Source organism: Artibeus jamaicensis, unplaced genomic scaffold (assembly GCF_021234435.1).
Source record: "Artibeus jamaicensis isolate MK-2021 breed Jamaican fruit bat unplaced genomic scaffold, CSHL_Jam_final contig_786, whole genome shotgun sequence".
Taxonomy (NCBI): Eukaryota; Metazoa; Chordata; class Mammalia; order Chiroptera; family Phyllostomidae; genus Artibeus; species Artibeus jamaicensis.
In genome coordinates this window covers 1,705,328-1,769,252 of record NW_026521971.1, presented here as the reverse complement: position 1 = coordinate 1,769,252, position 63,925 = coordinate 1,705,328, and the positions used below count along the sequence as shown (strand labels likewise).

Here is a 63,925-nt window from a genome sequence, read left to right as displayed (position 1 = left end):
AGCCCGGCCCTGCATGCTTTTCTCACCCGTGTGGAATAGGCCTCTGGCCCCGGCTCCTGAGGGGTCCAGGGACTGCAGTGAGACGGGTGGGGGTGCCTCAGGAGTTCTGCTGGCACTGGCCTCTCTCCAGCCTGTCCTGCCTGCCCCCTGCTTCCTATCTCTTCGGCCACCCTCACCCCTGCAACACTGACCACTGTGTCACTGATGCGTCTTGGCAAAGCATCCTGTCCAATGGTGCCCAGCACTGCCCAGTGGGGCCTCTCATGGCTGAGTCACAGGTTGGCAGGGACTGTTAGGCTGACCTCACCTCTGGGCCTGGCTGTGGGACAGCCAGCTGTTGCCACCGGGTGTGGCTGGGAGAGGGGGGTAGAGCTCTGGAGGGTAGCAGCGGCCAGCTGGCCCTGGGTCTGGGAACCCAGGTGCAGGGGCCACAGGCATTAGAGCAGAAAGAGCCAGAGGCAGGCCTGTGGCAAGAATGGGCTGGAGCAGGGCCCACGAGTCAGCCTCATGCCTTGGGTGGCTCTTCTCTTGGCTCCCACGGATCTCCAAAATTCCTTCCCACGTACACTCCCTCCCAGGGCCAGGGCCACGACCGTGCAGACCCACTGGTGGGGCTGAACTTCTCGCACCCACCCACAATGGGGAGCACAGGCGTGACTGGACGTCCCCCCCAGACAGGATGCCTGATCAGATCATTCGCACCTGTGACGTGGCCCTGCTGGCGACAAGGTAGACCTGCCTGAGGAGCAGGAGGGGGCACTCCTCTCCCACAGGGGGAGCCGGGATTGCTCCAGGGGGATATGCGGTGAGACCTTCTGTGAGCTCAGGGCAGAGGACTGGCAAATGGCGGGTCTGGGAAGCGCGGGAAGGCGCCTTGCCCAGGCCGCTGCGACCGCCCTGCGGAGGCGCTGGGTCTAAGACCGAGAGGAGCCGGTCACAGAGCGCTGGGGTGCGGCGTTCAGACAGCGAGCACCGCGGGCTGCGAGGCGGAGTGTAGCCTTCTCCCTGCAGAGCCCCGGAGGCCAGGGCCAGCCCCGCGGGCCGCACAGACGCGGGCTGGGGCTGGGGCTGGGGGCGGCTGACTCGGGAACAAAACCGGCCCGGAGCAGGTCGAAATAGTTACTGACTTGGGTCTCTGTAAGATTACAAGCTAGATTGACCATTGTAAAGTCCATTGGTTCAGAGAGTAAAAGGAAGACTCGAGCCCGTGATCACCGCGAGGCATCTGATAAAAACTCGCCTGCATTCAGGGAGCCAGGCTGGAAAAGTGTGAAGAGAAGAAAACGCCCTTAACAGTTCAGAAGTCACCGGTCAACCGAAGGCCGCTGTTGGGCTCGCCGCGCTCCGGCTCCCGCTCGCGTCGGGGCCCAAACGCCCGGTCCCACGGCTGGGCTCGCGCGCGCGTGGGGCTGCTCGCGGTTCTGACGGGCCCGAGAAGGTGAAACAGAATGGATAGATAGACGAGATAAGTGTAAGTGGTAGAAAGAGTCAAAATGATCGTTACTGGCAGATAACGATGGTAGATGGTATTGTCATCGTGCCTCCGTAAAATCAGGAGAATCCACCGAAAGTCTGTTATAACCACACATGGATTCAGTCCGATGGAGCAGAACATGGTAAATTCATAGATAGAGAAAGGTTTTAATAGCCTTTAAAAGCACAAGTCACAGCTAACTAGAAAACGTGATGAAGACAATGTGCCATTCCCAATAATACTGGTGCATGAGAAATATCTAGAAACTCGGGGGGCGGGGAAGGCGTGTAAACTTTGCTCTAGGACAGATGTGAAGGAAGACACAGTAAATAGAAGCATATGATAGCACGTTGCTAGAAAACTCCATGTTTCAAATGTGTTAATTGATACATTCAATAAAATTCCAACCCAAACTCATTTGGGTGTAAGTGTGGGATTGGCAAGAGATTCTAAGTGTTTAATGAAAGTAAATATGGATGAAAAAAATTGGATCGAAAGAATAATAAAGTGAGATTTACCCTCCAGGCATCAAGGTAACAATGCTAGAGTAGTTAGGAGTGTGTTGGGAGCTCCAAAGAGGCAGCTGTGTCAGTCGAACAGGAGAGAGTTTGTAGTCTGTGATGAAGGAAACGCCTTAATTCAGAGGATAGAGAGCGGTCTATTCGATGAGTCACGTTGGAGCCAGTTGTCATCTGTACAAAACAGGGCTGTCACCCTACATGCTACGTACATCTCCAGATTACATAAGGAGTTTCAAGTCGACTCAAGATCTGTGTTTCAGTTTTAGCAGTGTGTTTTCATAAAGTATTCATGTACATAGCTCAAAAAAGGGCTGGGAGACCATATAGGTACAGAATTCTACAGTAAGTATCTTTTTATCATGATCAGTACTTCAAATATATTCTCTCACCACAAATAGATTTTAAAGATCTCAGAGAAATGTACTGAAAACTGTTGATAGCTGTTTTTGCTGGGGATAATAAATGTATTGAAACATTTACCTTTGCTAGGTTATGTGTTTCTACATTGTTTTAATGTTATGTAAATAAATTTGTGTTGTATTTGAAACTGGAAAAGTGAAGATAAGAAAAGAAAAGGGAAAACAAAGACGAGAGGAAAAGGATAGACGCCGCGTCTCACGGAATGTCAGTGCCTTACGGTGACATCTTCCACTTGCTCCCTGTGTAGTCACATGCTTCCTCCTCCATAGCACAGGGACTGCATAATGTGTCGTTCTTAGTTTTGCTGTTAAACAGTCAGTGGTCTTGTAAATGATTTAGGACACAAGAATACATATTTTAAATTTACTTATTATATTGACCGCTACTGCTTGTTTAGAGCTAACTTTCCATTACATACCACTTCCCTTTGGCCTTAAGAACTGCCTCTAACATTCCCAGTAGTGTAGGTCCACCGGCAATGAACTCTCTCAGCTTTTAAAGTATTAATCTGAAAATATCTTTATTTCTCATCATCTTTTGAAAGATCATTTCTCTGGATAGAGACTACTACTAGGTTGATTTTTTCTTCAAAGTACATTCAATATATCATTCCGTGTTTCCACGTTTTCTGGCTTGCGTTACTTTTTTTTTTTTTTTTAATCCTCACCTGAGGACAGGTTTATTGATTTTGGACAGAAAAGTCGAGAAAGAATCATTGCTTGGTTGCACCCGACCAGGGATGGAACCCACAACTTAGGTATGTGCCCTGACTGGGATTGGATCTGCCACCTTTTGCTATATGGACAACGCTCCGACCGACTGAGCCACCCGGCCAGGATGGCTTATGTTACTTCTGATGAGAGGTAAATGGTGCTTCTTATGGTTGCTCCTCTTAATGTAATGTGTGTGTGTGCGTGTGTGTGTTCTTTCATTGTTTTTAACATGTTCTCTTTGGTTTTAAGATATTTGACGATGCTATGTCTGTATGTGGTTCCCTTTGTATTTATTCTATTTGGAATACATATTATAACCCTAAGTTTTGGGGGGAGATGAGTTAATTTTTAAAATGAAATTTAGAATATCAGTCTTTTTAAAAATTTACCTTGACTTCTTTCTCCTATATCTTTCTGGGACTCAAATTTTATGTATATTAAATTGCTTGATATTGTTTCAAGATCATTTCACTGAGGCTTCATTTTTCCAGGTATTTTTCTTTTTATGTGTTCATTTAGACAGTTTTACTATTGCCTTCACTTCAAGCTCACTGAGCTTTTCTTCTGCAGTGTCCAGCCTGCTGTTAAGCCCACATAGTAAAATTTTTGTTTTGTATATATGTTTTCCAGTTCTATAATTTCCACTTATTCCTTTTTTATAGTTTCCATTTCCTGCCACAATGGCTTATTTATTATATACATGGTACTGTTTAAAATTCTTGCATGTATCTATAATAGCTGTTTTAAAGTCCTCATCTGCTAATTCCAATACCTGCGTTATCTCTGGATCTGTTTCTATTTATTATTTTTGCTTCCGACTATGGGTCATACTTTCCTGCTTCTTAATACGTCTGGGGATACTTTATTGCATGCTGGGAAATGTACATCGTTGAGAGCCTGGGCTGTGCCGTCTTGTTTACAGAGCGCTCTTGCTCAGTGTTTAATTTGGTTCTGCTGAGGCTGAGTGTAGGCTTTACTAGGGCAGGTGGAAAGCATCACACGCTGTAGGGCTGGAGTCGCTCTGTTCCTAAGCTCTCTAAGATTTCAGCGAGATGCTCTGGGCTTTCAGCAGCAAGGTCTTTCCATGCTGGCCAGCCAGATGGGCTCTCTGCACTGTGAGCCCTGTGAAGTCCCATCAACTCACAGACCCAGGGTTTGTAATCCCTGAGGCCCTGTGTTTTCTTGCCCTGCAAGAGGGCAACTTACACAAAGCCTCAGGGGGACCTCTAGGCAGAGTCCTGGAGCTCCGTCTCCATGCAGCCCCCTCGTCGGTGATACCCTGACCCGAAAGCTCAGCCTTCTCACAGCCTCTGTCCCTGGTCTTGGTTTCCTCCACCCAGTGCGACCAGCGCTCACTGTGGGTCCTCTCCCCTCGGCCACAATTTGGCAAGTGCGCCAGGTAAAGAGCATTCCCGAACGTGGAATTCACCTCGTGTGTTTCCTTTCTGTCAAGGAGCAAGGCTATTTCATGTCCGGTGCCTGTAATCAGGCGGTATACATCTTTTATCTAGTTTTACAGTTGTTTACGGTGGGGAAGTAAGTTTATGACCAATTACTCAGTCATAAGTGGAACACAATAAAAGTTCCAAAGGAAAAAGGACAGGAAAGGAAAACAGGGAGCCCTGACTCAGGCCGCGGACCTGGCGTGATGCGCTTCTGTGGAGCTGGGCTTCAGCCCCTGCTGGGCCCGCGGGGCCACCTCTGCCGTTCTCTCTAACCTGCCGTTAGGATGGGACTGAAAACACCTTCCAGTTCTGCTTATGATGTTAGGTCACGTCAGACTAATCCCCTTGCTGAGAAAAACTATAAAGATTGGACAAAATGGAAAACAACGCCTTGGGGGCATTGGAGAACATCTGCCAGAGCTAAGAATTGAAGGACTGTGGTCCTTGCGGAAGGGAATAACCTGCAGTGAGCTCCACGTCTCCCCTGACTTTCTCCCTGGGGTCCTCTCAGGGGAGTGGGGTCCACACTGTTGTTGGGGGCGGGGGTGGGGAACACGGACCAGCAAGAAAGCAGGCATCTTACCAGACTGAGCTGCAGGGGTCGGAGTTCAGGGACGCGGAAGAGGCTGGAACTTTGGGGGAGGGCGAACTTTGGGAGAAGAAAACCACAGAGAAGGAGCCCAGTGACTGCATACACATTCCTTTGGACTTATCGGCCTAATTATAAACAGCAGCTTGGAGACTAGAGATCTGAGTAGAGATGTGAGCGGTGACTAAGCGCATGGGCGACAAATTGTATGGAAGGCCTGCCCAGGTGGAGAGGCTTGGTAACACCCAGGCTTTCAGCCGAGTCCCGGAAGAGTGGCGCCCTAGGAGAGAGGGCCACGTCTTGGAAAGCAGTTATACACAAGGACAAAAGGAGTGACTGCACCAGCTAAAACACGGCATGAAACCGACCCTTGGTAGGAATAAGGTCTGTCAGTCCGTGTCCCGCCTGCCGGAAGACAATTCAATCCACTTTCACTGGACGAAGGTAACATCACCCAGAGTCTTTCTAACTTCCAGCAAAATATGCTTCCTTCAATCTAAAATTATGAGACAGGCTAAAATGTAGGACTAAATGATTGACAATCAAGAAAAAAGGTAAATAATGAAAATATACCCACAGGGGTTTCGGAAATGAGGAACTTCAAATGATCATAAGTAAAACACTTAAGAAATTAGAAGGAAAGGACTAAATAGGTGAAAAGCTGGAGAACTTAAAAACAACATTGCAATATATAAAAGAGAATGGAATTGATATATACAACTGAAACCAAATATAGTGTCAGAAATGAAGGACACATAATATAGGTTTATAGCAGAAGGGGCATAGCAGAAATAGGACAGTTAACTATAAACTATCCCAACTACAACACGCAGGTGAAATGAAAAGAGCAAAAACAGGAGAGAATAAGAGGCATGTGAGGCATTGTCAGACATACTAATGTATGTGTAATTGGTATCCCAGAAAGAGATGATTAAAAAAACAGCAGTATTAGAAGAGGCTATAAGAAAGAACTTTCCAAAATCAATAAAAGATATCAACCTACAGTTTCAAAGAGCTAAAAAGCCAAAACAAAACAAACCCCTAAGTAAGATAAATACAGAGAGAACTACACATCGATGCATCATGGTCAAACTTCTGAAAAACAAAGAAAAAATCTTAAGAGCAGTCAGAGGGTTAGATGAACAGGCATACTACTTTTAATGGAGCCATTATAAGACTCTCAACTCTCTCTTCAAAAGAAACGATGGGATTTGTGGACAATGGAATGACATCTTTAAATTACAGAAAGAAGAAACCTAACGACATAGAATGCCTTACTCAGTAAAAATATCCTTCAAAAGCGAAGGCAAAATAAAGATGTTTTTGACAAATCAAGGCTGAATTTGTTACCAGTAGAACTTCATTACAAAAAATACTAAAGGAAAATAATCCCACATAAAAACATGGAATTACAAGAATTGAGTAACATCGGAAAGGTTTAATATGAGGGTAGAATAAATAAATATGGACAGTATAAAATGACAGTATATCATTTCACAACACTGCATGGCAGAGTTTATAACACATGTGGAATTTAACATATACAATGGCAACAGCACAAAGAATGGGAAGGATTAAACGGAGTTCACCTGTTGGAAGTGTCTTGCATCGTCCTGGCAATGATGAATGTTCTAATTTAATCCATAGACCCTAGTAAGTTGGGTTTACATATAGGACCCCTAGGGAAACTTCTAGACAAAGAAAAAGCAGTGCCTACAGAAAAGCTGATGGAGGAGAAAAATGCAGAACAAATGCACATCCATCCAGTCACTGACTTAAAGCAAAGGTGCCACCGCATTTCAGTGGCACGAGGACGGTCCTTTCCATAAATGGTTCTGGGTCAGGGGGACATCCATTTGAACCTTGACCGCCCATTACATTGGCAACAAAATTCCTGTGACATGGACGATAGGCCCAAGTATACAAGCAAAAACAATGAAACTGGTAGAGAAACCATGGGAGAATATTTCATGACCTTCAGAGACGCAAAGCTTTCTTAAATGGGCCATAGAAGTCACTAACCAAAAAAAACCACATATGGGTGTATTGGACTGATAAAAATTCAGAGCCTTTGTTCATTGAAAGACATTACTGAGGAAATGAAAAGTCCAGTCACAGACTGAGAGGGAATTTTATCCAACAAAAAATTTATATCCAGAATCTACATAGACTACAAATCAGTAAGACAAATGCAGAAAACCCTATAGAAAAGTGGACAAACATGGGGACAGACATGCCATAAGAAATAGCCAACAAACACATGAAAGAGGCTCAAAATAACTAGTCACCAGGGAATATTATTTACAGCACAATGGGCGACCACTCCACTGCCACCGAATGAGAGAAGCTGAAAAGGGTAACGATACCAAACACTGGCAGAGATATGGAGCAGCTGGGGCTCTCACGGGGCTGCTGGGCGTGTAGTGCGGGGCGGCCATCTAGAACAGTGGTGGGAAGTAACTGCTCCGGCTAAATGCATACGAATCCCATGACCCGGGCTTCTACGCTACATAAATGAGTGCTTGTTTCCACTGAAAGATGTGTACAAACACACGCAAAACAGTTTAATTCAAAATAACCAGGAACTGGAGACAATTCAAATGCCCACCAGCAACGGAATGGCTGAGTTGTGGTGTATTAAAAGTATGGAATTCTAACAGCGAGGAACTGGAAGGATGTACCATCAGCAACGGTTTTACAACCATAATGTTGAGTATTAGAAGCAGACACAAAAGCATATATTGTATAATTTCCCTCCTATGCAGTCCACAAGCTGACAAAAGTAACCAAAGGTGAAAGAAGAAAGAAGAGTGGTCCCTCGGGAGGGTGGGTGCACCATGATGGGGTACAAGGGAGCCTTCTGGTCCTGTGGGTTAGCCTGTACCTTGATAGGGGTGGTTATGGAATTTGCAAGTGTGCTAAACGCATTGAGCTGTGTATCAAGACATGTGGAGTTTACTGTATGCTAATTAACTTTTCATAAGGAAATGTTGAAACCAAAGTTCACAGTGGCTCTGGCCGCTCCTGCCACCGGACTCCTGCTGGGGCTTCTGTGAAGTGCAAGCAGGAGGTGCTGGCTCTCGGGGCGGGGTGGGGGGGGGAGGGGTGGTGGTGGTGGTGGTGGTGGTGGTGGTGGTTGTGGTGCAGTGAGGCTACCCCAGGCCTCCCTTGAGTTAGCCATTCCCTCACCCAGGGCTAGGTCACACCTGGACAGGGAGAGGGCTCCTCGCTTAGCTGCCAGTCACAGGAGAAACGTAGGCGAGGGCTGCTCTTTCCATCTTGGCAGCCTCCACCTAAAGGGTCGCATCTCAGCAGGAGCCAGGAGAGCCAGGCGCACCGAACCAGCCGGTGCCTCTGCCATCCCCTGGCCTGTGGGTGGTCGTTCTCCCCCAAGGCTGCAGGACAACCGGCTGCGGCGAAGGCCCCGTAGTCACCCGCGAGTCTCCCAGCATCCTCCCTGCCTTCCCCACCACTTCCCTGCAGCCAGGTAAACACTTCCATCAGCCTCAGCGCTCACGCTTAAGAACTGCAGGCAAAGGTCTCAGCTACACCTTGGCGGGTAGGAGGGGCCGGGCCCAGGGCCCGGGCTCTTCCCACAAGCTGGGGACGCTCCTCCTACGAGCGGCAGGCTCCGTGCACCCTCTGCTGGCCGTGCTCGCCTTTGCAGGTGCAGCCTGGCAGGACCAGGACCGCAGCAGAATTGCCCCCAAACGTCCGCAGTCTTTCCCTGGGACACACATATCTCAGGGTGCCCCGGGATGGAGTGCAGAAAAACACCCCAAGTCTTGATGAGGGCAGGGGTGAGGCTGCATGGAGCTGTTGGGTGACCGTTGGGGTCAGAGGGCACTGCTTGCCCCCAAGGTGACTGACGCTCAGGACAGTCTGAGGGCCCAGCCATGGAGGGAAAGTAAAGATGTCTACCCTTAACTATGCAGGTCACTCATGCTTCAGCCAGAAAGATGCCCTGTCCCAGCCACCCCTGCTTCCCTCGGGGCTCTGACTCCTGCAGACGGTGGAGGTGGACACTTTCCTGATCGCAAACCTCAGCCGACTGGTGCAGGGTCAGGGACAAGGTCAGGTTCTGATTCTGGGTCATGGTGAAGGGCAGAGCCAGAGTAGAGAGCACAGAACTTCCTCCTCCTCATGTGAGGAGTGAAGTCCTGTCAGCTCTCCACGCACCCCCACCTGTGTGCCTGTGTGTGCCCCTGTGTGTCCAGTGGGTCAGGACCCCGAGGATGATGGTGGGCCCCGTCGTTCTGTCCGTTAGGTGCTAGAGGCACACTGACCGTTAAGCTTCTCGCAGGTTCCTGCAACTGCTGCAGACAGGAAAACACAGAGAAAGCTACACAAGAGAAAAGTATCGACACTAACTGCCAGTAGATGTAGTAACCTTGTGTCATGGAAACTAGTCAACTGTGGCTCAGCCACGTTCTTCCCGGGCGAATATAAAATGGACTTCAGTGGGGTGCAGCGTGTTGGACACCCCCCGGAGGCAGGAGCACCCTGGCCTCCCTGGGTGGGTCAGAGTCCTGGGCAGGGCCCCACAGGCGAGGAGACAGGGATCCCCAGGAAGTTCAATGGCGGTGTCTACTCAAGGGATGGTGGAGTCAGAGCCACAGCCAGAGCTGGTACAGGCAGGAGAGAGCCCACAGCGGGGGCTGCGGTCCCTGTGGTCCCCCAAAAGACAAGCTCCTGTGATTGTGTGGAGGGAGTGGTTTTGTACAAGTGAGCAAGGACATCCCTTGTCCAAGGTACTTTATGTTCACCGACTGGCAAGTTGTGATGGGCATGGAATTCTGCACTGTCTGTGATGGGCGAGGAGTCCCAGGCTTGTGCAGGGCAGACTTTGCACAACTTGACTGGGTGGGGGGTCACTCACAGATGGATTGACTTACCGCCTCACTCCAAAGAGGATACGGGGGACTTGCAAACACACATCACTGAAGCCAGAGGAAGTGGGAAAGGGGGCCTGGGGGGCCTGGTGGTGTTAGTGAGCCAGTGCCCAGCCCGTCACTACATGGGCAGGCTCCTTGTAACGGTAGGAGACGACCCAGGAAACCAGATGCCCTGACAGGGATTCCAAATCTGTCTAGATCCCCGCAGCGTGTGGGTGCATTCTCTGGGGGAGCAGCTTGCACTGTGGGGGCTGCACTGACTGCCTTCCACGGGCCCGCTCCGGGCGACAGTGCAGAGGGAGCCAAAGGGGAGGGGAGGGCCTCATCTCCAAGAGGGAGTTCAGGATGGGGTGGGGGGGGCGGAGAATTCAGTGTTTGTGGGATGAATGGGTGAGTGAGTGAGTGGACGGGTAGCGCTTCCTGGTTACTGACTTCTCCCCAAACGCACCGTCACTCCCCAGGCCGGGCCCCACCAGCTCTCATCTCCACTGGGCAGCAGCCCCTCCCATTCAACTCCAGGCTCCTCTCCTCCTTCTCTGCCCCCGCCCCCCACAGTAGGCAGGCAGGGGCTCTTCCTAAACCCCCATCAGTCGGATCCTGCTCCTCCCTGGCCCAACGCCAGTGTGCCGCTCGCCACGCTCAGCCTCCTGTCTAAGCCCTTTTATGTGTAGCCCAGGAGAAATCCGAGACTTGCCCCTGGGACCTTGGCAGCCTCACCCCCATTTCTCCCCTGTCCTCGCTTCTCCTGGCTTCCTGACATTTTGGCAGACTCCCCAAAATAGTGAAACCACTGAACTTGCAGCCTTTGAAACAGTAGCTTAGTCAGATGTCCAGTAGCTATCCCCCACCCTCACCTGGTCCTCACCCATTTCTCATGCCCCCCCGGCCACATTTGGGCCAGGAGAGAAGGAGGCTTCTGTATTGTCGTGGTAATAATTTTTTAAAGGATGCTATACACTCCATGCATCAAAATGCCAGGACCTGTAAGCACCGTACCTACCTAACTTCCCCGGCCCTCCAGGCATTTGCACTGGCCCAGAAACTTCTTGTCCGGGAGGAAGGCAGGAGGGCATGGTTAGGAGGGGAGGCGAGGTCTCTGCCCTGAGGGCCTGCCTGGCCCTGCTGGGTAATTATAGGTCCTGAGGGCAGGGATCAGCCCTCTCCGCCCCATAATGACAGTCCAGCGTGGGCTGGCTCTGCTGTCTGGGCTGTAGGGCCCCTGGTGGAGGACACTGGGAGGGCACCTGTGGCCATCCTGTGGGGCCAGGCTTATGTTCTGCATTCACCAAATGGGCTCAAGCATTTCGGGGGTGCAGTCTCTGGGGACACACTTGGCCCTGTTCAGGGCTGACCCCACAGGCTCCTGGGGACGCTGCCAGACTCTCTTCCTTCCCAGGGTCCTGCACCAGGCTCTGACACCAGACTTGCTGGGAGGCCCTCATTCTGAAGCAGCAGGGCCACCACTAGGTGGCTCCACTCGAGCTGCCCCTCCTGTTCTCTGTCTTTGTCCTTGAGTCACAGCGCAGGGTCAGTTGCCACACGCCTAGCTTTTCTTGAGTCCCTAATGGGAGGGGCCTGGAGGGGAGGGTTGGTCCTGTAGTCCAGCAAACAGCCCTGTGCTGAGTGAGCTGCTGGTGGGTGTGTAGGGTCCACAAACACAGCTCCCTCTGGGCGGCATTGGTTAATCCTGGGACTCGGCCCTGGGGAGCTCCATGGAGGGACCCAGTGGTCACAAAGCCTGGCCAGGCCTCCCGCTGCTGTGGTGGCAAGAGGGCCCACAAGAGGTACCCCCCTGCCCCCATCAGGCCGGCCTCAGTGCAGAGCAGTGGAGCCTTCCCGCCCATCCCTCCGTTCCAGGGAGGGGTCCCAGGTGAGTGAGGCAGGGGTGGGGCAGGGCAGGTGAGGACCCTCTGTGCCCAGGGAAGGCCTGCAGCCCACCCGCCCTCACATTCACTCAGCGACCTGTCCACCCAGCACAGGTATTTGCTTGCCATCCCTTCTGAAGAGACCCCTGGCCCTTCCCTCAGGATGGCGGTGGCAGGGAGACAAGTCTAGCCTTCCTTGAGAGTCCATGAGCCAGTGTTGTTGCTTAGGGACAGCATGGAGGCAGGGCCTCAATTGGCAAGTCTCTTGGCCACACTAGGAAAAGGGTGGCAGCCGGTCCCTGAGCCTGAGTCTGGGCCTGAGTCTCTGGGACTGGGACTCGGCAGGCAGCGGCTCCAGGAGCAGCCTTCCCCGGCTGGAAAGGCCTGGGCCTTCCCTCCCTGGACGAGGGTGCTGCGGGGCCTCTGTTCTCCTTCTATGTCCCCACTGCATGGAGCTTCTGTGGCATTCCTGGTCCCTGAATCCCCACCGGGGTCTCAACTGCCCCCAGCAAATGCTTGTGGAGCTAATGCAGAAGGGACGCAGTGGGGTCGTGACCAGAACGGAGGTGTGGCTTTGCTTTCACCGTGGATTTGGGGAAAGGACTGTGCCCTGGCTGTTCAAGGTGACAGTTTGTTCTGAAGTGACACACAGAGGTTTGCTTAGCGAGGTCTGCTGGAGGCCGCAGTGGTGCGGGGTGTTCATCCCTCCTCCCTCCTCCCTCCCTCCCTGCACTTTGGTTGCCCACGCCCTGTCCGGGTGCCAGGCCCTGTGCTAGAGCTGGAGACGCAGGGAGGCCAGGACTGAGGCAGCTCCCCTCCAAGGGCCGGCAGCGTGGGGAAGGGAGCAGACATGGACGAGGTCAGGCTGCAACGCCGGAAGTTCACCCACGAGGAGCGGTGGGGTCTGTGTGGGAACTTGGCTCAGACTGGGCCCAAGCTTCCAAAGGAGCCCCTTTGGGGAGAGGAGAGTTGACAGCAGGAAGAACGACACCGTCAAGGCCAGGGAACTGCAAGATGCCCAGGCTGCTGGAGGCCAGAGTGTGAGGTTGCGCATGGTGAACGTGGCCATTGGGGCTGCATGAGGGGACTGGGAGCCTCCATGAGACCTGCGTCTATCCTGGGGGCAGGGACACCTTTGAGGGTTCCCTATATGGGAACGGCAGGGACAGGATCACATCGTTAAAATGCCATGGTGCCTGTGGCGTGCAGGACGGGCAGAGGGAGCTGAGCAGGAGCTGGGAGGCCAGGATGGGTGGTCTAGGTGAGTCGTGCTGGTGCCCTGGATTGAGACCCTCCAGATGAGGCCTTCAGTGGGGGTATGTTGGGGGGGACATGGGCGTGCCTGGGAGGGGCTGGATTCACTTCCTGAGGGGACGGACATGCTGGAGCAGAAGCATCATGGGGGGTGCAGGGTAGGGTGTGGGGAGCCAATGAGCTCACCTGTCGAGTGGTTGCAAAGAAGAGGCTATGCATGTCTGCAGTGGGCCAGGCGTTCGGAACCGAGAGTCACAGATGCACAGGGACCCCGTAGCCCGTGCAGGGCAGGAAGGAATGTTGGGTGTAGTGTGTGAATGATGCCCCCTGGGAAGCTCTGTTCATGTCCTGATACCTGAGCCCTGGGAACCTGACCATATTTGAAAAAAACGGACTTTGCCAGACAACAATGTTAAGGACATCATGAAATGACATCATTCTCATCACCCCCGTGGGCCCTATATCCGATGAAAAGTATCTTTATAGGTGAGGAGAAGGTGCAAACACAGGAGTGAGCGGGGTCCCAGACTCTGAGGCTCTGTGGGGGCTGTCGTCAGGCCATTGGCCACCGCTGTGTGGAACGAGGCGTGAGGGTGACCACCGTCCCTTCATGGGGGCAGCAAGCGCCTGTTTGTGGGGTGAGGGGGTGATGGTGGACAAAACCGCACAGAACTGACATGCTCCTCAACTCCCAGGCCAGTGGGGGGGGGCAGGCGGTAGCTATCAATCAAACAGTCATTCAACTAAATCAACTGTGGCAAATCTTACAAAGCACACAGGCCTAAGAGATTGTTCTACAAGGTTCTGACCCGCTTGGGGAGGTGAAGAAAATCCCTCTGAGGAGGTCAGAAGGGTTCAACTGGGGAGGAAGGAAATTTTTCTAGACAGGAGAACAGTGTGGTCAAGGCCTGGGAGTGGAAGGAGAATAGCCGGTGGGAGTCACCGGAGGAAGGTCCGCATAGCTAGAGAGCTGAGTATGGGCCAGGCCACAGGGGCCCTCACAGACCACTGTTAGGGGCTCCAAAGGCCAGCACAGTTCACTGAGCTGAGAGTGATGGGTTTGCGTCTGCATTTTGAGGCTGTCAGTGTTGCTGCAGTGTGGAGGGGAGGTGGGAGGAAGCGAGGGTGGAGGGAGCAGCCAGCTAGGAAACCATTGCAATCATTCAGGTGCAAGAGGAGGGGTTGGAATGGACGGATTTGAGAGAGGTTTAGGTGGTAGGTAGGGTTCACTGGCTGTGGGATGTGGAAGGACAGGGTCTGGGGGTGAGGCAGGAGGCATGACTCCCAGACTTCTGGTCAGGGAACCCATGGGTGGGGTGCGGCTCCTTCAGTGCAGCGGGGAAAATGAGAGGCGTGGAGGGGAAAGGGGAGAGAGCATGGACTCAGGGCCTGCAGACACTCAGGTGGAGGCGTAGACTGCGCGGTCTGTCCTAGGAGTCTGCAGCCCAGGAGTCAGGGCGAGTGCAGAGAGAAACGTGTGAGTCATCTGAGCAGAGGAAGCAATTAAAGAGAAGAGGAAAAGAGAGCCCCTGGGCCTGAGCTGTGAGGAACCCCCACCTTCACTGACTAATGGGGAGAAGGGGAGAGGAGAATGTGCGTGGGGGGTGGGGTGGGGAGAAGCCTGGGCAGAGGTGGCGTGAAGGAATGGTGGAAACTCAGGGACGTGAGTGTTCTGGGGAGGCAGTGGTCCGGTGCTGCTGGCCTGTGGACACCAGTGGTGGCTTCGGCAGATGAGGACGGAAGAGTGACTTGAATTGAGGAACCTGGAGGTTACAGAGAGCTTATTGAGACCTGGTTTGCCGTAGAGAGGGGCCAGAGGAATGGGAGGGAGGTGAGGAGGAGACACAGGGCTCTTTCAGGGGAACTTGCTGTGATGGGGAAGAAGAGCAACATTGCAGTAGCTGGTGGGGCTGAATGAGGGTTTTCTTCTATAGCTACAGGCTCAGGCATGTTTGCAGGTCAAGGGAAGGATCCGTTTGGGAGGTGGAGGTTGACCGTTCAGGAGACCATAAGGCAAGCTCCGAGAAGGAGGAGAGGACCAGAGGATTTGGAGGGACCAAGGCTGGCACACCAGGATGTCACGGATGCAACAAGGTTTTTGTTTGGGTTTAGTTGAGCTCTGACCAGTGGCTGACGCAGGCCGAGCTGCGGCTCCTTGGGTGTTTTCCGTGTTGTGTGTATTTCTGTGTGCGTGCTCCTGCCTTCCCGGCTCTGGGCTGCCGGCTTGGAAGGCGTGTCCTGGGGAACAGCCCCGCAGTGCCTGGGCAGCGGCTGGGAACCTCCCACTCCGGGCACACTCCCTGATGAGATTCTCAGATGAACTTCCCCTCATTCATGTCCAGGAAGGTTCACAGAGCAGGCGTGGGAACCTGCCTGGCCACCAGGGCCTGGTCCAGCTCCGGCTGAGGTTTGCTGCATCCCTGCCTCATTCCCTCCCAGACCTGAGCAACTGAACGAGCCGCTGTTTTTGGCCCCCGTAGTACGGCAGGGTCTGGGCAAACCAAGAGGTGGTCCTACTGTGCCAACACCCCCTCCCCTCCCCCACCAGCCTCTCACCTACACTTCAATGAGGAGCAGTGCGGGGGCCCAGGGGCTGCGGACAGTCTGAATCCCTTTGGGAGCTTGGCCCTGGGGGTGGCCACCGGGTCTCTAGTCCTCCTCAGGGCCTTCCCCACTGCTCTGTACTCTCCTCTGATAGCCGGGCTCCTGCCCCGGTGACGTTCCGGCCCCACCTCACCCCCCACTCACACCCAACCCGCCCGTGGAGATGATGGGGAGGGGGCGGTAGTTGAGCTTGTGCCCAGCGGGACCGCCGCGGAAACCAACGGGCACGAGCTGAAGCCAGGAGAGTCAGGCAGCATCCAGGGTCGCTCCCCGCACAGCACGAGGGCCGGGGTCAGGGCCAGGGCCCTGCGGTAGCGGCCCGGGCGCGGGGACCGCGGGCCGCCCGAATCCCACAGGTGGGAGCCGGGCGAAGGTGGCGGGCGCGGCGTACGTGCGGCCCGCGGCGGGCGGCATGAAGGGCGCGCGGCGGGCTCCCGCCCCGCCCGGGGCTCCCGCCTGGCTCGGGGCCCGCGCCCCGCTCCGTGCGTCCCGGCGGCCCGAGCCCGCTCCCGGGGTCGCAGGCGCCTGCGACCCTTGGCCGAGGCGCTCCGGGCGCGGAGCCAGGAGCCCGGCCGCTCGGGGGCGGGAGGTGGGGACGTGGCCGCGGCTCAAGCGGGCGGGGCGGCCGCGGCGGGAGGCGGAGCCGCGGGCGGAGGAGGCGCCGAGGGCCGGGCGCCGCCGCGGGAGGTTCTGGAAACGCCGGGAACGGCGTGAACGTCCAGGTGAGCACTCGGCCGCCGGGTCCGCCGCGGGGCTCGGGCGCGGGCCGGGGGTGCGGGGTCGTGCGTCCTGCCCCCTCGGGGCCCGGGGTCACGGCGCATCCCGGGCCGCAGCCCCGCGCCCTCCGCCCTGGCTGTACACCCGTCCGGGTTCCTGTCCCGCTGTCCCCGTCCCCTCCCCGGGCTCAGGGTGGTGAGGTCAGCGGCGGCCTTCCTGCCGGTCCGCTGGGCGGCCGCGCCAGGCGGGGAACTTGGCCGCCCCGTCACGCTCCGGGAAGGGGCGGCCTGGCCCGGAGGCGGCTCGAAGTTGGAGACCAGCGGGGCGGGGCGGGTGGAACGGGGGGCGTCGGCGGACCTTGGGGGTCCACTTCGTGTCAGTGACCCCACCTTCCTCCCTCCAAAGGGCGAAGGGCTGGCAATCTGTGTCCTGGTCCACCTTGGTGCTCATGAAAAGACTGGCTGTTTTATTAGAAAGTGTTTTTTTTCTTCCCCCCTTCAGACATCTCTTTGGAATCTGCGTTGCTGTTCCTCAACGTCTGCAAAGACTGTGGTAATTAGTTAAGTAATTCAACAAACGGACCCTTCTGTGTCAGAAACGAAGGGATTGCTACCCACTGGAAGGGGCAGACCCACTGGACTGGAAGACTGGGAAGTCCAGGCCCAGAGCAGTGTGGTGAGTGCTGGGCTGGGAGGCAGCACCAGGCTGCTGGTCATTGGTGGAGAACAGGATGCTTCAGACCAGAGGGCTCCCTGGAGGAGGTGACTCATTAGCTGGAGTGGTCAGATGAAGTCTGAATGAAGGCTAACCTGGACAGAGGAACAGCCTGTGTAAGAAGGAGCAGACCTGGCTGGGCACTGGAGTGGAAGCAGGGTGGTGGGGGAAGGGACATTTTAGGGGGTAGCTGCCCATGGACCCTGTCCACAAGAGCTTCACCTGAGAGGACAGTGCCTCATACTGTGCCCTGCGTGTGGAGGGTGCTCAGCAAACCTTTGCAACTTGAGAGTGATCAGCACAGCAGAGGTGGGCTCCTGGCCTCTGCATCGGACACCTTTAAGATGGCATAGAAGAACGTGAGAGTCCCTTCCAAGACTGAGACTTGTGTCCTCTGCTGTGGAGTGACACCCAAGGCTTGTGCTCCCTGACAAGCCTGATGGTGGCAGCCCTCCTGCAGGAGGTCCGGGCCCTGAGCACATGGGCTGGAGAATGTCACTTTGTAGCTTAGGGCATGCTCAACTGTCTCAGGTTTTGCAGACATCCACTCTCCACCTAAAAGTTATAGAATGTTTTTGCAAACTGCTGCAGCTTCTCGGCACATGTCACATCTGGGGCAATACATTCCATGGTTAAGTTCTCTGTGAAGTGAACTAAGATTTCCTTCGGCTTGTGCTTAAAACTACTCCCAAAGTGCCCAGGGTGCAGTTCCTCACTGGGTGGTTCTGGGCCTCTGGGCTCAGCCTCTTTGTTCACTTCTACTCACGAGATCTTTGGGCTGTGAATCCTTTGCTTCTAGTGCCTTCTTATTCGCAGATGGCCAAGCGTGTCCAGTGTGCGGCCCTTCCAAGGAAGCCACGTAGCAAGGATGGAGAGAGTTGGCCGGAGGCCTCACTCCAGAGATGCTGTCATACTGGGCTACTGTAGTTCTGCGAGAGCTCAGCAGGCACACATGGTGACGGCTAGTCTGGGGCGTGAGATAGGCCCTTCTGCCCCGCTGCAGGCTCTGAAATGGGCTGCCCAGGGGAATATTTACTTTGCTGGTTTGTCTGGTCACAGCCGATCTCTGTTTATTCCTTGAGGACCCCCTGTGTGCCTGGCTTCTGCTAGAACGTGCCTGAAGCTGGAATGAGGAAGGAGGAGGAGGTGTCAGCACTGTTCTTGCCTCTGGGTAGCTCACAGTCTCTCTGTGATTGCTGCTTCATGCTGGCAGCTGGCCGTGTTCTGGGGGAGGAGCCCAGAATGTGAGTGTTTATCAGGAGGAGAGACTGCGAGGGTGCAGCCCTGTGGAATGAGTGGGGTGAGGGAATGTGGGATCCACTCATTTCCTGAGAGAGCCTCACTTTTTTGCCTGCCCAGTTTGTGGCCACGCTGGCTGATAGTGTGTGCCGCGCTGGTGGGTGTGTCCCCGAGTCCTGCGATCTGTCAGAGTTTAATTTTATGCAGATGGCGTTGGCAGGAAGTGCTGTGCTGCAGGCACGTGCAGGCCCAGAGTGCTGGAGCGAGAGTCACCCCGAAAATGTCACCCACGTCTAGTAATTTGGGCTTTTGAAGTCTCTCGTGGAACAGAGGGGGAGGGTGGCCCCTGGGGCTTGGGTTGTGCTGGGGATGTGGAAGAGAGGGATAGTTTTTATCTCAGCAAGAGCAGAGGGGAATGAAAAGCATGGGTTGGACTTGCTGGAGTGTGGAAAAGCGTTTTTTTAAGTGTTTGGGTGGTGAGTGTTCCAGCTGAGATAGGATCTGTCTGAGCCTGTTCACAGACCAGCGTCTGTTCTCTCTCTACCTTTCACAAAGTGCTTACTAGAAGATAGCCTGTGTTGTACCTGGGACTCCTGAGGGCCAGGGTGTGGCCTCAGTCCTGCGGCCTTGTACCCGTAGGAGGCAGAGAAATACCTGAGCTCCTGCAGGATTGGCCCAGTGCCCCCCTCCCCCCCTTTTGCCAGAGACATCCCTCCCTTGGCGAGAGTTCGAGCCAGTGACCGACCACTTGCAGGGCTGTTCCTGAATGTCCGTAGGGCTGCAGCGCCTGATGCCGCTCTCTCATGAATGAACGTTGTGTTCCTTCCAGCACTCCTGAGACTGGAGACGGCCCAGTTTCTACCTTGTTTCCATCTTCACTGTCCCCTAGACCGGACCTTCTTCCTCTCTAGGGGTCAGCTGGGCAGCCGGCTGCCTCAGGTCTACTGATGTGCCTGCAGTGTCCTCGGTGCTGCCGACTGGTATCAGTTGTGCCTGGTGCTGCTGGGCTGCCCACCGACATCTGTCATCTCATTCACTCCTCCCAGTGGCCCTATGGGATGCAGGTCCTAATGTTAGTACCATTGTGCAGATGGGAAAACTGAGGTGCAGGAGACCTGTAACTTCGCTAAGGTCACAGGCCAGGCAGTGGTGGTGGAGCTGAGTGTTGGTGGCTGTCTGGGGCTGTCTGATGCCAGGGCGGGCGTGCCCTGCCGACTGGACTGTTCTGCCCTGAGCTGGCCTGCTTGGTCAATTGTGAGGGCTGTGATGGATGCCTGGGCAGAGGCGTCTGTCACCTGAACTCAGGCCACCATAGTCCCGTCTTTTGGCTCCACGTTGCTGTCTGCCTTCTGGTAGGATCCAGCCAGGGGTGTCGCGAAGTTGCTTTGTGAACCGCAGTGAAGTCCTCGACCCAGGCAGGCCTGCTGTGCCAGGGCAAAGTGGGGCTCCCCCTGGTTGGGAGGCCCTGGTGCTGTGAGCCAGCAGATGTTGCTGGGAAGGACTGAGACAGAAGTGTCTGGTGGAAAGTACGTTTGGGGTTTGAACCTCCGCCCTGCCGGTGATTTGCTGGAGCCGTCGGGTGTGCGGGGAAATGCTCTCAGCCTCAGTTATCTCTCTGTAGCTGAAATGCAGACGATAATCTGTCTTGTTTACAAGACTTGGGTGAGGATTAGAAGGTAGAAATGAAAGATTTTCGGAATCATAAATAGCGGTTATCTCAGGCGAGTTCCCAGAAAACAGAGCCCAAGGTGGAGTGTAAGTGCTGGTTGCTTCTTGGGAAGGTGCACTTGCAGGGCGGGAGAGGGAGGGAAGGGGCGGTGAGGTAGAGGAGGGTGGGAAGCAAACGCAGGGTGCTGCTCAGCAAGCCGGCTGGTCTGCACACGGCTGGGCCACCTCTGGGCGAGCTCGACAGAAAGTCCATGTCACAGGAGTTCCTCAGTGGACCTCCTCTTGTCCTCTGCCCTTCACTGGTCAGAGCTGCCTCGAGTGAGGCCTTAACTCCCCCTGCTCCTGGGGTGCACTAGCAGGGCCCCTCAGCAGCCCCTGGGGAGGTGGGCGTGGCATGTCCTTGGAGCCCCCGGAGGAGCCGGAGTTTAGGGCCCGACAGTCTCTTCCACTGGGTCTGAGGTGAGCCAGCTGCCCAGGAGACAGGCGAGGTCAAGAGAGGTGGAGGTGGTGAGTCTGATGCATCAAACACGATGGTGCCTGGGTTTTGTCCTCGTCTGGATGTCCTTCTTGTGCGTTGGTCTCGCCTAGACTGCTAAGTCTCTGCCAGGACGGTGACTGAATACCCAACTGGGCTTTTGCAGGTCTATTTTTACAGCCTTCTCTGCTGCTTCATTGCTTATTTACTGGAGCAGGAGACTGTGCTTTTGATGGTGCCCAAGTGGGAGGTACATATCCACGTGTTCGTGGCCCAGAGAGAGAAAGCGTAAGAATAGCTGCAGGTGAACGCCTTGGCTTCGTCAGGTTCTCAGTGAAGGAGTACGTCTTTCCTGTGGGGGGGTAGTTGAAGGTATGAAAGCTGGAGTCGTAAGATGGGGCCGGAGAGGGCAGTAGGGCCAAGTCACGAGAGTCCAAAAGCCCCTGAGGGCTAGGGAGTTTGGACGTGATCCTGAGGGCAGTGGAGAGCCTTTGGAAAGTTCTTAGGGAGAGAGACCAGAGGAGGGGCTGTAGCAAGCCTGGCTGGCTGCTTGGCAGAGCGGAGGCGGGTGGGAGGCCAGGCGAGATGAGAGAGCCACGTGGGCAGCCAGCGTGGCTGCAGCAGGGGGTTGGGTGACTCCAACCAGGGTGATGCTGCAGTGTGACATTGGGTGAGGGGAGCAGGGTGTCTCCCCTCCTTCCCTGGGCTGCCAGTGACAGCAGCTTGTGGGCCTCAGGGGACATCCATGTGCTCAGGTGGCCGGTCCTGGGGGAACCTCCATACGGCTCCTAGGTTTGTGCATGCCTGTCCTCTTGGCTTTGCCGTCCCAGAGTGGGCCACGCCGCCGGGAGGCAGGGGCGCTGCGGGGAGCCCTGTTCAGGCAGGTTTGGCCCCTACACAGAAGGCAGGCAGCCTCTTGTTCAGTGCCAAGCAAGACCTATTCTCAGCAAACCCATGTTCTGTCCCTAGGCTGTTAAATACATTGTTAAAAGGCAAGCTGTTGCATTTGGGTTGCAGCTGGGAGCTTGGCAGAGGTTCCTGCCTGATGGATGAGGTAAGGGGAGAAGCTGAGGACGCTGCTGGTTTGCAGCTGGAAACATCTTTTCATGCCCAGTTGGCCAGGTTATAAATGGCCTTTCCAAACAAGTCCTTTCCAAAGAGAAGGCTTGTTGGGGACTCTGATTGTATGTCTTGGGATTGCCCTGTGTTCAGAAACAGTGCTGGTCGCCTGGTGGGTGAATCACTGTCCCTGGGGTGTTGGCAGGGTTTGGAGGGCCTGCCCACGGGGGTCCCAACTCAGACTGCCGGCTCTGCCTTGGAGTCCCTTTGAGAGGCCTACTTGGTTTTTTTCACTTTAAGCATATTAGAAAATCTATGTCAAATTCCCCATGGAACTCCTTGTAGAAAGTTTAGGAAATACAAATAAACATGAAGAGGAAAATAAACTTATTTCACCAAGAGACAATGTAGATTTATGATTCTCTTCTTGCTTCATGTGTCTGTGTATATATAAATTTGCATAGATGCACGGAAATCTATACATACGCTTCTCCTTGTAAAAACGAAATCATAGAGTACGTGTTGTGTGGGAGCCTGCTCTTCTCACTGGACAGTATGCGCATGGCACCCACCCTCACGCAGCCTACAGCCGCCCTTCGCAGGGAAGAAACGTGTGGTCTTCCACGGCGGAGGTTTCCTGACTCGAACAAGTCTGTGGTGAAGTGTTCTGTGTCGGTCGTGTGACATGGGTCAGGCATGGCTGTCAACTCAGGAGCCGCTCACATAAAACTCGGGGCTGGTTTTTCCACCCGGGCTCCATGCCATGTTGTTTTCCGTAAAAAGAGATTCGACGTTGCCCATTTCCAGGACTGTTCAGCATGGATTTCTGAGGGTTCCTGGAGGGCGTCAGCAGCCCCGGGCGCTTTGTGGGGGCGCAGGGCAGGTACACAGACTCCCACCTGCTTTGTCCCCAGGAGCTTCCGAGCACAGGTATGAGATGGGATGCTGCCCGCTCCCAACCTGCCCCTTTTTTTGTATGAAGCCTTTGGTGTTCAGGGGCCCAAGATCAGGAGAAATGGGCCAGGGCTTCCAGGACACCCCTGCCTGTAGTGGCAGTGTCGATGGTGGCAATCTGGGGCTCCTTGGGCCAGGCTCTCTGGGCCAGCAGGTTTGTCCGCTCCTCCATCAGAGCTGGGCTTTGCAGGCTCTTGGGAAGCAGTTTCCCAGAACCCTATCTGAGGTTCTCTGGAGCTCTGCCTCCAGGCTGGGACTCATGGGTGGGCTGGGTCAAAGCCACGTGGCCCATTCCGGAGAAATGGCTGCTGGTGTTCATGTACTGAAGGAATGTGGGTGCTTTCTCCTGTGTCCTGTAAGGCATGGACCATGGACAGTATCACCAAGGTGATTTGAAAGCAATGAAGAGGCTTCTTGAATTTGTCACCTGTTCTCTGAAGAGGTATGCCACTGCAGCCAGCGACACATGGGAGGAGCACTGGGGTCCCTCCTATCCGACCACGTCTGGTCTGTTCTCCTGCCGTGGCCCCCTCTTCCACCAGCCTGTGCCCCGTCAGCTGGTCCCTCGCTCTCCATAGATTCAGTCTTCGGGCCTTGGTTTTTACTGTCCTTTCCCTACAGACACATAGCACGTGCTCTGCTGAGCTACTCTAGCCTCTTGAGAGATAAAGGGCAGATACCGAGCCTTATGAAAGGGGCTTGTATACACAATAAGAAAGGCCTTCTGGAACCCTGGGGCGGAGATGCAGTGTGGTGGTGAGCCTGGAAGCAGACCTAGGGCTGCATCGGGGGGACCTGAACACAACCCCCCCCCCAGCCAGCCAGCCCTACTCCCCTTCTTCCTGTGACTTGCTTTCCCCTGCTGCCCTCTCTCCAGGATGCACCCCTGAGCACAATGTTCCCTGCGCTGCAGCAGATTCTGGGCTGAAGGACCTTGTCCCGTGAATCTCTGGGCCTCCAACACTGAGGGCACTGATGGGCGAGCCACTGGCTCTGCAGACACTGGGCAGGGGCGTGGACAAATGAGGCCGTTCGCTGACCCTCCCCTCCTCCTGAGTCTAGAACCTGTTTGGGGGCGGGGGTTGTGGTTGGGTTTCTCTCAGCCTAACCTGGAACTGCAGTGGATTGGGACTTCTTCTGAGAAGGCGAGGGGAGGAATGGCGCATGTGACTATGTCTAATCCACCATGGCAGGCAAAAAAAAAAAAACCCCAACCCTGGTGTTAGTCAACTCAGACTTAGAGTTGTTAGATAAGGCTTACATTTGGGGGGGCGGGATTTGTATTTCCGTTCTTTTCCTTGTTTTCTCTTAGTAAATTTCCGGTGGGGCTTGGCTGGAGTAGAGCAGGAAGAGGAAGGACTGACAAAGCTGGGATCAGACCGGTGCCCCCCACCCCCACCCGCCTGCCCCAAGCTGCGTGACTGAGCTTGCAGTGGCCCCTGAAACTTCTGCTGTGTACTTAGGTCCAACACCAGTGGGGCTTGTCGCAGGTTGTGCCTGCTGCCTTCAGGGCTGGTTCTAGGCTCCTGAGAAGGTAGCAGCTGGCCTCTCACCCCATGTCAGCAGCACGGCCTGGCCCCACCCGGGGCTTTGGCCCTACGTGGCTGGTTCGTTTCTGTACCCAGAGTGCCTAGCTCAGTGCCTGGCACACATGAGCCTGCAGTAAACATTTGTGAATGGGGACGCACCAGTGAGGCCGGCGCATGCTGGGGAGCATCACTGCGGGAAGAGGGGCGTCTGCCTGCGTGCCTGCTCCCAGACCGTGGCCTGGGGCAGACTGGCAGGGGCAGTTTTTATTCCCTGTCTGGCCAACCAGCTGCTGTGCACTTCTTGTGGAGTGTGGGTCCCCCGGAACCTCTGGTGTCAGTTTCTGTTTTTGTCATTGTCTCTCCTCCAGTGTCAGTCTCCTCGTGGGCAGGGCTGCGTGTTACCTCTGGGTCCCCAGCACCTGGCTGTCCTGGCACGTTCAGAAGGAAAGGCAGAAGCAGACAAGCGATCTTGAAACAAGAAGGGGTGGGGCAGAATCTGGGGCATAGAGACTGCTAGAACCAGTGGTGACTGACCCCATGCAGTCTAGCCTTCCTCCCATGTGGCCGGTGGCTGCCAGGGGCCAAGAGGGCAGTCTCTCCCAAGGACCTGTCTCATCCAAGAGCAGGGGCCAGCATTGAGCCCACATCCCTGATTTACCCCCTGCTGGTCCTGAATCCCCTGAGCCCCTGTGTGCTAGGGCAGGGTTTTGGCATGTTTGTGTGTATACGAGTGCACATGCCTGTGCGTCTCCTCCCCCACTGTGCACCCAGTGACTGTTGCTGAATATCTTGCAGACGCTGCCTTCTGCGACCATGAAACTCTGGGTGTCCACGTTGCTGGTGGCTTGGTTGGGTGTCCTGGGCTGCGTGCAAGCTGAATTCTTCACCTCTATCGGTATGTGCCGCGGGGCTGTCCCTTACCGAGCAGTCTTTGGCTCAAGCGCCTCAATGTCCCTGCCTGAGGCCTCTTCTCGTTCAGGAAGCGGTGGCCTCACTCACTGGTTTGGGCCAGTCCTAGGGGGAGTGGGACTTGCAGAGTTTTTGTTTCCCCCTCCGAGGCCCGGTGACCTGGCTGTCCCAGGAGCCAGCAGTCTCAGCCGGGCCCCCGTCCCTGGGCAGTGCAGGCTGCTGCTGGGCCGCCTGGCCTTCCTGACTCCCTTTCTCCCGGGACGGGGGAGTGGTGCTGAGCAGAGAGCATTCTGCCTCTCTCTTCCTGAAGCTGGGGGCCGGGAGCGTGGGAGTGCCAAGTCCGCTTTAACTCCAGGTCCCCAAGATGCCGAGAGAGCCGACCTGCCCGTGGCCCAGGGCACAGGCCTCTGTGCGGGTGCTCTGCGCCCCAAGGAAGGGAATGGGGCATCTCTCATCCATGTCTCTCGGGCCCTTTCTCCCGTCCCCTGTAGGACACATGACGGACCTGATTTACGCAGAGAAGGACCTGGTGCAGTCTCTGAAGGAGTACATCCTTATGGAGGAAGCCAAGCTCTCCAAGATTAAGAGGTGCCTGGCATCCTAAGTCCCCAAGCCCACCCTGAGTCGGCCCCCCTGACCTCCGGGAACCCATCTGGGGCACCCGTAAGAGGAAGCCATTGAGAGAGCACTGTGCCGCTGGCCAGGAGTTACCTCGGGGCCGTCCCCAGGGTGGCTCCACATGGGCTGATGGCCCCCTGCCTTTTCCTTTCTGTTTAAGAGCCTCTTTGTATTCAGTGGGGTCCCCTGCTCTTGTCTAGAGTAAGGGGCTGCAAGGATCCATGGGGCCTTACTGTATCCATTCTTTGTTGCCTCTTGATGAAGAGCACCCTGAGTCCCACCGGGGAAGTTACCGCAGGTCAAGGCCCTTATGGGTGCGTGTGTTAGTCTCCCTTTCCCTCTGGCTCCACAGCTGGGCCGACAAAATGGAAGCTCTGACCAGCAAATCGGCTGCTGACCCCGAGGGCTACCTGTCCCACCCTGTGAATGCCTACAAACTGGTGAAGCGGCTGAACACAGAGTGGCCTGAGCTGGAGGGCCTTGTCCTGCAGGACTCGGCCGCAGGTGAGGGACGGCGAGCGCGGCTGAGCCTCTCCCGGGTCTGGGTCCGGGAGGGTGAGTGCCGGTGTGAGCAGGGACCCTGTCATCTCACATCCTCTCCCTTCTCTGTGGGGACCAGACCGGTCGGTGGCTGGCTTTGCGGTGTAATATGTGTCAGGAATTAGTTCTTGCCTTTTCCTCGGGTTTTCACTTCCCTTTTTTGGTAGCGATTTTTTCTGATCATACTTCAATAATACATTTTTATAGAAAAGTTGGGAAATACAAAAACATTCACATAAGGAAGTGACAGTTCTTAATCCAATCACCTAGTGATAATGAGTACTACTCAGATTCCAGGTTTTTTATGCATACATGTACATAAAAAATGGAACTATACCTATATACCAGGGGTGCAGACTCACTTGCTCTGAGGGGCCAAATGAACTGACGGAGGTGAACTAGGTGGGCTGGGTGGTGGGACCCACAAGCTGGGGCACAGGGGCCGCATGTAAACTCATTCCCACTCATGTCTTTTTTTTTTTTTTTTTAAATTTTCCCATTCCTGTCTTTTAGATATAAAATAAATCTACTAGCAGATTTGTGGCATAAGAGTATACTGTTTCCCTAAATTTTGCAGCTTCTCTGTAGGCCCATTAAATGTTCTTCTGAAACACCATTTTAATGGCTGGATAGTCATCTGTCATACAGATGTTGTGTAAACTTGGTCAAGCCAGGGGACGTGGCCTTGTTTCCAAATCATCGGCAATCTTGCACACACATCTCTGGTTATTTTCTCAGGATACATTCCTAGAAGAGGTATTTGCAGGTCAGTGCAGGGACTGTTTTAAAGCTCTAACTGTGCTTGGTGCTTTCGCTCTGATAGAACTTTCTAGGCTCTAATGTTTTACGCTCAGCGGGAGCTGGTGGGGTGGGCCTTCCTGCCTCAGAGCCCTGGGCTCAGCCTCCAGGACTCCGTGCCTCGTGTCCCTGAGTTGGGAGTGCTGATTAACTTCAGACTAGTTGTTTCTCTGGCCCAGGCGTTTCAGCCCTTGTAGCCAGACTGGGCTGGGCTTGGACCGGGTAGCCTCTGGGGAGGGATTGGTGAGCTCAGCTGGGCTGGAGCTGTGCCCAGTGAGCTCACCGCCTGCAGAGGCCGAGGCCGCCTTTCCCAGGCCCTGGCCTCCCGGCCTAGGCCCGCAGCTCAGAACTGAGTGTTCGGCCTGCGCTGCAGGAGAACAGGCCTGCTCAGGGGACCATCCACCAGCTCCTCTCCACCCCTCTCCACCACCAACATCTCATTTCTTTGGGAAAAAAATTACCTAGAGGAGACAGGATAGGCCCTTAGGTTCTTTTCACCTCTAATTTTCAGAGTTCTCACCCCAGAAATGAGGGGACATGCTGATATGTGGCTTTTTCTGGGGTGTGTTTTCTTTTTCCTGGATTGTAAAACTCTTTAGGGTCCCTGGCCACACAGTCAGGAGGAAGACAGCATGGCAGCATCTTGGCCCCTGGGTTCCCAGGCATGGGTGAAAGTGGGTGTGTGAGCTGGAGTCGTGAGGGTAGGTGGCTGTGGGTGCTGCCACTCTGGGGAGCAGTGTGGCTGGAGATGAACGGCTCCGGAGCTCCCCTCCCAGCTCCCAGCTCCCAGCTCATGGGCAGAATTGCAGCTTCTGAATCCTCATGGTGAGGCTGACCCCCTCCTGGAGCCCTGAGACTGCAAGAGGTGCACATCTTGCTTTACAGTGGACTTAGAGTCCCAGAACAGCTTCCTTGGGGTTCTCTAAGGTCAGGGGTTCTCCCACCCTCCAGGCTGTGGTCTTGAATGGCACAGTTGGGGAGCTCCTACCCTGAGGTCATAGCAGGTTTGAGTGGTGGGGGGTACCTAGAGAGCAGAGCAAGGCCCAGTGTAGTCTCTCAGGGGACCGTGCTAGGCTGGTGCAGCCTCACCTGCTGGGCCTGGCCACATGGAGTCCTGGCCCCTAATCGAGGGGGTGCAGACAGTGCCAGATGCCTCCAGGACTATCGTCCTCACTGTTCTGGATGATAAGGGCCAGTGGTCAGTGGTGAGTGGCCAACTGGGCTCCCTGAGTTAACTACCTCTGTCCCTTAGGCTCCTTGGCTTGAGATGTGGGCTAGAAGTCTATGTTTACCTGGTCAACCCAGTAATCCTGGGTCGAGGTTTTCCATGTGAGTCATTTCCCACTGAGTGGTCAGCAAGTCTTCCTCAGTCCTCTCTGTGCCTTGCAGTTAGCCTCTCTGTCCCTGTTATCTCCACTGGTCCAGCTGAGTCCTTTGGAGCCAAGACTCCCACCTGCTAACCAAAGTGTGGAGCCATTTCTATCCAGGTCCCAGTGAGTAGCACTGGCAGTGGGTACAGTGAGGGGTGAGAAGAGAGAGGTCTCCATGGAGGAGCCATCGGGACAGCTTCCTGGTGGCAGGGAACCTGCACTAGGCAGAGACCCTCCAGTGAGGACCTCTGTGGTCCCAGGTGGCATTCCTCCCCTGGGTCAAGGGTAACCTCTTGCTCTCACTCTCTCATTTGGAAGGTTTTATTGCCAACCTCTCAATTCAGCGACAGTTCTTCCCTACTGATGAGGATGAAATGGGAGCCGCCAAGGCCCTGATGAGGCTTCAGGACACATACAAGCTGGATTCAGACACGATTTCCAAAGGGGAACTTCCAGGTAACTCGCCACTCCGGGCTTTGCCTGTTCAGCCTGTGATTCTGCTGCAGTGTCTGGGCAGGGCTGGAGCCACGGCCCCCTGTGGTCTCTGCTGCCCGGTGCCGAGTCACCTCTGGCAGTGAGGCTCTCGGGTTTCCAGTTGGTGCCAGTCCCCCTTCCCATGAGAGTCACCTCCCCAGAGCCTGTCCCTGCAGCTGCCCTCCCTGTATGAGTCAAGTTCCTCTCCTAGTCGAGTCTCAGGGAAAGCCGAGGCTGCTGCTCAGGACTCCCTTGGCATTGTCCCCAGTACAGCACTCGGACCCCCATCCCTCCCGCTCCCTTTGGTCTCTTCCTGTCCAGGTCTGCTCTCTTGACTCACAGCCGTGTCCTGTTTGCCCTCAGCTGCAGTCCCTGCCCCATTCCTTCTGCGAGGACCTCTCTGGGCTCTACCCCTGGGCTTACACACAGGCTCCGTTCTCGCTGGCCTTACAAACTCGCCCTCAGGGTCAAAGGCCCTTTTGAGTGTCTGCTGTTCACAGAGCTCTTCCTCCCCCTGGTGAGGCTGCAGAACAGTCTCCCTCCACTTCCTTGATTCCCAGGCCCTCCTGAACGCACAAAGGCTGCCCCTCCCCACTGACTCCCATCCGCCAAGCCTGCCGCCGGAAGGTCACCAGGGGCCAGGCAGCTGCTAAAACCAAGGACAGGTTCAGACATAATGTTCTTTAACTTTCTGCAGCGTTTGGCACGCCGATAGCTCCTTTCTTTCTGATATTCTCCCTCCTTTGAGTTCTGGGACACTGATCTTGGCTGTTTCTTCTTTGGCATCTATGGTTATATTCTCTCAATTTAAATCTCTATCTCTCATTTTTCCCCCCACAGGCCCCTTTCCCACTGACTGCTCCAATGTATTTATAAGAATATATCTGGGGTTTGGAGAGGGCTGTTAGAGGCCAAAAATTCAGGGATTCAGTTAGACCCCATTAAACCTTGGGTACCCTTGGGAGTCCCTGGAGGAAGTACTAGCAAAGGAATCATGGTCTGTGGGAGAAGGAGGCTCTCTGTCGTTGGCCTAAAGCTCTGGTACTGAGGAGCCTGTGAACCAGCACTGTGGGCGTGGACTTCCCCTTATTCTTGCCTCGGTCAGGTCTGCGACCAACCAGGCCACGAGGCCAGAGGGAGAAGGCAGCTAGGGGCACCTGCAAGATCAGCTCGCCCCGTAGCTACGAGGCGATTGGTGGAAGAGCCCCCAGTCTGCAGCCATGCCCAGGCAGCGGTCTTTTACTGCAGTTAGCAGTCCCGTGTGCGTCCTGGAGGAGCCCGGGGTGGAAGGGAGTTACTTCCTAAGATTCCACCCCAGTTCATGGTCTCCCTGCTCACCTTCCCCAGGTGAGCCCAGCCCTTTCCATCACTCACGGTATACCTGTACCTGGATGACATCAGATCTGACTTGACCCCTGAGCTTCCAGCCAGTGCAGACAAAGGCCTATGGGACCGCTCTGCTTGGATGTTTCATTGGGCTCCTCAGAATTCACATGTCCCAAACTGAAATCTTTGCCCCTTTCTGAGCTCTCTTCCCATCTCCTTCACCCCTTATCTCAGGAAGAGCACCTCCATTCATTGGCTGCCCACGCCAGAATCCTAAGGCCTGGAGATTCCACCTCCCTAATGTCTTCTGTGCCCGGAGGCTCTGATCCGAGACAGTGTAGCTCAGAGTACAGGAGGCCCTGACTCCAGCTCCGTGATCACTTCTTTCTCATGGGGTCACTGAAATACCATTGTGACTTGCGTACCTCCGGCTCAGCCCTAAAAATCATCTACCATGTGGTCTTTTTTTTTTATCCTCACCTGAGGATATGTTTATTGATTTGAGAGAGAGAGAGAGAGGGAGAGGGATAGAGGGAGGAGGAGAGAGAGGAAAAAAAAGAAAGAGAAAGAAACATTGATTAGTTGCCTCCTGTATGTGCCCTGACCGGGAATGGAACCCACAACCTTTTGGTGTACGGGACGACGCTACTGAGCCACCCTAGCAGGGCGCGCCATGTGGTCTGAGACACTCGTCTCTTTATGTGAGTTCTGGATCACAGCACTTAACTTTCAGGGCTCTACCTAAACTCCTCTTATGCGTGGTCTTTGGGGTCCTGCGTGACCTTGTCTCACTGGCCTCTTTGCCCATTGGTTGGATTAGGCTTCCACACCACTCAGCTCCTTTGCTCACCCCGTGCCCTTGCAGGAATCCCTTACCCATGCCAGCAGGCCTCCTGTCTGGTTGCCCCCCGGCTCACAGCCAGCTCAGCTGGTACTCTCTGGTGGATAGATATTTGAGTTGGCTTTTGGGGAGGATGCTGAGTGTCTGGTGACCATTTGTGACCTTCTTGCATCTGTGAGACATGTTGATAATAGCTGTGGATTGTTAGCATCCTGGGGACCATGGGAGATCTCTTCATACATCATCTCTTTGAATTCTTGCCATTGGTAAAAGAAACAGGAGGAGCAGGAGCCATGATACAGGCACCAAAATTGATGGTATTGTCTCTATTTAGAGATAAGGGGACTACGACTCAGAGAGGCTAAGCAACTTGTCCGTAGTGAAAGCCGCCCTGATCTACACCCAGAGCTCCAGCTTGCTCAGCTGCATCACACTGCCTCTGGCAGCGCGGGTTCCTGGGCCCCCAGAGCCAGAGGAGCTCATGGGAGCCCATGGCGTGTGGATGGGGGCTCAAGGAACCCCATAATCTCTGGTCTGCTTGCTAACTCCTCTCGTCCTCAGCTCCCTGTTCTACATTGTTCCTGAGCCCCCAGGACGAGCAGACTCTGGTCTGTGAAGTGGCCTGCCCATCACAGCGGGGGTTCCCTTCCATGCAGAGCCCCATCTTGGACATTGGGCAGGAAGAGCCGCCTCAGAGGCAGCTCCTCCATGTCAGCCAGACCCAGTTACTGGTAGCAGGGCTGTAGGGAGGTGCCCTTGTTTTCCAGGGCAGGGGTCACAGCTCTTCTTGCTCTCCCTGGGACCTGCTTCCAGGGTTCTCTGAGGGACACACTCACGGCCCCTCCCACCTTGCCACCACCTTAAAGCCTGCATCTCCCCAGAGTTGACACACCTCATGTTGATTTGAAACTCTCTTCATGGGCATTTTCCAGGGCTCAGGGAGCAGCAGATGCTCAGCAAGGTCCCTGCCACCTAACGGCCAAAGCCGGCACTGCAGCTTGGCTCTTGGCCTCCCTTGGTGTCTCATGGCTCCTGCTCCTCCTGTTTCTTTGACCTGTGAGGTCCTCTCAGTGTTGCTATTCTCCCTCTGTCCTTTTTGTACAGGTGCCCTCTGGGGCCCTGGTCTCAGCCACCTTGTCTGCTCTTTCCTCAGACTTCTCCTGGAAGCACTTATCCTCGTCCATGGCTTTAGATGCCAGCTAGGTTCTGTTTTTTATATTCAACTAATTTTTTTACCCTCCAGCCTCACACTTCCAGCTGCGCACAGACATCTGCTGCATGGCTCACAGGACCTTCATATTCTCCCGAAAACTACTTCTTGGTGGGCTTCCCGGGCTTCTCTGTATCAAAGGCCCTGTCCCACTCAACAGAGGGGCGTCTGAGGCTTGGAGGTCAGCTGTGAGCCACAGCCCATGGTAGGGCCAGCCTGGCTGTGCTCACGGTACCAGTGGCCTTTTGAGGTGTATAGTCTGAAGTCCTGGTCAGGCTCTGCTGGCTGATGTCCCCTGCCAGTGACCCAGGCCTCCTCGGTGTGGGAGGCTCCCTAGAGCCTGTTTGCCTCGCCTGCTGCAGGAACCAAGTACCAGGCAGTGATGAGTGCAGATGACTGCTTTGGGATGGGTCGCTCGGCCTACAATGACGGGGACTATTACCACACGGTGCTATGGATGGAGCAGGTGCTGAAGCAACTCGATGCTGGGCAAGAGGCCGTCAGCACCAAGGCCCAGGTGCTGGACTACCTGAGCTATGCCGTCTTCCAGTTGGGTGACCTGCACCGCGCCCTGGAGCTCACCCGCCGCCTGCTGTCTCTTGGTAAGGACGTTCTAGGGAAGGTCAGGTGGGGATTGGCAGCTGGCAGGAGAACTGGTCACTCTGCTGACTACCACCTGGCCATTTTCCCAGGACTGAGCCAACCTGACTGACCGGTGACAAATGCCTTACTGCTTTCAGACCCAGTCCAGCTGCCAGCTAGCTCCTTAACCAACTCAGATCTGGCCTGTCACTAATGGGCACACTGAGGCCTGTGACCCCTGGGACTGTTGTCTAGGAGTCAGTGCCACAGTGTACCTGCTGTTCTGCAGGACAGAGTCTCCCCCGAAGCCAGCTCAGAGCAAGCTGTGTGTCAGGGCTGCCGCGGTGACAATAACCCAACCCTTGTGCATAGGCCTGCCCGGCTACCTGGTGGCCTTGCCCTGGCTCTGGTGGCTAATGTGTTTCATGCTGTGGGACTAATGGGGTCAAAAGCACTGTGTTTTTAAAACCATCTGCTCTGCCTTTTAGTAACAGATGGAATATCACAGTCTGGAAATACTTCTTGTGAGTCTGATGTCCATTAGCATGCATGTGTCCAGCAAGACCGATGTGGGAAGAGAGATTTATAGATTCTGTCATGTCAGTAAGCACTTTGGACAGGGAGTCAGGGAACCCCTGGGCCTCCGTGTTTTCATCCAAGAAGGGGCACAGTGATCCTGGCTCCTTCGTGTTGTGAGGCCCGCACGGTGAGGCCGGGGCAGTGCCACGCTGCTGTTCTTCGTGGCCACCGTTTCAGCCTGCCTTCTAGCTGGGGCCAGCTTGTGATGGGGTCACCAGGGATGGATGTGCCTTAGGGGACAAATGTAACTGGCACACAGCCAAGTTGGGGGCAGGAGGCAGGACTCTGGACTTGTGTCCTTGGGACACAGGGAGGCCTGAGAGGACAGCCCCCTCAGTGACCAGCTAAGTGTCCCTCCCCAGCCTTTCTCGCCCGCCATGTGCCTTCATTGCCTTTTTCTCATCAGTGGCCAGAATGGGAGAACGTCTGTTGTCTTTTTCACCATGACTCTTGAACCCAGTTAGGTGCCGTGGAAGGCAGAGGCTGCGTGCAAGTGTGCTGCTGGGAGGGAAAACCGCTTATAGAATAATTTCTCTAAATGACCTAACAGATGTTTGTGGTTTCCTTTTCCTCCTTGTTCTTTGCTTTTTCTAGACCCGAGCCATGAACGAGCTGGAGGGAATCTGCGATACTTTGAACAGTTGTTGGAGGAAGAAAGAGAGAAAATGGTATCAAATCAGACCAAAGCTGAGCAGGAGACCCAGGACAGCATCTACGAGAGGCCCTCGGACTACCTGCCCGAGAGGGATGTCTATGAGAGCCTCTGTCGTGGGGAGGGTGTCAAACTGGTGAGACCCGCGGGCGGGCCTGGAGCTCAGGCTGTGGACCGACGCTCCGACTCTGGAAGGCAGATTTGGGGAGGATGTTCCGCTGTGGGTTACTTTTCAGCATCTTCCCTAGTCCTTCGTAGTGTCTGCGGAGGCTGGTGTGTGGGCGTTCTTTGAGGTGTAGGACAGGAGACTTTCTCCCCTCCTGTCCCAGGGAGACTTTCAATTCTCTAAGTTATTCCTGAGCCCCCTCCCTACCCCAGCATGCCAGCTTCTGCCCAAGTCACTCTTGGGAAGAAAACCCTGGGTGTGGCCATTCCTCAGTCCCCAGGGGAAGTTGTGGGCTCTGTAGGACAGTCGGGTGTCAGGTCTCACTGGCCTTTGAGAGCCCTGGGGTCCCCAGGCTCCCACCAGGAGGCTCAGGTGTGAGGCAGTCTGCCTGCAGCCTCCAGGCCAACTGCTTGGCCCTCACTGGCCCCTCCTCCCGGGGACTCCCCCGCCCCAGCCCTTTAAACCTACTCACATCTCTGTGAGAAAGGTCAGGGTTAAACCCTCTGCCACAGAGCCCAGTGGTACTCTGGGGAAAGAGAAACATCGCCTGATGTGTGAGGTATCATTTTATGCCAGTCAAGCTGAGAGGCTTTCGATTTCTTCTGTGGGGAGGGGGCGGGGGGAGCAGCTGCTGGGCACGGGGTGTGAGTCCAGCGTCTGCAGCCAGCCAGCCTGGGGTGGAGGGCTGGGGCCCCGCTCAGCTCGGGGCCTGTTGCTCTGTGCTCTGCAGACACCCCAGAGGCAGAAGAGGCTTTTCTGTAGGTACCACCACGGCCACGGGACGCCCCAGCTGCTCATCGCCCCCTTCAAGGAGGAGGACGAGTGGGACAGCCCGCACATCGTCAGGTACTACGATGTCATGTCCGACGAGGAGATCCAGAGGATCAAGGAGCTCGCGAAACCCAAAGTAGGTGTCTCTGCAGGTCCCTCTCGGGTTACTCATCCCTGGTACCGCGGGGCAGTGTGTCCGCCCCCAGCTGGCCTTGGCCGGTCTCTAGCATGAGTCCACTGTGGGGTGGGGTACTAGGAGCTGCAGACTCAGTTTGACCTCGTGGGCCGGTGAGGGAGAGAGCCGAGGAGCTGACGAGGACAGCCAGGGCCAGCGAAGGCCCACAGGGCTGAGTGTCGCCCCCCTGTGGGGGCCGGGGTGTGGAGACGAGTTTTCAGGAGGTATGCCATAGGGCGCCACCCGGCTGGGTCTTGGAGAGCTCCTGGTCAGGCTGGCAAAGGGGGAGAAAGAACGTCTCTGCCATGTCAAACCTCCTCCTCCACCTTGGGCATCGTCATGGATTCGTCTCTCTTAACACTGTCTGCAGGAGGCCCTGCACGCGCCTCATGGCATCTGCTCCTGGGCAGGTGTTTTGTTCCTGTAGCTTCGCTCTGTTTCTCCATTGCTGTACTTTTCCCGGTTACATTACTGTAGGCTAAACTGTTGAGTGTAGAAGGATGTTTCCTAGTAATAGCTAATATTTACAGAGTTCTTAAGTGCAGCAGGCCCCGTGCTGAGTGCTCAACGCATACGGTGACAGTAAGCAGGCTGTGCCGTCGCGCTCATCCCCCTGCCCCAGGAGGAAATGGAGACTCGTGCCCATCCCAGCTCGTCGCTGAACTCACTCCTCTTCTGGTTGTAGCCGATTCTCTTGGGCTGTTCAGACAGTAGTATCACCTGCAAATAAGAAAAAAATTGTCTCCTTCTTAATAGTTATAGCTCTTCTGTTTTTCGTGTCCTACTGAGCTGCCCCAAACTTCTGGATCACTGATACAAGAGGTGCCCTGTCTTGTTCCTGAACTCCCTGAAAACGCCTCTGGTATTTCACTGCTGTATGTGCAGTTGGCTACTGGTTTGTTGCATATCTGTCTTCATGTTATGAAGTTATTCTTCTATTTCTAGTGCATAAGAGATTTGAAAGAGTTGACGTCTTCCAAAGAGAACTGCTTGCCGCCATCTCCCCTCCCCGCTCTGTCAACTGGTGATCGGCAGGGAGGGTTCTGCCCCTCATGGAACTGGTGCTCAGGGAGAGACCTAAGCGAGGTTCCTGCCCTGGCCCCCAGGTCTCATCTTGGAACGACCTTGGTTGGAGGTGCCAGAGTCAGTTGTGTCACCGACATGGCCAAGGGGTGGGGGTGCGTCTAGCCAGTGTGTGTGGAGAATGGGGACTAGGACCTACTGCTTCACACCCCCGGGTCAGCTCCACGGCCTCCAGGGGAGAAAACCACGCTCCTGGTTGCCCAGTGAGTGAGGCGTCGTATGTCAGAATCTCCTGAGAAATTCCTCATAAGTCCCTTAGACCCAGGCAGCGAGGCATTTCTGTGTGCGCACACACGTGTGTGGGAAAGGGGTGGGGGTGGTGCCTGTGTGCATGTGCGTGGTGAGGGCGGTGGGGGTGGTGCTGGGAAAACTTGTCTGTGAACAGAAGCCACGCAAAGAGCTAAACACGGTGACCTCTCCTCTTCCGGAGCCTCCAAGGGGCAGATGCTGTGCCGGCTTTGAAGTGGGGCCGACAAGCTTAACTCGGCCCACGGGGAGTGCTCGGCAGCTGCCTTTGAGTCCCCAGTCTGTTTTCAGAATAGCTCTGTCTGTCCTCGGGAGCAGAGCACAGCTGCCCAGAGCCTCCCGCGGGCGTCTGGCCAGAAGCGGGGCCCTGGTGCTTTGACGGGGTCTTGTGGTGGCTATGGCTGCCATCAGGGAGGAGCCCTCTGTCCTGAGCGTGCTGGCCATCCCACCAGAAGGTGCTAGAGCAGCGGCGTGGTGTCCGAGCTGGTCCCACCTCCCGACCAGCCTCTGGTCCACCTTCTCCTCACCATCCCTCTGCCAGCCCCACCTGGGCTGCCATCACCCCCTGCCCTGCCTTCTGCCTCGACCTTCTCACTGGCCCCTCGTTCCCACTCTGGCCCGCCTTAGTCAACTTTCCACGAGAACCCTTCTTACATTCAGGTTGTGAGTGTCCCTCCCCTGCGTACAGCCTTCCCTTTTTCTCCTTGGCTGCAAGTCTGTATCCGGATTCACGCTGTGCGGCAGTCACCCAGCTGGTTCTCAGCCCTCCTCACTTGACTGAGTTGTAGGAGGGCAGGTGCCATGCCTTGGTCACCCAGTGCAGTGCCAGGCATGTAGGAGGCACCCAGTAAGTGCTTACTGAAGTTCAGGGCAGGTGCTATCGAGGTGGGGGTATCCTGGTCTGTGGTCCCAGCTGTGTGAGTTCATTGGGACGGTCCATGGCCGAAGCACTGGGGGCCCGGTCCAGGCAGCAGGTCCCCCCGGGAGTACATCACTGCACCTGCCTGTGAAGCCTGGGGGAGGTGAGGTAGGCGAGGGGCACGCGTGTGTGTGACGAGGTGGGTGAGGTGTCTGGCTTCCTGGCAGCAGTTCATTTGGTTCCACGTGTAGAACTTCCTGTCCTGACCCTGCTGTCTGACCTTGGAGACTTCTCCCAGTGAGGCGGATGCTGCGCCTCCTGTCTCTGCTCCTGTGCAGTGGAGCCAGTGCCCGCTGGGGCGGCAGAAGAGCCTTTGTACATGTGTCTTGGCACAGGGGGCCCCCGAGGTTGGGAAGGGCTATGGACTTGACCAGGTCCAGAGGAGCGTGCAGAGCTGAGACTCAGGGATGGTGGCATTGTTTGAAGGTGGGGCGGGGGAGGGAGTAGCCAGTGCAGGCTGTGCTGGGGGGGAGGATGGTGGTGCGTGGGCCTGGTGAGGAAGGCAGCTGTCTGGGCAGATGGGCAGATGGACAAGCAGACTCTGTAGGCACTGTCCTGCAGACGGCATGGACCTGGGTGAGAGCAGGCTGCAGGGCCTGACCATGGAGCAGGGATGGGGAAGCCTCAGATGACTAGCTGGCCTGGCTTCCGGATCACAGGGCTGTGGCTGGAGCCACTGCCTGCAAAGCTTCTTCCCGCACTGGCCTGACTGGCAAATCCAGTCCCAGTCTCTCCAGGAAAGCACTCAAGGCAAAGAAGGATAAGTCTGCCCTCCCTTCCTGCCTTCCAGCTCGCACGAGCCACTGTTCGAGATCCCAAGACAGGCATCCTCACCGTGGCCAGCTACAGGGTTTCCAAAAGGTCAGCAAAGGTGACGGTGGCGGGACAACGGCTCAAGCCCAGCTCCAGGGCCTCCCAGTCCCCACCCAGGGAGTCCTAGGGGAGGGCGGCTTGGCCTGTCCTACCTGCTGGCACCTCCCCTGCTTACAGCAGTCCCCATGCTGCCTGTTAATGCCAGCCCTGACTCTGGGGAGAGAGTGCAGGGCCTCACCTGTCTTCTCTCCCTCTCCTTCTCTCCCTCTTTTGCTCAGCTCCTGGCTGGAGGAGGGCGATGATCCCGTGGTGGCACGAGTGAACCGCCGGATGCAGCACATCACAGGGCTAACAGTAAAGACCGCAGAATTGCTGCAGGTATGGCTGGTCCCTGGGACCCTGCGTTAGGAGTCAGTGTGTCTGGCTAGATGGTCCCCCATGGTGCCCAGGGACAGGCTTAGGGAGGCTTGTCCAATAAACAAAATGACTGTATAATGCTGTGACTGTGAAGTGACCTCACTTTGGGGAGCCAGAGTTAATTAAGCATGCCCGCTGGCACTCAACAGCTACAGTGAGCAACTGTCGATTACCCTGTGTGCCCAGTGTCCTACTGGGAGCCAGGCGTGGCAGGCCTGTTGGTATCTTCTATAGACACGGAAATGCTGAGCCGTTCCGGGGACACCTCTGCGAGAACTGTAAACGACTTCAGAGGGTGGGTGCTGAGTCCTGGTCCAGTGTGCGTGGGGGGGAAGTGTTCCTGGGTGTGTTACTAGAAGTGAGAGCTTGGACCGTGGGCCCTCGGCTCCCAGTGTTTCAAAGGTGATTGTGAAGACTTGTGGCCGCACTGCTGACAGGTTCGGGGTGAAGCTCCTGATGATGAGCCTCAGACTGTTGAGTTCAAGTCGGCACTGGCCACCTTCTGAATGTGGGAGCCTCTGGTTCTGTTGTAAAGCGATGGCCTGAGACACTGTTGGAGAAGCTTCCCTGGCGTTTTGTAGAGTCTCCTGGATCTGTCCAGCCAGAGTTTCTGCGTGTTCGGGGATCTCGCCCTTCGCCTTGAGGCTTGGCCTTTGGGTCTGATTAACTGCAACTTTCATTAGAACACGGCACTGAAGGCTACTTGGTAAAGAGTCTCTGATTTGTGCCTAGACACTCCCAAGCAAATCGGCGTGCTCGCTCACTCTCTTTCTTTCTTTCTCTTTCTGTTCCCCCCTCCCTGCTCCCTCTCTCCTGCTTTAGTCTGTAGCTGTGTCAGCAATCAGAAAACCAAATTTGAAGGTCATCTTTATGGATTTGTGCAAAGTCAACCACAGGTTTTAAAAAACATGCTGATTACCTTAAAGACAGTCTTGTGAAAACGGTCTGTAGTCTTTTCAGTGCAGCTCATCTTAGTTCTCAACAGATTTTTAAGTTCTGCAGACACTCACAGATAGAGGAGTTTGCCGCACTTCCCACTTCCTTCCTGTGTGTGAGAACCCTGCCCTCTCAAGAGAAACGGGGCTCTCGGTGTGCTAGGTGCATTCTGCACCCCAGTGGTCTCTGTTGTGACTCCCATCACCTGGGCAGGGTTTTCGTTGTCGTTAAGGTACCTGCCACTGCTTCTTGCGCATCAGAGCTGATGTCAGGACTCTCATGGTCCTGACCAGGGAGCCGTACTTTTTTGCTGGATGGGCTGATCCCACACCCTGGGCTGAGGTTGCTGAGAAGAGGGGACAGCACCTGTGGCCCGGCCGCCCTCCTGGCTGGCCTCCCAGCTGTACCCTCTGTGCTCTGTCTCACTCACAGCCCCAGAAGGCGGCTTCTTTGCTCTTGGACCAGCTTCGCCTTGCCTGGCCTCTTGTTGTGTTGTTGCTCAGCGGGTGGTGGAGCCTGAGTGCCGGAGGTAGTCAGGGCTCTTCTGGATGACCCAGACCGCCGCGGGGGCCGAGACACCAGCTCTGTCTGCTTTACCTCCAGGTGCTGCCTTGGCCTTCCCACAGCTGGCCAGCGGTGTTGAGGCTTTGGTCCCACCTTGTCCGGGGGACAGGGGCGTGGACTTTGGTGCCTGCCTCTAATTGCTTGTCCCACACGGAGGGCTTGTTGCAGTGTGATGAACGCACGCTCGGTGCCTGTGGGGGCGCTGCAGGCTTCTGGACAGGGCCCCGTTCTTCGGCCGCCTGTTCATGCTCCTTCCGCTGTAGTTGATGGGTTTGCTCTAGATCATTTAGAAGAAAAAGGGGCAGGTGAGGTTTTCTTGTGAATTGGGGGAGGGCCAGATAGAGGTTGCACTGCTAGAATTCTGTAAGGCGGAAGACGTTTCTGACTCGATGTCTCAGTCTCACCAAAAAAGCGATCTCTAACTATTTTTGGCCTCACTCGTATCTCAGCATCATAAAAACCCCTCTCCCCCACAACTGCTCTTCTACTTTTGCAACAACAAATCGGAAGGTTCAAGTGAACACCTGCTCCCAGGAATCAGTTTGGATGTGCAGTTGCTTGTGATTAAAGGTGTGAGCCTGGGGACTGAAGCTCGCCCAGACGGTGAGTCAGATGGCAGCAAATCCGGCAGTTTCGTGGCACTGGCACTGGTGTTGGAGAGTGTAGGTCCCAGGGCTTCGGCCCCATGACCACATGTGGGTCTCCAGTTGAAAAGACAGACCAGCTGGGGCAGCGCAGCTTCTTTCACTACCTGGGAATTGAATGTGTAAGCACCCCCCCAACACGTGGGAGCATTGGGGGTGCAGCCTGTACCCCACAGCCCCAGCAGCCAGCAGAGCAGTGTGCAGCGCTGGCACCTTCCCCGGCGCAGCAGCACAGCAAGCACGGTCATGTTTAAATTGCTTTAAGTTCTTGACCTGAGTGGAGCCACAGAGACAGCCTTGGTGCAGTCGTTTCGTCATCCGCTCCAGCACTTCCCTCCGCAGAGGTGCCTCTCACCTGCGGGCCAGCCGTGGAGCCGGGCCTCCTGCTCCATTCACAGGGTGCCCGGGGGTTTGGTATGGGCATCTTGGAGGCTGACGCCGTGGGTGACTGCGTTTGTTCATCCCCCGATTCTCCACGTCAAGGTTTTTATTTTGGGGAAGACTGAAAGCCGTGCTGCCCAGTGTCTGCACTTTGAACGATAGAACTATCGCATGAGACAGATTCTGTCTGGGCCCCCGCAGGAGGGTTCTCTGTGGTGAAGTCCGCCCCCTTGCCTTCCCTCCTGGCCTCCCTGTTGCCAGTGCCGCAGCATTTCTCATCTGATGGTTGGAAATACTCAGAAGGATCCACTAAAAGTGCCCATTTTCTGAGGACTAATAGCTGAGCCCCACAAGTTTTTAGGTTTCAGGAAGTGTTCCTAGGTGGACTTTGGTGGTGCCGCTTCATCAGCCAGCGTTCATATCAGATTCTGAATTTCATCTTGAACATCATCTCTCTGTCTACTGAAGCTAAAATAACCATTGTGATTTGGGACTTACCTTGTGCTGATAAACTGTTCACAAAGGCACTTACAATTTCTAATCCAATGATTGACACCGGGTAGCTGCTGCAGCAGAGGTGGCCCAGGTCCTGTTCAGGGCCAGGCTCCTGCTGGAGGTGCGGAGGTAGGGCGGCCAGAGCTGCCGCCCTGCAGCTGCCGCCCAGGTCCTACTGCTGCCCTCGGGGACAGAAGTCCCGCAGGCAGCAGGCCGCTGTGGGGTGGAGGCTCTGTCAGCCCGCGCAGCACGGCCAGGAGCAGCTCCTGTGGCACGCTGGTGGATGTGGCAGGGGCAGTGCCAGGCACTGAGAAGCTCCCAAACTAGCATTTAAGAAAAGAGTCCCAATCATGAGTTTGTTGTTGACTTTCCTCTGGATTACCTTCTCATTATCTCCCAAACAAACAGGGCTCAGGCCACAGCCTGTCTCAAGGGCTCCCTCTGCTGCCATCTGAGTGTCCCTGAAGGGCTGGAGCTTCTCTGCAGTGGCCACGCGCAGGTGGCCCATCTTGCTCTGGGAAACCACATTTGTGCTGCAGCCTTACTCTTCCCCCGCTGTAGACTTGCCGGCAGCGTCGCTCTGCCGGTGCTGGCCAGGCATAGTTACCTTCCACCTTAGAGAGGCTGGTCTTGGGGCTTCTGGTTGTTTGGGGGTTCAGGTGTTCTAGTTGTTACCTGGGAAGACAGCACCCCTGAGAGAGGGGCTGCTTCAGGGCTGTTCATGCTGCTGACAAGGTCAATGCTGTTGTTTCCCACCAGGTTGCTAATTACGGAATGGGAGGACAGTACGAGCCGCATTTTGACTTCTCCCGGGTAAGGCCCAAGCCACCCAAGTCACCGCTGCTTGCAAAGGGCCCGGTTCCAGCCGGTGTGAGAAGGCTGGAGTTCCTAGAAGCGCTTTAGCCTCCACAGCAGGCTCCCCTCACCTCACCAGGGCCGCTCCTTGTTATCAGAGGGGCCCCACTCTGGAGGCCGAGGCCTGTGAGCCCAGGGAGGCCTGGCCGTTTCCCCTGTGATGTGGGGAACGTTCCTCCTGCCCACTCTGCTGTCTTTTCTTTCAACTCTACAGCAGAGGACCCACTGGGTCTCTGCGGAAGCTCTTCCCGCCCTCTCCCCGTGTCCTGCCTGGGTTTACTTGGTCCGTGGTCCAGGCCGATGGATGAAATGCGCACTTATTACAATCCCCGACCCTTTTTGTCCCAGTGCGGGGGTGGGGGATGGTGGGTGAAGTCAGTTGCAAACCTGGGTGAAAGTTGTTGTTTGTTGCAGCGACCTTTTGACAGCGGCCTCAAAACAGAGGGGAATAGGTTAGCCACGTTTCTTAACTATGTAAGTATCGGGTCCAGGACCCCCTGTTCACTCTCACTTGATTTTATAGAACGATGAGCAAGATGTTTTCAAGCATTTAGGGACGGGGAACCGTGTGGCCACATTCTTAAACTACGTGAGTACGATGTGTGAGGTGTGTGGGCCTGAGGGGAGCCTGGGTCCAGCAAGCTCTCCCCTCTCCCTCCTGTCGGGGCCGATACCAGCAGCGGTGCTCAAAGGCTGGGCCCTCCTGGCCCTCTGCGCCCTTCTTGTCCTTTTTTTCCCATCTGTGGGCTCGCTCCCCCCACCCCTGACCCCCAGCACCTTCACATCTTCCTTATTGATGGGCCTGGTGCTGGTTTGGAATTTTTAGGTGGGTGCCCTGGAAGGTTCCGTCCTCGGCAGCAGAGTGAGGACGTAGCCACGAGGTGCTCTCAGATGGAAGCTGCCTTTCCTCCCAGACTTGCTGTCCTGCCTCCCACCAGCTAACGTGTGCCCCGGCCTCGGGCTGTTGGGTTTTTCTGTCACGTGAGCGACAGTTCTCTCTCCCCTCTGCTGAGACAGCCAGCCCCAGGGAGACTGAGAAGCTGTCAGGAAACTTAGAGACAGAGGCCTATGTCCATTTTTTCCTCTAGTTTCTTTTAATCCTTACCTGAGAATGTGTCTAATGGTTTGAGAGAGAGAGAGAGAAACATCGATCTGTTGCCTCCCCTACACACCCTGACTGGGGATCGAACCCACAACCCTTTGGTGTGTGGGACAATGCTCCAACCCACTGAGCAACCCAGCCAGGGCTCATTTAAGCTTTTTATTACATGGCTTTTATGTGCCGGGGACTGCCATGAACACGCTGGTGAGCAGGACATGTGTGGTCTGTCTGGGGAGGCGGATGGTCTAAGATGAGAGGCCCGTATTAAACACAGGAGAGGTAACTGTCTCGTTACCATGGCGACGGGTGCTTTGAAGCCAGTAGCTCAGGGTTGGTGTTCAGAGAAGGCCTCCCTGGGGAAGAACATGTCAATGTCAGGACTTGAAGGTGGAGGGGAAATTAGTTGGTGGAGCTTGGTTTCTGGCAGAGGAGAGTGTGTGGAGACTTGGAAGAGGGAAAGAGTGTGGGATGTTGGAAAAACAGCAGCAGGCTGGAGGCTCAGAGAAGGGCTGGAGGGAGAGGCTGGTGGCCCGACGGGGCTTTTGGGTTCTAGAGAAGAGGCTGGATCTGACCCCTGGGGCTGTGGCCACCGGGGGTTTTCATCTGGTTCATTTTCCATGCCTGTCAAGGACCCGTCAGTCTGTCTGGTATGTGTCCTGTGGAAATACTTATTAGCTGCAAATGGTACTGCATTGGAGGAAAAAGGGGAGAGCCAGAGGAGGGAGCAGTGGCGCTGCGGGCGCTGCGGGCGCTGGTCGAGGTGCACTCTGGGCAGGAGTGCTGCCTCCCTGCCAGGAACTCCTGTTCTGTTTAGTTTGCTCGCCATGGCAGGAAGCAGGGCTCGGCAGAGATGGTGCCCTGCCTGTCCACCCAGACGGCCCTGGCCAAGGCGCTGTTCTGGGGAGGTGAGGAACTAACTAAAGCAACATGTTTTTACAGCCAGAGAAACAGCCCACAGTGGGGCCACGGGCGGTACTGGCAGCATCAGGGCAGCTCCTGGGGTGTTGTGACTTAGGCAAGGCCCAGGCAGAACAGGGACAAGGGGCGGAGGCCCGGCAGGCATCTTCCGAGTCCAGACTTGGGTTGTCCTGTCTGAGGACTGCCGGGGTGTGGGTCTCCTGCAGGCCTGCAGGTGTTGAGCGCCCGTGGCATGGAGACCGTCCTGACGAACCACGCGGATTCAGCAGGGTTGAGGGAGCGGTCGGGTGTGGGAAGAACCTTCTTCCCTGAAAGGCTGGCCAAGGAGCAGAGTCCCCCCTCCCCCCGCCCTCCACGCTGCGCCTGCTCAGAGGAGGCTCATCTGCTCACCTCGTCCTGTCCTCTGGGCTCGGTGGTTCTGAACACCCCGGGTGAAGTCCAAGCTCTGTGCCTTCTCTTCCCAGATGAGCGACGTAGAAGCTGGGGGTGCCACTGTCTTTCCTGATCTGGGAGCCGCAATTTGGCCCAAGAAGGTAAATTCTGGTTTGTATGGTTCAGACGTTGAAGTAGGGCGCCATGTCCCCCAGTCCCATTCGCTGGCCTACTTGACTCTCACTGGGAGGGGCCTTAGCCCCTTCTTGCCTAACCTCTGACCCTGTGGCCTCAGCTTTCATCTGAGGGGAGAAGGGGTGAGGAGGGAGGCCCCTGAGGAGCAGGTAGGTTTTCAGACCCCCACCAGCCGGGGAGGGGCAGGTGCTTTCTGGGGAACTTGTCTGTGGCTGGAGTTCCAGGGCCCTGTCCCCCTGTGCCTGGGGCACTGGGGGCGTTTCTGCTCGGGGTGGGGCTCTGGTGCCCAGGACAGGTCCCTGGCCAGCCTCTGATGGGTGGTCTGCTGGGCTGTCTCCTTTTCCCAGGGCACAGCAGTTTTCTGGTACAACCTCTTGCGGAGCGGGGAAGGCGACTACCGAACGAGGCACGCTGCCTGCCCCGTGCTTGTGGGCTGCAAGTGGGGTGAGTGGCTGGAGGAGTGGCGTTGGGCCTTGGGGGCCTCGGTCTGGGCGTTCGTGCTCGTCCTGAGACCTGAGCTGGAGACAATGGCTGCCAGATTTTCACAAAGCCGAGACTGTCTCTCTTGTTGAAGTGTTTGGGTCTCTTTTTTTCTTTTTTAAATTTTTGTTCCTGCTAACTGGTAGTCCCATCCAGCCATGTAGCAGTCCACTGAGCTGGGTATATGTCAGGACAGCCACTTGAGGTCACTCTCAGAGATGCCAAGAGAGCCGAGGAATAGCTGGACAAGCATCGGAGGTCCAGGATGGCTCTCCAGAGCAGTGGACTCTGGCAAGGGTTCTGAGGGAGCCCTTGGGGAGGACGGGAGTCAGAGAGGGGCAGGGGTGTCCCAGGCCAGCAAGTCCCATGTGGAACAAGGCACCCATAGGCTGAAACCAGCCCCACGGCTGTGGGAACTGGCTGCCTTTGTCACTTGGCTAAGGGGAGGCCTGTGGGCCAGGGGATGAGGCTGGGTCCAAACCACAGAGGCTAAAGCTTGAGCTGTGTCTGGAGACAGCTGGGGTGCACTGTGGAGAGGCCTGAACCAGCGTGTGACAGGAAGTGATCACAGAAAGATGAGTTTATAGTCCTGTTACAGAGTTATGGGGATAAATAGTGATAGGTTCTCAGAAAATTGAACAAATGAGAAAGAAAATGAGGCGGTTGCTGAGCAGGGAAAAGAAAAAGTGGTACAAAAAAGGAAGTGGTAGGTAGCTCATGTGTAAGCAATATTTACATGTCAATATGTAAACACTAAATATTAATATAACTAAAACCTGTGACTTAACTGTATTAGGAAGATAGGTGGTAATAGGTATGTTTTAGGGGGTCATATAAAAGAATTCCAAAATCGAAAGTCAAGAAATTGCCCTAGACGCAAGTTATTTAGGAAAATGCAGATCATCAGGAAAGCCAGCTAAAGAAGTCGAATGTCCTCCGAAAGCAGGGTTGCTGATGGGAAGGGGTAGGAGATGGCTGTTTATCATGTAAGCCTTGTAGACATTTTGATTTTTTCAACTAAGTACCTGTATTACTACAAGTTCACTTTAAAAAAGATCTATGCCTTCTGTAGTACATTGGAATAAATTTGTTTTATTCATTGTGGAGGAGTCTGTGTTGAGGAATGAAGTGTGGTTCATGGGGATTTGAGGCAGTTTTAGGCGACCACTTGGCCACCCAGGGCACAGAGGTCGGATCCGCTGGCCTACAGCTCCTGAGGCGACGTCCAGGCCCTTGACCGTCTTGCCAGGCCTCCACATCCTCATCTCCTGCCCCTCACTTCCCACCCGCCATTTTCCAGTAGTAGCGGCCTGGCCAGGGTTCTTAGCACACACCTGGGAGTTCATGCTGGATGTCGTTCTCATCCTGTTCCCACTTCCTGGACCCCCTTGGTACAGAAACCATGATGGTCTGTCCATATTCTTCCCTGGACAAGTCCTATTCAAACTTCATGTCCAGCCTGGGCTCTCTTTTTCCTCCACGTGGTTAAATGCCCTTTGGCTCTGTTTCTATGGCAACCTTACACACCTCTCTCTATCCATACTGTTTATACGTATGTCTTTCTTCCTCACTAAGCTTCCTCTTGAGCCTGAGACCTGAGACCATTTCGTACTCTCATCTGAATCCAAGGGCCCAGCGCAGGATTCCTCCTGAAGGAGTCATGAATTTGGGGGGCTGACCTAACCAGCAGGATTGTAACGTGCTTTTTGTCTGTTCACAGTCTCCAATAAGTGGTTCCATGAACGAGGACAGGAGTTCTTGAGGCCGTGTGGATCAACAGAAGTTGACTGACATCCTTTCCCACCCTTCCTCTTCCTGCCCCAACAGCCCTTTGTCTGCAAGTTCAACGTGGCAAACACCTTTGTATTCCAGCCTCTGTCAGGCGGGTCTTTGGAGTAGTGAAGGTTTGTCTGGAGTGGACCAAGCGGACAGGGGAGGGTCCTGGGTGGCCTGGGTCCCGGCCTTTCTGGTCATCCTGTGCCATCTTGGGTCAGAGCAGCTGCCGCAGTCAGGTTGTCCAGCACCTAGCCAGGTGCCTTTGTACCTCAGATGCTCTGGGTGTGAGGTGTCTCAGTGAACCAGAGTTCTGATACCTTGTTTACATGTTTGTTTTTATGGTGTTTCTGTTAATGTGGCTTTAACCAAAAAATAAAACGTCCTTGCCAGAAGCCTTAAAGAGCCTTCTTTGGAGTATTTTTTTTAAGACGGGAGCTTTTACCAACTTCACCATTTCCTGTGCACCTCCTCTGAGGAGGCAGAATCTGGGTAGTCTTGTCCCTGAAGTCAGGGACAAGACCCTAACCTTGGGTACTAGATACAGTTTTAGCATCGACGTCTCCTCCAAGCTTCAGTGTCTTTTCTGGAAAGCGAGGCAGGTAGTCTCTCCTTGTCTCCCAAACAGCATAGAGATCGTTTATGCTCACAACTGTGATGCTGTTAAATTGAAACTTATTTTTAAGTTGAGATACACACACAGAACTGTTTGTGATATACAGATATGCAGTTTAAAGAATACGGAGGTAAGCACGAGCACCCACATCGCCACAACCCAGATGATTTTCAAATCCACACCTCGGGAGCCCCTGGGAGCCCCTCCCAGGTCATCTGGACCATGCTCCATTTCTCCCCTGCCTGGCACCTTGGTGGTAACCATTGTCTAATGGCCTGTGGTAGTTTACTTTTCTTTGTAGTTTTACTATCTGTGTCTGCATCCCTAAATAAGTGGTCATTCTGTTTTCCCAGGTTTTGAACTTTTTGTAAATGGAATCAGAGAGAGAGAGAAAGTGTGTGTATGTGTCTGTGTATATGTTTTGGTATTTGGCTTCCTTCATTCAGTGGTTGTTTTTAAGATTCATCCATGTTGCTCTGTAGCTGCAGTTTGTTTGAATTTGTATAGCTCATTCAGTTTTGTTCATGTATATTTGAGGACAGTACCGTAATATTGCCAACATACTGTTCATGGACATTTGAGTTGACTTCAGTCCTTGTACATTATGTATAATGCTGCCATTTTTGCATTTTATGCATGATTCCTGGTGTACATAAACACGTTTCTGTAGTATATGTCTATCTAGAAGTAGAAAGAAATGCTGAGTCTCACAGGTGAGTCTTCATTGTTACCATATCATGTATTCCAGGGGGCTATGCACATTCATACCAGGAGTAAATGAGAGTTCTTGTTACCCAGCCTTCTCCAGTACCTGCTATTGTCATGCTTTTGAATTGTAACTAGCTTGTTACATGTATAGTATTAATTTTAACATGATCGTTAATGACATTGAACACTTTTTGCATATTTATTAGTCTTCAGGTTTTTTAAAAGTGCCTATTTAAGTCTTTTTCTTACTGATTCATAAGAATTTTTAATGTATTATGGACACAGCATTTGTTGGTTATATATTTTACAAATTATATCTTTTTTCTAATTGTCTTTTCATTCTTAGTTCTGTCTTTTGATGAACAGTTCTTACATTTTCTGTGAAATTATCAAGTTTTCCCTTTTTGCTTTATGCTTTTTATGCCTTAAGAAAATCTTCCGCCCTGGCTGGTGTGGCGCGGTGGGGGAGCACTAGACTGTGAACAGAAATTCTTACCCCCAGATCATGGAAATATTTCCTGTATTATTTTTAATATATTTTATTAATTATGCCATTACAGTTGTTTTATTTCCCCCCTTCATTCCCCTCCACCCTGCACGTCCCTCCCCCACCATTCCCCCCCTTTAATTTATGACCATGTGTCTCAAGTTCTTTAGAGTCTATATTTCCCATACTATTCTTGCCCTCCCCCTGTCTATTTTCTACCTACCATCTATGCTACTTATTTTCTGTACCTTCTCCCCCCTTCTCCTTCTCCCACTCCCCTGTTGCTAACCCTCCACGTGATCTTCATTTCTATGGTTCTGCTCCTGATCTAGCTGTCCTCTTAGTTTGCTTTTGTTTTAGGTGTGGTACTTAATAACTGTGAGTTTGCTGTCCTTTCACTGTTCATCTTTTTTATCTTCGTTTTCTTTAACATTGCATATCACAAGGGCTTGGTGATGATGAACTCTTGAATTTGATCTTATCTGAGAAGCACTTTATCTGTCCTTCCATTCTAAATGAAAGTTTTGCTGGATAGAGTAATCTTGGTTGTAGGTCTTTGGATTTCATGACTTGGAATACCTCTTTCCAGCCCCTTCTTGCCTGTAGGGTCTCTTTTGAGAAATCTGCTGACAGTCTGATGGGAACTCCTTTGTAGGTGACTGTCCCCTTATCTCTTGCTGCTTCTAGGATTGTGCCTTGGTGTGTTTCTTCTTGGGTCCAACTTCTTTGGGACTCTCTGAGCTTCCTGGATTTCCTGGAAGTCTATTTCCTTTGCCAGCTTGGGGAAATTCTCCTTTATTATTTGTTCAAATAAGTTTTCCACTGGTGGCTGTTCATTTCCCCCCTTCTGGTACCCCTATAATTTGGATGTTGGAGTGTTTAAAGATGTCCTGGAGGTTCCTAAGTCTCTTCTCATTTTTTTGAATTCTTGTTTCTTCATATTTTCCTGTTTGGCCATTATTTTCTTCCTTCTGGTTCACTCCCTTGATTTGAGTCCCAGTTTCCTCTTCATCACTATTGGTTTCCTGTACAATTCCCTTCATTTCAATTAGTTTAGCCTTCATATGTTCCTCTAATTTGTGACTAAAATCAACCAGTTCTATGAGCATCCTGATCACCAGTGTTTTGAACTGTGCATCTGAAAGTTTTGCTATTTCTTCATTGCTTAGATTTATGGGCTCTGGGGCTTTAAGACCTTCTTGAGACATTTTTGGTCTGTTTGCGCCTGTTAATTATGAGGAGCAGAGCCTTAGGTGTTTACCAGGGCAGGGCCGCTGAGGTCGCTGAGTTGTGACACTGTATGTGGGGGCAGGGTCAGAGTGGGGAAATGGTGGCCCCCTCTGCTGCCTCTCGCCACTGGGGCCTGCTCGGTCCGTTGTCTCATGGCCCACTCCCTCACTGGTCTATTTGCACACAAATGCGGGACCACAGTCAACCCGCTGCCCTCGCTAGGTACGCTGGTCACTCACTGGGTCGCTTACTAGGTCTGCCCGTTGCAACCCCACGCCTGGGATCCGCAAGCCTGAGTCCGTCTGACCGAGTTTTTCTGTGCAACCCCGCCCCTCTTACCGGTCAGGCCGAAGAATTGGTTGTTATCAGACTTCCGAAAAGTTCAATTTTCTGTGTTCTGGCTGTGTTTTCTGTTACTAACATTTTGTTGTCTCTCAACTTGGTTGCGGGATAAAGCACGGCATCACCACCTGTGCCTCCATCTTGGCGGAAGTCCTCTCCTGTATTATTTTTAAAGGCATTATAACCTTATCTTTTTCATTTATGTCTGTGGCTTAATAATATATAAAACTGTGTCCCATGTAAAAAAAAAAAAACACTGGGTTGAGGGCAATTGCTGCCCACCTAGTGCCATCAGGTTTTCCCGTCATGCCTTCTGTTGGCAGAACCTGAACGGAAGCAGCTGCTGAGAGAGTCTGGGAGATGCGGTTGATGTCGTCACAAGTCCAGGACTACAGCCGAGTACAGAAGGATGAGCTTGGAGCTGAGAACCAGCAGAAAAATTACTGGCATGCTAGGGGTTTTCTTTCTTTTTTCCTTTTTTCTTGTTTGAGATTCTTTGGGCTTCTTGAATCTGTATAATAATATCTTTAATAAGTTTTAGAAAATGTTTAAATCATTTGCTCTTTCAATATTTTCTGTGTTCCCTCTGAAACTGTTTAAATGTAAATTAGACTATATCATCCCATTCTTCTTATCTCTTAACCTGTATCATATTTTTTATATTTCTGCTATATTTTTGGGTATCTTCTAATTTACTAATTTTTTCTTCTATTGACTATACCTAGGAGTTTTTATTTAAACACTTAAAAGATGTAATTCCATTATTTTTTTACACTATCTTTTTAAAGAAAATTCAACTGCCTTGTCCTTTTATTGTTCCTTTGAAAGTAACTTCCCCCACCCATGCTCTACTGTCTGGTTTTTTAAATTTTTCTTTATTTTTGTTTTCAGTGGTTTTACTATGATAACACCTAGGGTGGGTTTCTTTCTCTTACTTTTCCATGTGGGGGCCATAGAGCTTCTTTAATTTGTGAGTTAATGTCTTTTGTCAGTTTTAGAAATTTCTCAGACATTTAAAAAATATTGTTTCTGTCCCATTTTCTCTCTCCTCTCTTTCTAGGATGCCAGTAATCTGGATGTGAGAAATTGTCATTGTATGGCATATGTTCCCTTTCTTTTCTGTCTCCTATCCTTTTTCTCCCTTTGGCTTCAGACTAGATATTTCTTATCGCTCTGCTTTCTAATTTATCTCTTCTCCTGCTAAATCCATCTATTGAGTTCTTAATCTCAGTTGTTATATTTTTCAGTTCTAGAAGATTTTTTTAAAAATATTTTATTTATTTATTTTTAAGAGAGGGGAAGGGGGGAGAAAGACAGGGAGAAAAACAGCAATGTGAGAGAAAAACAGATTGGTTGCTTCCCACAAGCCCCCAGCCTGGGACCTGGCCCACAACCCAGGCATGTGCCATGACTAGGAATCAAACTGGCAACTCTTTGGTTCCCAGGATGGTGATCAGTCCACTGAGGCACAAACAGTCAGGGCTCATTCAGTTATTTTTATTAGGTTCTAATTCTCTAGGGAATTTATCTCTCACATCCTCCATGTTTTTCTTTAACTAATGAATCAGTTATTTAAAAATTCTTATCTGATCCCTGGCTGGTGTGGCTCAGTGGACTGAGTGCTGGCCTTGGAACCATAGGGTCACAGGTTTGATTCCCAGTCAGGGCACTCGCCTGGGTTGTGGGCCAGGTCCCCAGTAGGGAAAGTGCAAGAGGCAACCACACATTGCTGTTCCTCTTCCTCTCTTCCTCCCTCCCTCCATCTCTCTAAAAATAAATAAATAATAAAAATTCTTGTCTGAAAACTCCAGATTATCTGTGGATCTTTTTCTGTTGCCTTTATCCTTCCTTGGTTTCTGGTCATTTCATCCACTTTTGCTGTGCCCGGGATTTTTTGACTGGATGCTGGACATGGTGTATGACTAATTGTAGAAGCTCTGGATGTTGATAACCTACACAAAGGGTTCACCATTTCCTCTACTAGGTGGAGTGGGAATTGATCACTTGAACTCACATCAGAGCCTGAGTCAACTTAATGAAGGGTGGGTTGCAGTTTTCTTCAGACTCTACCTCTGACTTACCCTCATTTATCCTTCACAGGATATAGTTCCCCAGGGGTTTCCCAGTCGAGAGCATAAATTGTTAACTGGATCTTTTTCCCCACCCCACCCCCATCCCTGGGCAGTCACACAGCTCTAATCCTTGTATCCTCAGTAACTGGACACTGCCCCCAAAATTCTTTTTTTTTTTTTAAGTTCTGACATTTTCTGCCTAGCTTCCTGACCTTCCCTTCTGCAGAACTTCAGAATTCAGAAACTATTTGAGGGAGTAAACAGGCTGAGTGGTTGACTAAGCTCTTTACCCCTCCCTCCTATTTAACTTTCTAACAAACTGCATTCTAATTTTTGTCTTTCAATGCCCCTTGAGACTGCCGAGGTTTCTCTGCCTCTTCGCAGTTGTGTCCTTCTGGGCCCTCAGTCTCTCCCCAGGCCTAGACTCAGTAAATGACCTAAGGATAAAAGAGGCTCCAGACTTTTGGCTCACCAACCTGAGATTCACCTTCCCCAGGATCTTGATGCACAAGCCCTCTTTGCTTCAGACAGATTTCTAGGAAATTTTAATCTAGATTTCATGGTTGTTTTTGATATGAAAGTCAGTCTACCATAAATGATTCCACTTCAGCTGGGAATCTTGTTCATTTGAGTTTTTAAAATTCATTTTCATGTGAAAAATAGATACAGAAAACCCGTGTTTGATACCTTTCTCAGTTATCTGGTACATCCTGCTCCTCGTTCATCTTGGGTATTTCCTGCATTCAGCATGGAATCAGCCATTAAGCAATCCGTTATGTGTTGGTGCCAGCCAGCCAATCCAGTGTGGCCCTGGAAACAAACAAAGGGTAACCTTAGAGACGGAGCACTGTTTTCAGTAATGTTGATTAACCTACTTAGCATTCACATGTTCACCGTGACACCAAAGAATTGAGCACTTCAGTATGCTTTTGGTAGTGTGCTGGGGAAGTTGCAGTCTGTTTCAAATTCACAGCAACCCTTTAGAATAGGTAATGAAGAAACTGAAGGTCAGGAAGGTTAGGTAATGTATCTGAGGTCACACAAGGTCTCACTGCTGTTTAGTGAAAGGCCTAGCAATCAAACCCTGATCTGGCAGTTTCCCAAAGCCTTTGCTCTAAAAAAGTAATTTACATTTTCATTCAATAGTTATTAAAGATCAGATGTGGACACGATGATAAATGACTGCCATTACTTTAAATAATTCAGAGTGATGGAAAAGATGCATAAGTAGATGTGTGACATGTGAGAGGTCTGGTCCTGGAGGACCTAGTGCTCGGGCAGCAGAGCGAGGGTCTGGAATTTTACACTACAGTAGGCAGCTCCAGATCTGGGTCTTGAAGCCTAAGTAGAAATGCCCCTCCTCTGCTATTCCAGTTGAAAATACATGCACATCGCTTAAAAAATAAGGAAAAGTTCACCATAAATAATTCTCCCTTCTTCCCCTAGTGCCCCTTCCTAGAGGAACCTCCATCAATTCTGCTTTTAATTTTTCTGACCATAAATCATACATTTATAATGCTGTCTCTTGATTTTTTCACCTTAGAAATTTGAGAAATGATTATCCAGCTATATTCACTACCCTTCAATACACTTCCCCCTCCCTTTGCCACTGTTCCATGGCTATATTATTTACAGTCCCCCCTTGGTTGCCTAGTTTTTCTGTAAGGCCGAGGTAGCCTCTCTGACATGTAGTATGCGAGATGAAGATCTAGACTCGAGTTGGACCAAACAGCAGGTCATCATGGTCTAGCTGAGTTGACGTATAAAATTAGCACATGCCCCTTTACCTCCCGACCTCTGTCGGTTATACTTTGGACAGGATAAATTGATTCTAAAAGTTAAAAAACCCAATTCTATGTTTCTTAAGTTAATGTTGATGTAGCTATCATAAAGACGAATCTGTGCCTCATTTGCCTATTAACATTCAAAGCAAATTTACAATCTGTATTAGTTTGCTAAGGCTGTCAATAGCCAAGTAACACAGACTGGATGGCTTAAACAACAGAAATTCATTTTCTCACAGTTCTGGACACTAGAAATCCACGGTCAAGTTGTCAGAAGTTTTCTTTCTTCTGATGACTCTCTTTGGCTTGTGGATGGTGACTTTCTTACTCTGTCCTTACCTGATGACCTCTTGATCTACATGTTATCTGTATCCTAATCTGCTCTTATGAGGCCACCAGTCATATTGGATTAGGGCCCACTCATATGACCCCATTTTACCTTAATTACCTCTTTAAGGCCCTAACTCCAAACCCAATGTTCTGGTAGTTAGGGAATGAGAATTTGGGGGAAACACACAATGCTACAGGAAATCATGTTAGATCCGAAACACTACAGGGAATAAAAGCAGCAAAAGACTTCCTTGTTCTTTGTATAACAGACATAGCCCATCATTAACAAGTGTGTTTGCATTAAGAATGTTATAATAATAGGCCCTGCCAGGTAGCTCAGTTGGTTAGAGCATTGTCCTGATATGCCAAGGTTATAGATTCAATTCCCAGTCAGGACACACACAAGAAGCAACCAATGAATGCATCAGTAAGCGGAACAACAAATCAATATTTCTCTCCCTCCCTCCTTTCCACTCTTCCTCTCTCTTTAAAATCAATAAATAAACATTCTAAAAAAGAATATTAATAGAAGAAAGTTTTGTTGATTTTATCGACAAGATAAAGGGATATGGGAGATCTTATGAAATTCTCAGTTGATTGGAAAAAAATGACATTGACATAAAAATCTTTGAAGCCAGAGTTATAATAATGGAACAAATAGAGTAGGTATGTATACAAGGATGTACAAGCCATTACTCCCCCTCAAAGTGATCATGCCAAATTTGTGCCTTACTCAGTTCATACTCTTAATTTAATGTGCAGAAATGCTACTTTCAATGAATTTAAGTATAACCATTTCCGTATTATTCAAAGGATACTTTTCTTGTTAATTCAATGAGCAGACAGAACATTAATCCTGTTCTAAAAACTGCATTAAAACATATCAACAAATCCTGAGGCATATCAAGATCAAATGCAATCAAGGAACTTCAGACAAACATGTTTGTCAAACATTAAAAGGTAAAACATCAAACCAAAAATATATGCTGAAACAGCAAAAACAGATTACCAATTTTTATGTAACATATCTGTATGGGATGTTGTTTTGAAGTAGAAAAAATTAAAGGTTTACAATTAAAAATCCATGACTATACAAGGCTATGTGCTTAACAGAAGGCCTCTCTCTGCTCATAACAAATGAGTATTATGTTTGATTAAGGTAAAGTATGAAAGTATGTTTGATTAATGTAAAACTTTAGCAAAGATACGAATATATCAATATTGCTGGAATTAGAAAATGAGAACAAATTGGAAATGTAAGAAATCAATGGATCCATAGATCAATTATAATAAGAAAAGTATCAAATATAAAGAGATAGTAAATATCCTAGAAATAGAGATGTGAAAATCAAGTGGGCGTCCTCAGTTATTTTTGCCTGGAGACTTTTTTTTTAAAAGATTTTATTTATTTATTTTTAGAGAGAGGGTAAGGGAGGGAGAAAGAGAGGAAGAGGAACATCAATTGGTTGCCTCTTCCAGGCCTGGCCTGAAACCCAGATTTGCAGGATCAACTCCCAAACCAATAAGCCACACCAGTCGGGGCTGAAGTTATTTTCTCTGGACATGTCTGGTTACAAAAAGCAACCTCTTCAACAGATTGATTTAAATCCTGTGGATATTATATTTGAAGCAGTTTTAAGCAACATGCAGGACCAATAATTTATAATATAAAACCAGCATTGTTTGGGTCCTCTAAAACTGATTCACAAATTTTCCTTAGTACAGTCTTTCCCAAATTTGGAATTGTTAGATCGTACAAGGGTCTCAAGGGCTGGGTGATTCTTACTAAGTCCTCTTCTTGCTAGATGCTAAAATCTAGCAAGATACTGTGCTAGATGTAGCACAGTATTTTGCAGATGAGCTTGACATTGACTCTAACCACAACTAACACATTTAGCCAACATTTGCCAACTGCAAAGAAGAAATCAACATATGATTAACCAAATAAAGTATGTAAGCAATCAAGGAGACAGAGCTTGGATGTGAAGTCTGTCTGCTTTACTGGCTCCTAATGATAACCACAACTTGTTCTTGAAGAGAACACGCAAAGCAGCAAACGCCCTGAGTTGTGTTAACAGAAGCAGTGTAGGGAACTTTTAAAAAACAATACCAGTCACAGTGGCATCCTGCAAAGTAAGTTTCAGTAAGCTGAAGTTAATTTTAAAATGTTTAAAATCTCGCTTGGTCAAGAGAAGTAAACTTTAAAAAGTTTGGTGAGTTTGCTTCCATTAAAGCCAGGAAAATAAAATGAATAGTAATTTTTAGTATAATATTTAAACTTAAAAATATTGTGTATTTGAATATACCAATTCTTCAGTTTTAAAACATTTTCAACTAATTTATTTTGGGAACACTATTAAAAAATGTGCAAATATGTGTATATAAGGGGCACATGTTTCCTTTTGCCTCCGGCTGCAATGTGGCTTGGCACAGTATTGTTTTTAAATTTCCAAACCTGGCATGTAAACTCTAACATTAGAGTTGCCAGATTTAGCAAATAAAAATACAGGACACCTAGTTAAATCTGAATTTCAGATACACAGCGAATAATTTTTCGTGACACAGACTAAAAAAACTTTTATTGCTTATCCCACTGCAAATTTAACTGGGCATCCCTCATATTACCTAGCAACCATACACATAATTATCCTCCGTAGTAGAGACAGCCGCCTGCCTCCCGGCCCAACTTCACTGTTCAGCCAACACAACCGGGTCACTCCGGGCGGCCGGGCTGTCAGTCACGTGGCTTTTGCTCCTACGCACGCTGAGTGGCAGCGTGGGCACGTCCCAGCTGCCCCAGGTCTGGGGGACCCCGCTTGCAGGGAGTCGGCGAGAACACCCACCTTTCCCCCCCACACTCGCCTTCCCAGGACCTCTCTGCTCGCTGGTTTCTCTACCCGGAATATTCTCTTTTCAGGTAGTCACAGAGTTCCAGCCCTCGCGCCCCTCAGACTGACCCCCGTGGAGGATCGGGCTCCTCATTGCCCTCTCCCTCACCCTGCTTCATTTTTGTTTGTGGGGCTTACTGCCCCCCCCCCCGCCCCCAGGTCAAATGGCATGTTTATCTGTTAATTTATGGTCTGTCTTCCCTACTGGAATGGAAACTCCTCGAGGGGAGGAGCTTTATTTTCCCACTTTAAGAGCCCCAGCGCCCAAAATGGCGGACGCATACTAGAAGCAGCTAAAGGCCTTCTGGGGAGGGCGGGGCCAGAGGTTTCTGGAAAGGGGATGGGCTTGTGGCCAGTGTTCCCGGGGGGCGAGGCGTGAGACTGGCTGGGGCTGCGGGTTGCACCTGTGCCACGGTCACGGTGGCCGGCCCCTCCATTCGGGCCAATCCGGTGGGGGCAGACCCTGAGGACCAGCTCGGCCAGATGGCGTGGGGCCTGTGGGGCTCTGCCCGCTGAGGGGGTGCGCGCAGGGCCGGTGGAGTGGAGGGTGCGCCCGGAGGGAGGGAGTGGGCGGTGCCCAGGGATGTCTCGGACGTCATTTTCAAGGTTGAGGCTACTTTAAAGAGGTTTATTGAACTTTTGTGAAGATTCTTTATTCTTCTATTTCTCAGGGGAAATACATGTATTTTTATTTTGGTAAAACATTTGGAGATTAAGAGAATCGGTAGGAAAAGGCCATGAGTACGTGGCCTTGTGTTTTAAAGAACTGGTCAGCTGCTCGCTTGGGTAGGATATATACTAAGGAACCGTTGGCTATCTTTCTGAAAGTTTTTATAATGTGGAGGACCAGCCAGCCTGGAGGGTGTCTTTCTGTGCAGATAGTACTCACTTTGAAAAGCCAGTCTCTCTCTTTACCTTACTTTATGAGTGTGCAGCCAACAAAACCTCAGTGAAGTTGTAAACAAAACCCCTTTGTACCTGATGGGCTCTTCTTAATTATATTGGCAAGCAACTTAAAACTGTATTTTCTGGCCCTGACTGGTGTGGCTCAGTGGGTTGAGCGTGGGCTTGAAAACCAAAGGATCGGTGGTTCGGTTCCCAGTCAGGGCACATGCCTGGGTTGCAGGTCAGATTCCCCTGTAGGGGGTATATGAGAGGCAACCATACACTGATGTTTCTTACCCTCTCTTTCTCCCTTCCTTCCCCTGTCTAAAAATAAATAAAATAAAATCTTTAAAAAAAAAAAGAAAACCAACTACATGCCATGTTTGCTGTCCTCTCACCTCCCGGTTTTCGTCTTTTGGTACTGTAAGTCTAAGGTGAATGTGGTCATGCCTAGAATTTTCTGATAAAGGATTCAGGCTCTCCCTAGTGGCCAAACTCAGTAGACACTTTTAACTTGTTTCCTTCAGTGAAGTGCTTCTCGGTTCTTCTTTCCCTGCCTTCCTTGCTGGTTCCTCCTTTTTTAAAAATTTACTTTAGAATTATTTATTATACATAAATATTTTATTCAATCCATATATTATTTTCTAATAGTGAAAACTATTGGGTTATCTTGGCTTAGGTGAAATACATCATAATTTATTCCAATACCATTACATTTTTAAAATTATTTAATCATTTTATACTTCGACAAAGACTTCTCTTCATTGACCCACCTTTCTCCTGTGTATGTTCCTTAGTCTAGCTCCTGTTTCCTTTTCATAATACTATACTTTTGGAGGGAAGATCTTGTCCATTCCCACTGCATTAACAACCATTTATATGTTTATGATTTATTCAACTGTCTTATTGTACTAAAATCTTTCTCTTTGGTCCTAATTTAGGCCCTTATATCTAGCTTCCTCAAAGGTATACCTACCCGGACTTCATACAAAAGTCTAGAATGGATGTTGCAAATTATTCCATGAGTGATCATAACTACGGCCTGAGGTAGCAAAAAGATGTAGTCACAGTGAATGTTAACATTTAAGGTGACAGACCCTCTTGAGAATCATGAAAATCAAGGACTTCCTCTTTAAAAAGGTACACACTAATTTTTTTGCCTATAGTTTAAGAGCTTCCCAGATCTGATATAGTTCAGTATAGAATTTGTATCTTGGGCTAAGGATTCCTGAAATGAAATGAAAAAGTGTAGTTTTACAGATATATATCAGATTTAGAACCTTAACATGTGAGTACGTATTCTAGCCTCCATGGGCCATTAACCTAAATTAATCTATCAGACTTATTTATGGAAACTTGACCTGTAGAAATAGCATCAAGAATGAAGTCTGGAGCCCAAGAAAGAGAGTTTCTGATTGACTGTGTGTTTTGCAGTCCAAGTGGGACCCTCCCTAGTCTGGTTGGAGACCAAGGTCTGTCATGGACCTTGCAGAAGTGCTGCCCAGGAGAGGGTAGCCTGCTCCTCTCCTGAGGACCAGAGTACAGCTGTGGTTCCAAGGCCAGGGCCTGGTCGAGCTGGCAAGAATGATGGAAGCGCACAAGGTTTCAGGGGTTTTCTTCCAGCAGAAACTTCTTTGATAATTTGTAGGGCCAGTGATTTCTCAGTTCCAGAGTTATTTCCTTGATGGTCAAGTGAGTGCCAATCTACTTTGAGATTGGCCACATTCTCTCCTGAATTAAATCTATTTCTTTCGTTCTTAGGCCAGTAGTCTACTTTATATTGCTTTTTAAAATAGAGATGAGGATTAAGCAGTAGCCACTCTTTACTCCCTTCTCCTGGCTCCCAGGACCTGCCTTCTGGTGTGTCTTGTCTCTGACTGCCACTGTTCACCTCTCTCCCAGCCCTCCTGCTTCAGTGCTCAGTCATGGCTTCCAGTGTCTTCGCAGCCATTCTGCTGTCTCTGAAGTCTCATGATTTCCAAACACTACCTATGTATTGAATCTTGAATCTTTAATTTTAGCTTTTATCACTTTCTAGCTTTACTTACATGGCCCACATGTCCTTCCATTTTCATATGTCCACGCCAGGCTCATTAAACTTCCCTTATATGGTTTGTATTTCTGTTTTACCTGTCTTTGTGCATGGCGAAAATGACCAAGCCTTTCTCCCAGCTACAGACTGAGTGTCATCCCAGATGCCATCTTCTCTCGCCACTGTTCTTAGTAACTATTCACGTGAACTTTCCAACATTTTTTCACTATACCAGGAAATTGATTATTTTGTTTCTACTTCTTTTTTAATATTTAAAGCAACTTTGGACTTAAGGTATTTATTTCCCATTTTACCCATGAGAAAATAGGCTTACTTTTCAAATTGCTAATTAAATCAAAAATATGTATGCATGTGTTTACAAAAAGTGAGCAAAAATGTTACAGTGCACCCCTCCCCCCATTTTCCTCCTACCTCTAAAGCACTGGTTCTCAGCTGGGTGCAGTTTGTCCTCCAGGGGACATTTGGAAAGGTCTGAAGATCATTTTAATTGTCATGAGGCTAGGGATGCTGCCAAATGTGTACAGTGTGCAGGAGAGGCTCCCACAACAATGCGTCCCAAATAAAGGTCAGCAGTGCCAAGGCTTGGTTCTATATTTATCTACCACTGCACTGTCCAGTGCTGAGGCACTAGCCACATGAAGCTGTTCAAACTGAAACCCGATTAAATTAAAACTCGATTTTAAGTGTGCAACAGCCATATGTGGCTACTGAGTTTAACAGATTATAGAACGTTCCCATTATTGCAGTAAGGTTTTTTGAATAATGCCTCAGGAATATAGCATGGAAACAGCTGTCTGTTTTACACAGACTAATACTAGTTCTATAGTTTGTTCTAAATATTGTTCTACAGTTTACTTTTGTTAATGTCTTGAAGAATTTTCTCTGTTCTTAGTACATAGAATAAATGTTTAAATCGAATGGTGTTTTTTAAAATTTTTTATTTGATTTTATTGATCATGCCATTACAGTTGTTCTATTCCCCCCTTCATTCCCTTCCACCCTTTACCCCCCTCCCCCACCATTTCCCCCCTTTAGTTTATGACCACATGTCTCAGGTTCTTTAGATTCTGTATTTCCCATAATATTCTTGCCCCCCATCTGTTTTGTACCTACCGTCTATGCTACTTATTCTCTGTACCTTCTCCCCCCTTCTCCTTCTCCCACTCCCCTGTTGCTAACCCTCCATGTGATCTTCATTTCTATAGTTCTGCTCCTAGTATAGTTTGCTTTTGTTTTAGGTGTGGTTGTTAATAACTGTGAGTTTGCTGTCCTTTCACTGTTCATCTTTTTTATCTTCTTTTTCTTAGATAAATCCCTTTAACATTTCATATAATAAGGGCTTGGTGATGATGAACTCCTTGAATTTGATCTTATCTGAGAAGCACTTTATCTGTCCTTCCATTCTAAATGAAAGTTTTGCTGGATAGAGTAATCTTGGTTGTAGGTCTTTGGATTTCATGACTTGGAATACCTCTTTCCAGCCCCTTCTTGCATGTAAGGTCTCTTTTGAGAAATCTGCTGACAGTCTGATGGGAACTCCTTTGTAGGTGGCTGTCCTCTTATCTCTTGCTGCTTCTAGGATTCTCTCCTTCATTTTAATCTTGGCTAACGTAATGATGATGTGCCTTGGTGTGTTCCTTCTTGGGTCCAACTTCTTTGGGACTCTCTGAGCTTCCTGGATTTCCTGGAAGTCTATTTCCTTTGCCAGAATGGGGAAGTTCTCCTTTATTATTTGTTCAAATAAGGTTTCCACTCGTGACTGTTCCTCTTCCCCTTGTGGTACTCCTATAATTCTGATGTTGGAGTGTTTAAAGATGTCCTGGAGATTCCTAAGCCTCTCCTCATTTTTTTTGAATTCTTGTTTCTTCATCCTTTTCTGTTTGGTCATTTTTCGTTCCTTCTGGTCTGCTCCCTTGATTTGAGTCCCAGTTTCCTTTTCATTACTATTGGTTTCCTGTGCATTTCCATTCATTTCAATTAGTTTAGCCTTCATATGTTCTTCTAATTTGTGACTAAAATCAACCAATTCTGTGAGCATCCTGATCACCAGTGTTTTGAACTGTGCATCTGAAAGTTTTGCTATTTCTTCATCACTTAGAGCTATGGGCTCTGGGGCTCTGAGTTGTTCTTGAGCCATGTTTTCATCTGTTTGTGCCTGTTACGTATGAGGAGAGGTACCTTAGGTGTTCACCAGGGTTGGGCCGCCCAGGTCGCAGGTTTGTGATGCTGTATGTGGGGATCGGGGTCAGAGAGGGAGCAATGGCAGTCCTCTCTGCTTGCCCCCAACTGTTTATCTGAGCGCAAATGTGCGAGCCTGCCGCCCTGCTCTGGGGTCTGCAAGGTCTGTCTCAATGCTCATCTCTTCACTGGTATATCTGTGCGGAAATGTGAGACCGCAGACAGCCAGCCCCGAGGCGCCTTCCCTGGGTCCGCCCATACCTACCCCGCACCTGGGATCTGCGCCCTCGGCTGCCTGCACACCGCCCGGGTCTGGGGATCTTTTTTGCCCAACCCACTCTGCTGCTGGCTTCACCCCTCTCACTGGTTTTAGCTGAGCGGTTCGTTGTTTTTGGACTCCATATTGTTCGATTTTCTGTGGTTTGGTTGGGTTTATTGTTGTTAAAACTTTGTTGTTGTTAGATTTGGTTGTGCGAGGAAGCAAAGTGTTTCCACTTACGCCTCCATCTTGGCGGAAGTCTAAATTGAAGGGTCTTATGAGATAATTTGATTTTATAATTTAGTGATGTACTTTACTTTTACCTTTTAAAAAGTTTATGTACATGAGCTCATACAGTATATACTCTATTTGTGTAGTTTATTCTTTGTATTATGTTTTTAAGATATACCCATGTTATTTTTGTGTATCTGTAGTTCATTCCTTTTAAGTACTCCATGGTGGTCCATTGGATGACTATATCATACTTTAATTATCCATTCTACTATTGCTGGAAATTTGAGTTCTTCCACTTTTGGGGTATCATGACCTCTAGTGTGAATATTCTTATATTTGTTCCTGCACACATACTTCTATTCAGTTTATAGGTGAAAATAGAATTACTGGGTCATTGAAATTTGCTAGGTAATACCACTTTCTCAAAACAGTTGTATTTTTGCTCCCACCCACTATATGTGAGAGATCCCATCACACCATATCCTTATTAATATTTTGTATTTGTTAGATACCTATATTT

General features: G+C 51.6%; 1 protein-coding gene across 4 annotated transcripts; it reads left to right on the top strand.

The window, feature by feature from the left end:
• The first annotated feature begins 16,428 nt into the window (after window positions 1–16,428).
• Window positions 16,429–47,742, top strand: P4HA2 (prolyl 4-hydroxylase subunit alpha 2). Of its 4 annotated transcripts, none has more exons than XM_037129895.2 (16): window positions 16,429–16,502; window positions 16,999–17,172; window positions 24,931–25,030; window positions 25,536–25,632; window positions 26,015–26,166; window positions 28,689–28,826; window positions 32,584–32,823; window positions 33,977–34,170; window positions 34,931–35,107; window positions 38,185–38,255; window positions 38,486–38,585; window positions 42,404–42,457; window positions 43,023–43,088; window positions 44,984–45,052; window positions 45,434–45,530; window positions 47,287–47,742. In XM_037129895.2, exons 3-16 carry the CDS (start codon window positions 24,949–24,951, stop codon window positions 47,355–47,357), a joined length of 1,608 nt encoding a protein of 535 aa, XP_036985790.1. In that variant the 5' UTR covers window positions 16,429–16,502; window positions 16,999–17,172; window positions 24,931–24,948; the 3' UTR covers window positions 47,358–47,742. The 4 variants fall into 4 exon arrangements, with proteins under 4 accessions (XP_036985790.1, XP_036985791.1, XP_053528738.1 ...); XM_037129896.2 differs by lacking the exon at window positions 16,429–16,502 and adding an exon at window positions 16,519–16,697; XM_053672763.1 differs by lacking the exons at window positions 16,429–16,502; window positions 43,023–43,088 and adding exons at window positions 16,519–16,697; window positions 42,914–42,973.
• Window positions 47,743–63,925: the final 16,183 nt, after the last annotated feature.

Bases quoted from the DNA above. Each gene is read 5' to 3' on its own strand.
- P4HA2 (XM_053672764.1), top strand. From the start codon at position 24,949: ATGAAACTCTGGGTGTCCACGTTGCTGGTGGCTTGGTTGGGTGTCCTG. The intron at 35,108-38,184 runs GTAGGTGTCTCT...CCTGCCTTCCAG, and splicing joins AGGAGCTCGCGAAACCCAAA to CTCGCACGAGCCACTGTTCG. The intron at 43,089-44,983 runs GTGAGTACGATG...TTCTCTTCCCAG, and splicing joins TGGCCACATTCTTAAACTAC to ATGAGCGACGTAGAAGCTGG.